This window comes from Populus trichocarpa, chromosome 16 (assembly GCF_000002775.5).
Source record: "Populus trichocarpa isolate Nisqually-1 chromosome 16, P.trichocarpa_v4.1, whole genome shotgun sequence".
Classification (NCBI taxonomy): Eukaryota; Viridiplantae; Streptophyta; class Magnoliopsida; order Malpighiales; family Salicaceae; genus Populus; species Populus trichocarpa.
Window position 1 is genome coordinate 10,422,445 of NC_037300.2, and position 72,089 is coordinate 10,494,533.

Here is a 72,089-nt window from a genome sequence, read left to right on the forward strand (position 1 = left end):
TCAGTCTCATGACCCGGACCACGAGTTTGACTCGGTTTACTCAAGTTTTTTTTCCTTTTCCTGATTTGTTTTCTCAATTTTATCCTTCAATATTGAGTTGATTCAGAATTAGGCTTCTTGATTTGTTTTGGTTTGAATTCAATGACATTATCTTCGTTTCATGACTTAGGTCACGAGTTTCGTGGGTTAACTTGGATTGACTTGAGTTATTTTTTGTATCTTTTTTTAATATAATTCTTAATTTTAATTTCATTATTCAACATTATGTTTATTGGAAACTGAACTTTATAATTTCTTTCAATATACTTTTATGAGGTCATCCCAGTTTCTTAACCCGAACCATGGGTTTGATGAGTTAACTTGGTTGACTCAGGTTTTTTCACTTTTCTAATTGTTTTTTTCTCTCGATTTCATTCTTCAACAATGGGTGAATTGGGATTTAGGTTTCGTGATTTGTTTTTTGTTTTTTATGAGGTTATCCTCATCTCATGACTTAAGTTACTGGTTTGGTGAGTCAAACCGAGTTTACTAGATTTTTTATCCTGTTTTTTAATCTTCTTTTTTTCAATTTCTTCTTTAAATATTAGGTTGATTGAGAATTGAACTTCATAATTTGTTTCAATTTTCTTTCTATTAGGTTATCCCGGTCTAATGATCTAGGTCACGAGTTTGACAGGTTAACCCGAGTTGAATGGGTTATTTTTTTGTTCTATTTTTAATAATTTCATCATTCAATATTGAGTTTGTTAGAAATTAGATTTCATAATTTGTTTTGATTTATTTTTCACAGGGTTATCATGTATCATGACTTAGCATATGGGTTAGCTGAATAACCCGACTTGATCTGAATCGATCTAATATTTTGTTATCTCAATATTTATATAAAAAAATCTCATCTTGAATATTTATTATGAGACAAACCATATTTTTACTAATCATTTGTATTGCTTTTGAACTTGTTAAATCAATAAAATCATATCAGATAAATCCTCATATATTTTAAAATTATTTTTTACTACAAAAACACATTAATAATATCTAAATATATTAAATATCTTTTTATATTAAAAACAACTTGCAATATAACACGCGAGAAAATAATCTTATCATTATTGTATTTTCTTACATAGGATGTTGGGTGGCTACAAGTAGAGGGAAGACAATTAAAAGTAGAGGGAAGACAATTAAATGTTAGCTTTTGTCCTGTATGTTCTTCCCTTGGTATTATTTAAAGTTTGGCACATAGATTTTTTCCACGCTGAACCAGAGTCGACTTGGACTTGGATCCTTCTTCTAGAACTTTTTGGACACAAAACTTCAATGTGAAATTAAGAATAGTGGCCATGAATGTATTGGTCGTTTATTTTTATCTTTTAAAAGTATTTAAAAATAAAATAAAATTTTTATTTATTTTTCTTTTATTTCAAATTAATATGTTTTTGATATTATAGTGTAGAGTAATTTTTAAAATTTTTTATTTTAATTAAAATTATATTGATTTTTTATATTAAAACTATTTAAAAATTTTAAAAATATTAATTTAATATTTTTTAAATAAGTGTTAATGCAAAAGCAAACCATCACTGTAATACTCAGAAAAACTGGTCCATGTTTCACATCTAAACAAATATCTGACTCCTATTTTCTCTCACCCGTAAACAATACGAAAGGGAATTATAGTGTAGAGTAATTTTTAAAAGTATTTTCTCTCACCGTGAACAATACGGAAGGAATTAAAGTGCTCCCACTTGCATATTTGAATATAAGAATTATTAATTTAAGATTGCAGAAAGAGATTTATGTGCCTATAATAATATGATTTAGCCAATGCATAATAGACATGATAGCCTTTTGAGCTGTGAAATTGCTCATAAAAAATCATTCTAGAGATTGTTGTTGATTTTAATCAAGAAAAGTGACAATGGCAGCATGATAATTGTTCTTACCAAACAACATACAAGTTGCAAGCCAATCCTGGGCCTCATGGGGAGTTCTCAAACTATAATCCCTCCAAAAAAAAATTGTTTCCTCACTGTTTTGTTCTTGTTTCTTTCAACTTCAAGTGCCCAGAACGTTTTGCGAAGAGGTTCATCTCTATCAGTAGAAGATGATTCGGACATCCTTATCTCACCAGATAAAACATTCTCTTGTGGATTCTATGGGATGGGACAAAATGCTTATTGGTTCTCTATTTGGTTCACCAATTCCAAGGACAGGACTGTGGTTTGGATGGCCAACAGAGACAGACCTGCCAATGGCCGAGGTTCAAGAGTTTCTCTACGACGAGACGGTGCAATGGTCTTGACAGATGTTGATGGCTCCATCATATGGGAGACTAACACCACCTCCACTGATGTTGGAAGAGCAGAGCTTCTGGACACTGGTAACCTTGTTCTTAAAGACCCTGGTGGTAAGATTCTATGGCAAAGCTTTGATTTTCCTACTGATACACTTCTTCCAAACCAGTTATTTACAAAGAGGACAAAGCTGGTTGCTAGATTGCATATCGGGTCTTATGCCTCTGGATATTTTAGTTTCTTTTTTGATAATGATAATGTGCTGAGGTTGATATATGATGGTCCTGATATTTCAAGCATATACTGGCCTAATCCTGATTTTGATGTGTTCGGAAATGGTAGAACAAATTATAATAGCAGCAGAACTGCAGTTTTTGATGAAATGGGCCATTTTATATCTAGTGATCAGCTCCAGTTCAGCGCTCCTGACACGGGTTTATTAAGGATCAAAAGGAGGCTAACAATGGACCATGATGGGAATCTCAGGCTTTATAGCCTGAACAATGAAACCGGATTGTGGGTGATATCATGGCAAGCTCTTTCTCAGCTTTGTACTGTTCATGGAATTTGTGGGATAAACTCGATTTGTGTAAATACACCAGACCCCAAGTGTTCATGCCCACCTGGCTATGAGATCACTGAGCCTAGTAATTGGAATAAAGGCTGCAAGCCCTTGTTCAACAGCACTCTTTCACAATCTCAGCAAGTGAAGTTTGTGCTGTTGCCCCATGTAGATTACTGGGGATTTGATCTTAATTACAGTGACTCCGCTACATTCAACTCCTGCATGAAGATCTGCTTGGAGGATTATCGGTGTAATGCATTTAGCTATAGGCTAGATGGGAGACGACTTTGCTACACAAAAGGCGTGCTTTTCAATGGTTACCAGTCCCCAAGTTTTCCAGGCAATATATATCTGAGATTGCCAGTTAGTTTTGAGACATCTCAATTCGGTATTCTTAATGGCACTGACCTCATTTGCCAGTCTGCTGAATCAGAAACAACGATCGGTTCTCCTTCTATGTATAACTTCGACACTAAGAGGACGAGATGGGTTTATTTCTACTCATTTGCTTCTGCCATTGGATTTATTGAAATTCTCTTTGTAGTTTCAGGTTGGTGGTTTCTTTTCAGAAAGCGTGGTTCGCCAAATTTGGCGGAAGACGGATATCATCTGGTATTAAGTCCATTTAGGAGGTTTACTTACACTGAGCTCAAGAAGGCGACGAATAACTTCAAGGAAGAGCTGGGAAGGGGAGGTTCCGGAGCCGTGTATAAGGGCATTTTGACAGATGAAAGGGTTGTAGCTGTGAAGAGACTGGAAAACATGTACCAAGGGGAAGATGTATTTTGGGCAGAAGTGAGCACAATTGGAAAAATCAATCACATGAACCTGGTGAGAATGTGGGGATTCTGTTCAGAGGGCAAACACAGACTCCTAGTCTATGAGTACATGGAATATCAATCACTGGACAAGCATCTATTCTCCCCAACGTTTCTTGAATGGAAAGACAGGTTTAAAGCGGCCTTAGGGATAGCTAAGGGTTTGGCTTATCTTCATCACGAGTGTTTAGAATGGGTTATACATTGTGATGTGAAGCCAGGAAATATTCTTTTGGACAGTGAATTTGAACCCAAGATTGCAGATTTTGGGCTTGCCAAGTTGTCTCAGAGGGGTGGTAATAGCTCCGACTTCTCTCAGATTCGAGGAACCAAGGGTTACATGGCTCCAGAGTGGGCTACAAATCTTCCTATCACTGCAAAAGTTGATGTTTATAGTTATGGAGTTGTGGTTCTAGAGATAGTGAAAGGAATCCCACTCTCAAATTGGGTGATAGAGGGCAGGGAAGAGCATGATGAATCAGATCTAACAAGGTTTGTCAGAGTTGTGAAAACGAAAATTCAGTGCGGAGAGGCCTCTTGGATAGAAGAAATAGTGGATCCAAGATTGAACGGTCAGTTTAGCAGGAGCCAAGCAACAACGATTGTTGAACTTGGCATGTCTTGTGTAGAGGAAGATAGAAACAAGAGACCAACAATGGATTCAGTAGTCCAAGCTCTATTAGAATGTCTAGATGAATCTTAATCCCAGCTTTTGGACAGTCGGTAATTGCTTCAAATTGTAATTTGTTAAGTAGTTTCCTTTATAAGTTTTGGCTCTGAAGTAAGTTTGTGCTTCTGTCATCGAATAACATTCATGTTGTTAAAATTCTACCGTGCCATTTTCCCTACAGCATCACACACTTGACATGATTTAGTTTGAAAATGTCAACCTCAAATTACTATGATTTTCAGTTAAATTTGAAAATGTCTCAACTGGAAATAAACAAAATGGTTTAGTACTAACTGACGGAGTTCGGGCTGGTGCTTGCTTGAGGCAACCGTGGCTTTAGCTCTGCGTCGAACCTAAAAGAAAGAGAAGGAAAAAACACAGTGCAGCTGTGGCTACCATGGTAAAGGAATAGTTCTCACTTCCCACAAGATGAGTGACCAAACAAAATGATATTTATCCTCCTTGCCACAGTAACCTCTAATTCCACATTGCTGCAGCAATGAATTAAACAAACAGTTCCAGTGGCCAAAATTATCTTGTAAGGGTTTCTCCAATGTAAAGGACGCAATTACAAACATTCAGGGGACAACGTTATCTGCAATGTTCTGATAAACTTTGACTTAACTTTTTGTCATCCACAGCATCAGCAAGCGTATCTGAAGCAGATTCATTTTTTGGCTTCCCTGAATCATAAGAGTCAAAAGCATTTTAATTTCTCTATCATCTACATAAAAAGATCACTCAATGAATTTGCGGACATGAAAATCAACAGATTCGGTGTTAGATGATAGAAAAAACAAACAGGCCCTTAAAATGTAGATGATACCAAATGACTTGTGTACATCTTATTGTGACATGTCTTCTCTTATTGGACCTGTTTTAGTATTTTGCATGTAATAATCCAATAAATGTTTTGAAAGTAAATAAATAATATACTTGCATTTGAAACACCATGGTACCCAGTGACCTACCCGTTACTGAACTAGTGAACCTTAGGCCCTTGGCCAGGTCAAGGTTGAGCTGGGTTTGATAATCCAACCCACCCAAAGGACCAAAACAGGCAAAACCATATTTTCAGGCCTTGATAGGTCAAACTCAACAGTCTAGTTTAGTCCCCATCCATTAATTTATGATCTTCAATTCAGTCCTCAAACTTGCAAAACTTGCAATCACAAAAACATTTGAGGGATGGTCAATTGCAAAGATCTTGTACATATTACAAACCATCAGTGTCTTCAATTTTCCATGATTGGAAGTGAGTTAGGTGGTTTGAAGACTGAATTGAAATATGTGCGCGCTCTTTGTGTATATAGAAGCTAAATGATGTTATTTGCTCCAGCACGAGATGCGAAGACATCAGTGATCATTTTATTCAAAACAAATAGCAATGAAAAATTAGAAACCAACTATGACATGAAAAAATCTGAGGAATAAAATTGAAAAAAAAATAATTTTATAAATTATTCAAAACAATCAAATATTAATAAAAAAAAAATAGACCAAATCTTAAGGGAAAAAAAATAAAGGGCTTTTCTAAAAATTTAAAAGTCTATCACAAAAATAAAGGAGAGGAGGGAAACAGGAAAAAAAAAAAAGTCAATGAATGCCAAATTGGAGACAATTAGACTACGCGCACCACCTAGGCATGAAGGGGTTGTTGAGACGCTTCAGTTACCACCCCGAAACTAAACCTTCAGCAACTAGACAGCACCACACGCATTGTCAAAACCCTGTAGTCACTATTCACACACATACAACATATTTTTTTTTATGATTTCCTTATTTAGCAAATGGCCCAATGGCTACTAATGAAACCAAGAATTATAAAATAACCAAATTTAAAAGATTAAAGCACACCTAAACCGAAGGGCAAATTGTTTTAATTTGAAGGGAAATGAAGTAATTTAACTATGTTTAAATTAAGTAAAAGACCAAAAAGCTTATGAATGTTAATTTTTTTTTTTTGCAGCCAATAATAAATTAGTATTTTTCCTGTGAAAAAAAATAGTGTGACCGATTTGCCCCAATAAATTAAATAATGACTATTGGGTCTCATGAAAATGACAATAATAGCCCTATCAGTCAGTCCGATGACTTTTAGGGGCAAAACAGTAGACATATTATTCCAATCTAGTGTTTTGTGTCTTAGAGTCCGTTTGTCTAAGCGGCAACATTTACGTTTCTTAAAAACACATTGATATATGTGTTTGGTTGCTACATGCTAAAAAATTCTAAAACGTGGGTCCCATCATTTTGTTGAGGCAGGACTGTGATTTTGAAAAAGCAGTAAAATACTGCTTCTTGCAAGTTCAACCACATGTTGAACTTTCTAGAGATAACAGAGATAGAAAATTTATCAGCTTATCCTCTTCTTCTTTGTTGCTCTTCTCGTCTATTCTTCGCATTCATTTCTCTTTAGTGCGCACAACAACCCTACAAGAAACCATTACTGCTAACAACAATTAAAGTGATGGTTGCGTCTCTTTCTACAGGAAACCATTGAATTATGGGGTAAAAACGAGGGGGTAAGGGAAGGGGGCATGAAAGAGTTAGAAATGCAGGGCATTGATGTTGTAAAGCCATTAATTGTCTGTATAAAGACTCAAGTTTGGTCAATATTTGTAGCGGAACTCTTTTTCAATGGGTTTGAACATGTATCCCATGACATTTTATTGGTTGTAATATTATTTTTTATGTAATCCTTCATTAATATTAATATTAATGAAGTCCTTTTAGGTAATTATATCATAATATCAAATTGAATCATAATTTTTAACAAAACACATTAAATTATTTTTTGTTCAATCTCAATTTTAACTACAGTTTTAACCAAACATATATTTTTCCAAATCAATCACAACTAAAAACACTTTTTATAAAACTATTTTTTTCAAACCACAACCACAACATCCACCACAATACCAAACACAATTTTACAATGAATCACTAACCCGGCCCTTTTAAGTTTTTGTTAAAATGAAGCATTTCTATCATTTGGATAATGAAATTTTTTTAGCAATCTTCACAGAGGCAACTCCTTCACTGTATAATAATCTTTCTCATCTCTCGACTTCATATGAAGTTCTACATCCAGGGGCTCTCAAGGAATTGCATTAGATGAATTGTGAAACGCTATACTGGTCTCTTTTTTTAATTTCTTTATCTAGAAGCAACTGCAGCTGTCATTTTAACCATGTTTATCTGACATTCCCTTGAATCCTTTTCTTCTCGATGAAGAAAATTATTAGCAGACGAGAGGGAGAGAGTAAAAGAGTGAAACAACAAGCTTCTCAAAATCTAACCAGGATAATGCTTTTTAAATGACATTTTTCCTCAAGTCTAATTGCTCTTACTTACATTGCCTAATAACCTAATAACACAGGGTGGTTACAGGGAACATATTCCACTAGATCAATTGATATTTTAGTAAAAAGAATTTGCTCATTGACTCAAGTGCATCGCAGTCCAAAATCTTCTATTCTGGATTTCCCATATGAAATAGGGCACTGTTTATACAACAGTGAGGCATAAAAGAAGCAGTTTCACAATAAAAGATATGTACATTTTCACAATTGTGGTATATAAAAACCAGCTTCAACAAGTTTTACAACATAATCCTACTCCATCATTTACCAAGGGGTATGTGTAGCCAGGCATCAATTTTTGGTCATGTATTTCAGAGGAAACATGGTATTGATTGCACATTCAACTCTCACTAGACCACGATCTTATATCTCATTAGGGTAGCAAAAAGAATCAGGATATGGTCACACTCACATCATACAGCTGCCTTTACTAGTGGCCATCTTGATCAACCAAAACTCACTCAAATAGGAAAACCTCTTGTATCACATATCCTAGTCATCAGTTCTTAAGAACTAACCTAGTTGATTCCAATTTGTTTTGGTTTCATTTTTACTACAATTTTAGTAGTAAGATTCAGAATTAAACACCGATGCCTTAAAAACTTATTATCTAGATAGCATAGCAGCAAAGAATTGCAAATCAGTAAAAAATAAAAGATGAAATTTCTTCCTTTGCTTCTTCAGTTTTGTCTTTAACAGTCAATAGAGATTTTTAATTGGACATACAGTTTGTTTATTCTGCTTCACTGGGAATGAATAGAGAACAAGACCATAGTTTAAAAAGCTTGTGGATCTCAAATATCGCCTTTAGGAGGAATATAATTAGCCTAACAAATTTATATTGTTTAACATGAAAGATAAAAAATTGCCCCGAGAAACAAACATCAGTTTATGAAATATAATAGAAAAGGTTTCCAATTATGTTAATCAATTGGTCGAGATTAGGAGGGAAAAAATCAATCAATTATGTTAATTTCTTTGTTTTTTTCCCATCTATGTTTTTCTTCTTCTTTTTTAAAATTTCAGTTCCATCTTGTAATATTAGATTTATTAAGGATTGAGTTTAATAAAATTTCAATTCCATCTTTTTAAAATTTCAATTGAGCTTAATATTTTTTTTCAATTTACTTTTTATGAGATTATGTCAATATCATGACCCGGACCACGAGTTTAACTTTGTTTACTCGAGTTTTTCTTCCTTTTCCTGATTGTTTATTTTTTCTCAATTTTATCAATCCTTCAATATTGATTTGATTCGGAATTAGACTTCTTGATTTGTTTTGGTTTGAATTCAATGAGATTATCCTCGTCTCATAACTAGGGTCAAGAATTTTGTAGGTTAACTTGGGTTGACTCGAGTTATTCTTTTATGCCTTTTTTTTTAATAGAATTCTTAATTTCAATTTCATCATTCAACATTAGATTTATTGGGGACTGAACTTCATAATTTCTTTCAATATACTTTTTATGAGATCATCCCAGTTTCTTGATCCAAACCGCGGGTTTGACGAGTTAATTCGGTTAACTCAGGTTTTTTCACTTTTCTAATTGACTTTTTTTTTTTCTTGATTTCATTCTTTAACATTGGGTTGATTGTGATTTAGGTTTCATGATTTGTTTTAGTTTGCTTTCTATGAGGTTATCATCATCTTTACGACGATGGATGATCGCCTGTAGGTCACTGGTTTGGCGGGTCAAACCGAGTTTACTAGAGTTTTTTTCCTGTTTTTTAATCAATTTTTTTTCAATTTCAGCTTTAAATACTAGGTTGATTGAGAATTGAACTTCATAATTTGTTTCAATTTTCTTTCTATTGGGTTATCCCGATCTAATGATTTAGGTCGCGAGTTTGTTAGGTTAACCCGAGTTGACTCGGGTTGTTTTTTTGTTCTATTTTTAATTGATTTTTTTTTCAATTTCATCATTCAATATTGAGTTTGTTGGAAATTAGATTTCATAATTTGTTTTGATTTGTTTTTTCATGAGGTTATCATGTATCATGACACGATCAAAGAGTTGATGTCTTATCCCAAGTGCAGGAGTGTCAAAGTAATAAATAACCCGGCAAGACCGAGGTCGAACCACAGGGAGATGAACTATATAAATTATAAATAATAATAATAATAATAACAACAATGATGATGATGATGGTGATGATGATGAGTTAAAGAGGACTCTGAGATGTAAGATTAATGTGAAGATTAAACAATGATAAAAACAAATATTAAGGTTAGAGGATTCACTAATAGTATTAAAGATAAGCAAAGTATAAACTCTTTATAAATTATCAATATGATCATATTAATCATCTTATTTACGTAATACCATACTTATAAATTTTATCAGGTATTCATGATGCTAACTTATGTTAACAACAAATCAAGTTCCTCTCATAACAACGATGTCGGCCGAAGACTATGAAAGATTAAGTATTTGATGTACCAAGTGTTATACAACACAAATCTAGATTAACCATTTAACAAGCAAGGTATTAAGAATTAATAAGATAAAAATGATAAGACATGTTAATAGCAAGTTGTCTAGGATATAAGCATTGAAGTCCATATTAAGTTTATATTATACTTATCCTAACACCATTAGTGAAACCTTTTCACCTTGACATGATAAACTTAGCTAAACATTATGAAGAAGAAAAATATAAATAAACAATATAAGAACATAAACATGATACAAGTTAACTAAGTATAGTAAAGGAAATGAAAAGCATAAATAAGAGATTAATGAAAGCAAAACTTAAGCATTACAAAAATATAAAGAAAGAGAGCAAGAACATGTTCTTGATCTGAAAACCAAGATGCCTAAATGAATGGCAAATGCCTCCTTTTATAGTCTAAAATTTAGAACTATTCATTTGGTAATTGATTATTGATGTAGTGGCCAACTATTGATTTAGTGGACTTGGTGGACAGCAGCACTCAAGCATTTTGGCTGGATGAAATGACATTGATTCAATCAAAATTTGGCAAAGTGTTCTTCTTAACAGTTGTTGGAAATCATCTCCTCTTTCCACCCATAAAATTTCAGAGTATTTGGATCATTAAAGCTCGAGATATGGCTAAAATACCGAGTAGTGCTTCTGGTGGACAGTCCTCAAGCTCTTGTCTGGATGAAATGTCATTGCTAACATCAGAATTGGAGCAGGTCGTCTTCATGAAAGTTATTGAAAATTGTCTTATCCTTTTCCACCCATCAAATTTGACGTCATTTTTCCTTCTAGAACTCCAGCAATGGGTAAAATTCTGAGCAGTGTTTAGGCTGGATTGCAGGACAGATTCTAACTTCTCTTTTGTGGCCAAACTTTGAATTTGAAAACGGCATATTTGGGTCTTCCACTATTCATTAATGTTGTAGGCCTATTTCTTAACTTTTTAGCCATACAAACCAAACTAAAATCCAAGATCTATAGCTCCAGATATAACCCAATGACTGAATAGTATTCTTTGAATACTATTCATTAATGATATGACCCAAACCGATTCTTTGAATTGAATCGGGATCTCCTTTCTAAGCTTAGCCTTTTCTTTGTCCTTTCACTTTCAATAGTTAATTACAGCAATCAAACCTTTGAATTGTGAGATATGCCCGCATTTATTAAAATGAGCATTTACCATAAATTAAAGCTATCTTATATTATCATACTTGTTTTTATAAAACATGTTATAGTTAAGGAGTTATTGATACTTCAAGTGCAAAATGATGATATAAAATCTTGATAAAAAAATACACTTTTAAGTACTAATCATATCATGACTTGGCATGTGAATTAGCTAGTTAACCCGACTTAACCCGAATCGATCCAATATTTTATTGTCTCAATATTATATAAAAAAATATAATATTGAATATTTATTATGAGACAAACCATATTTTTACTAGTCATTTGAGTTACTTTAGACTTGTTAAATCAATAAAGTGATATCAGATGAATCCCATATATTTTAAAATTATTTTTTACTACAAAAAAACATTAATAATATCTAAATATATTAAATATCCTTTTATATTAAAAACAACTTGCAATATAACACGCAAGAAAATAATCTTATCATTATTGTATTTTAGTACATAGTATGTTAGGTAGCTACAAGTTGAGGGAAGACTATACATGTTAGCTTTTGTCCTGTATGTTCTTCCATTGGTATTATTTAAAGTTGGCACATAGATTTTTAACTTCGACCCAGAGTCGACTTGGACTTGGATCCTTCTTCTAGAACTTTTTGGACACAAAACTTCAATGTGAAAATAGGAATAATGGCTATGCATGTATGATATTATAGTGTAGAGTAATTTTTAAAAGTATTTATTTTAATTAAAATTATATTGATTTTTTTATATTAGTACATTAAAACTATTTTAAAATTTAAAAAATATTTTTTTAATATTTTTTTAAATAAATTTTTTTAAATAAGTGTTAATGCAAAAACAAACCATCACTGTAATTCTCAGAAAAACTGGTCCATGTTTCACATCTAAACAAATATCTGACTCCTATTTTCTCTCACCTGTGAACAATACGGAAGGAATTAAAATGCTCCCACTTGCATATTTGAATATAAGAATTATTAATTTAAGATAGGAGAAAGAGATTTACGTGCTTATAATAATATGATTCAGCCACTACATAATAGACATGATAGCCGTTTGAGCTGTCAAATTGCTCATAAAAAAATCATTCAAGAGGTTGTTGTTGATCTAAATGTAGAAAAGTGACAATGGCAGGATGACTTTGCCCCCCTGGGGAGGCCTATAGATAATAATTGTTCTTACCAAACAACATACAAGTTGCAAGCCAATCCTGGGCCTCATGAGGAGTTCTCAAACTTCAATCCCTCCAAAAAAAAATTGTTTCCTCACTGTTTTGTTCTTGTTTCTTTCAACTTCAAGTGCCCAGAACGTTTTGCGAAGAGGTTCATCTCTATCAGTAGAAGATGATTCAGACATCCTTACCTCACCAGATAAAACATTCTCTTGTGGATTCTATGGGACGGGACAAAATGCTTATTGGTTCTCTATTTGGTTCACCAATTCCAAGGACAGGACTGTGGTTTGGATGGCCAACAGAGACAGACCTGCCAATGGCCGAGGTTCAAGAGTTTCTCTACGACGAGACGGTGCAATGGTCTTGACAGATGTTGATGGCTCCATCATATGGGAGACTAACACCACCTCCACTGATGTTGGAAGAGCAGAGCTTCTGGACACTGGTAACCTTGTTCTTAAAGACCCTGGTGGTAAGATTCTATGGCAAAGCTTTGATTTTCCTACTGATACACTTCTTCCAAACCAGTTATTTACAAAGAGGACAAAGCTGGTTGCTAGATTGCATAGCGGGTCTTATGCCTCTGGATATTTTAGTTTCTTTTTTGATAATGATAATGTGCTGAGGTTGATATATGATGGTCCTGATATTTCAAGCATATACTGGCCTAATCCTGATTTTGATGTGTTCAGAAATGGTAGAACAAATTATAATAGCAGCAGAACTGCAGTTTTCGATGAAATGGGCCATTTTATATCTAGTGATCAGCTCCAGTTCAGCGCTCCTGACACGGATTTATTAAGGATCAAAAGGAGGCTGACAATGGACCATGATGGGAATCTCAGGCTTTATAGCCTGAACAATGAAACTGGATTGTGGGTGATATCATGGCAAGCTCTTTCTCAGCTTTGTAATGTTCATGGAATTTGTGGGATAAACTCGATTTGTGTAAATACACCAGACCCCAAGTGTTCATGCCCACCTGGCTATGAGATCACTGAGCCTGGTAATTGGAATAAAGGCTGCAAGCCTATGTTCAACAGCACTCTTTCACAGTCTCAGCAAGTGAAGTTTGTGCTGTTGCCCCATGTAGATTTCTGGGGATTTGATCTTAATTTCAGTGCATCCACTACATTCGACTCCTGCATGAAGCTCTGCTTGGGGGATTATCGGTGTAAAGCATTTAGCTATAGGCTAGATGGGGGAGGACGTTGCTTCACAAAAGGCGTGCTTTTCAATGGTTACCAGTCCCCAAGTTTTCCAGGCAATATATATCTGAGATTGCCAGTTAGTTTTGAGACATCTCAACTAGGTATTCTTAATGGCACTGACCTCATTTGCCAGTCTGCTGAATCAGAAACAACGATCGGTTCTCCTTCTATGTATAACTTCAACACTAAGAGGACGAGATGGGTTTATTTCTACTCATTTGCTTCTGCCATTGGATTTATTGAAATTCTCTTTGTAGTTTCAGGTTGGTGGTTTCTTTTCAGAAAGCGTGGTTCGCCAAATTTGGCGGAAGACGGATATCATCTGGTATTAAGTCCATTTAGGAGGTTTACTTACACTGAGCTCAAGAAGGCGACGAATAACTTCAAGGAAGAGCTGGGAAGGGGAGGTTCTGGAGCCGTGTATAAGGGCATTTTGACAGATGAAAGGGTTGTAGCTGTGAAGAGACTGGAAAACATGTACCAAGGGGAAGATGTATTTTGGGCAGAAGTGAGCACAATTGGAAAAATCAATCACATGAACCTGGTGAGAATGTGGGGATTCTGTTCAGAGGGCAAACACAGACTCCTAGTCTATGAGTACATGGAATATCAATCACTGGACAAGCATCTATTCTCCCCAACGTTTCTTGAATGGAAAGACAGGTTTAAAGCGGCCTTAGGTATAGCTAAGGGTTTGGCTTATCTTCATCACGAGTGTTTAGAATGGGTCATGCATTGTGATGTCAAGCCAGGAAATATTCTTTTGGACAGTGAATTTGAACCTAAGATTGCAGATTTTGGGCTTGCCAAGTTGTCTCAGAGGGGTGATAATAGCTCCGACTTCTCTCAGATTCGAGGAACCAAGGGATACATGGCTCCAGAGTGGGCTACAAATCTTCCTATCACTGCAAAAGTTGATGTTTATAGTTATGGAGTTGTGGTTCTAGAGATAGTGAAAGGAATCCCACTCTCAAACTGGGTGATAGAGGGCAGGGAAGAGCATGATGAATCAGATCTAACAAGGTTTGTCAGAGTGGTGAAAAGGAAAATTCAGTGCGGAGAGACCTCTTGGATAGAAGAAATAGTGGATCCAAGATTGAACGGTCAGTTTAGCAGGAGCCAAGCAACAACGATTGTTGAACTTGGCATGTCTTGTGTAGAGGAAGATAGAAACAAGAGACCAACAATGGATTCGGTAGTCCAAGCTCTATTAGAATGTCTAGATGAATCTTAGACCCAGCTTTTGGACAGTCGGTAATTGCTTCAAATTGTAATTTGTTAAGTAGTTTCCTTTCGGAGTTTTCGCGCTAACGTAATTTTGTGCTTCTGTCATCGAATAACAGTCGTGTTGTTAAAATTCTACCGTGCCATTTTTCCTACAGCATCACACACTTGACATGATTTAGTGCTTCCGATGTAAAAATTGTTTGGTCAAATTTGCGTTGTCATGCATAGGCGATTGGCCACTAGAGACTGACGCATGCCTTCAGGTTTTGAAATAACACGAGGGTTACAAACTAGCTCACTAGTTTTCTACACCACAAATTACTATGATTGTCTGTTATATTTGAAAATGTCTCAACCGGAAATAAACAAGATGGTTTAGTAGTTCGGACTGGTGCTTGCTTGAGGCAACCGTGGCTTTAGCTCTGCGTCGAACCTAAAAGAAAGAAGGAAAAAACACAGTGCAGCTGTGGCTACCATGGTAAAGGAAAATATTACTATAGTTCTCACTTCCCACAAGATGAGTGAGCAAACAAAATGATATTTATCCTCCTTGCCACAGTAGCCTCTAATTCCACATTGGTGCAGCAAAGAATTAAGCAAACAGTTCCAGTGGCCAAAATTATCTCGCAAAGGTTTCTGCAATGTTCTGATAAATTTTGACTTAACTTTTTGTCATCCACAGCATCAGCAAGCGTATCTGAAGCAGATTCATTTTTTGGCTTCCCTGAATCATAAGAGGCAAAAGCATTTTAATTTTTCTATCATCTACATAAAAAAAGATCACTCATTGAAGCAGATGAATTTGCGGACATGAAAATCAACAGATTCGGTGTCCTCAGGCTCAGCACAGAGTTCTGGCTCAGTTCCAGATTTGAAATATGTACACACCAGGATATACATTACTTATCACCAGGATCTCAAATATCGCCTTTAGGAGGAATATAATTAGCCTAACAAATTTATATTGTTTAACATGAAAGAAAGAAATTTGCCCCCAGAAACAAACATCAGTTTATGAAATATAACAGAAAAGGTTTCCAATTATGTCAATCAATTGGTCGATATTAGAAGGGAAAAAATCAATCACTATGAGGAGCTTGTATTTAAAGCTTTACTAATGTAACTTTATTCTAGAATGGAAAACACTAAGTAGTCAGATATGATAAAATGGAAAATAGAATGACTATGATAGCACAAACTCTGATCAACAACTCTATCACAAGGTTTCTTAAAAGAGGAAGAAGAAAAAAGAGTGCTTTAACCCCTTATTTCTAGATAGGATAGCTTATTATAGAACGCAAAACACTAAGAACCTGTTTGTCTACATGGTGGGGTCCACGTTTCCCGGCCAAATTTTACAAGCTGTTTGGTTAATTAACAAATACTTGTTACTGTATATGAGTCCCATGTCAGGCTGCATTTGAAACACAAGAAAAAAGGAAGCAGCTAGGAGCTGCTTCCTGCGCGTTAAAATAAAAGAACCGTGCTCCACTGTATTTTTGTAAATATTTGAGAAAAAAATTAGATATACAAGCGGTAGGAGAGGAGTGCTAAAAACATGAATTTTTAAGTAGATAAAATGACAGATTTATCCTGATGTTGTTACCTAAATCACAGAAGGTTTCTCCTAGGATTCTGCCTTGAATTTCCATCACCTTGAACCGACTGAAACATTATTACATATATTTCAGGAGATTAACATCAATCAAAATGAAACAGGAACAACCATTTTTTTTGCATACCTGATTTTCTTATCTAAATTTTGACCTGTTTTTGTTATAAAATTTTCAGAAAATTCAAAAATAATAAAAAACAACGAAAGTCTAAAAAATATATTTTTAATATATTTGTATTGTTTTTAGCATTTTCAATATCATCTAAAAATAAATTTAAATTTTTAAAGGTATTTCGAACGTGTTCGACTTTTCACTCGTTATTTTTAAAATTATTGATTTTTCTCATTGAGTCGACGTTGATATTACTCGTTTTCAAAAAATACAAAAAATAAGAAAAATCAAATTTACAAAAAAAAAAGAAGAAGTTGAGGGACCAAATTTAAAAACCTAGCAATATTTTTACCTATAAATAGAAGTTTCCAACATATTCAAAAGAAAGGATAATTTAAAAAAAAAAAAAAAAAAAAAAAAAAAAAAAGCCTAAACTTATCTCTAACCAAACAGCGCCCCCCCTCCCGGCTTTGATTTTTCTCTCCCAAGCCGCCGCTCACCATCTTCTCCTCCCCTCTCCCGGCCGGTTCCACCATCTCCTCCCACTCTCCCTTGGCCTACAGCCATCCCCTGTCGTTCCCTCCTCTAGCCAGCCAAAGCCTTTTCCTTCCCCTTGGCTAAAACCTAAACAGCCACCGCACCCCTCCAATCGGGGCTCGACCCATTTTCCTTTCAACCCGCAGCCGATCTTCCCCCCATTTCCTCTCAATCTTCAGCCTGCAGCACAACAGCCCCATCTCCCTTCTCCTCCAAAACCGAACAGCTCCCCTCTCTATTTTCACCCATCTTCTCCACTCAGCCACGACCCCTCACTTCCACTCTACCCACAGCGTCACTCTCCCAGACGAACCAACCTCCCTTTTCCCTCTCCATCGTCCCTCTCCTCTTAGCCGGTCTCTGCCGTCAGTAGTAGCATCCCCCATGAACCCAGATCGGTCTGCCGCTCCTTCCTCCTCTGCTCTTTCAGCCACTCCCGTCTCTGTTAAACAGAGACCCAGCTCTCGCCGGTCAGCCTTCTACTGCAGCTGAGACACTACAGCACCGCCTGCAGACCCGCAACCAGATCCCATGCCTCCTCCTTGCTGACAGCTACCCGAAGCAGAGGAGAAGAAGATGAAACCCATAAAAAAAAACTAAAGAGATGCAGATCTGAAAACAAGGAAAAAAAAAACTAAAATCGACTGCATGTTGCGTTTTTTTCTTGTTTTTGCAGGTCACCGCCGGAGAGGAAAGGAAGAAGGGAGGAAGCCATTCCAGATCCACCGTGTCCACTGATTTTTCTTGCAGCGGTGCGTGGAGAAGACGCGCCGCCAATGTACATCCAGTTTCAGAAGGCCTTCCTTACAATTCCTGGATTTTTTAGGGGTTATTTTGTAAATTTTAAATTGTTTAATGTAATTTTTGTTTAGTTTTGAATTTTTATAATTTGTAGTGTGGACAAAAAAAAATATATATATATAGTGAAAGTGAATGTGTTGTATGTATTTTTTCTATGAATGTTTTTTTTTTTTTCATGATAAAATTTGCAAAGAATAAAGAAGAATTTAATATTTTAATTTGCTTACGGTTAAGGATTATGAACTTATACGAAAGTCGTATTTATAATATCCGATGAAAAGATAAAAATTTTAAAATTTCTTTAACACATCAAAGCCACGAATCAGCTTACTTCAGGTAGGGTGTGTTAGGGGTGCTAATACCTTCCCTAACCACAACCAGTCCCTTATCCGTGAATCTCTGACAAGACTAGTACATCCGGGTTTTCTAGTAAACCTTAATGAAATACTAGGTGGCGACTCCCAACGAATCAAGCAACCGAATGTAAAATCACCAAACAGACATCGCGCGGGTGACATGCGACAGAATGGTGACTCCACTAGGGACCTTATGGACTAAACTTTGTTTTTGTCTGATTATTGTGTTTTTTTGTTTGGTTTGTGTCATTGTTAATATGTATTTTCTCATTTGCTCATACGTTTTAATTTTGTACATATTTGTTTGCATTTTAAAATTGCTTCATGCATCATTCACATTTTAAGGGAATTTATACCGAAAAACTTTAAGTTAGGTGAGGGACTTGTAGCTTACCTTACGACCTTTAGTCAAGGTTTAAGTTTGTGTAAACCTCAAATCTTCAATGAGAGCTTAGACTGGTAATTGTTGATGCACGTGTCATCTCATTACCTGTTGAGCCCCCATATTGCCTTCATAAGGGTGATCACTGGGACAACAAGAAACCCTCTTGAGACCAGGTAGAAAGCCACTCATCTTGTAATGGCTCAAAACCTATCGCTAGAGTACGAACTCCCTAATATGTATATATATACATTTGCATCCATATGCATATATCCATTCATTTGTAAATAACATACATACATACAACAGGTTGAAATATAGGTCCCCAACAATTCTACAACACCCGACTTCAAGCAAGAAACATGGAAGACGAAGAACGCGCTCACTGTGATGCCCATTTTCAAGAAGAGTTAGAGTCTCTGAAAACAAGCGTGGCTTGCCTTACTAGCTTACTCGAGCAAACACTGAGAAATGTCTCTAGTGAAGGTCCTTCTAACCGACCGGTCACCTTTAATCAGACTCCAACAACAACTTAGCCCGAAGAAAGAATAAGTGAACATGGTTAAGAGCCTCGACATAATCCAGCATTTGTGCAGTCAGCGACACCTGCACCAGCCCCGACAGTCATGGATGCATTTGCTAACGAGTCCCACCTGGCCAAGTCATCTGATGGCCTTGATCAAGAAAAGATAGTGGCGCTGGAAGCCAGAATCAAAGTCATTGAAGGGGTAGACTTATATGATCCAGTACAGGTAGCGGAGATGTGTCTAGTCCTAAATGTGCTTGTCCCGAAGAAGTTTTGTGTTCCTAAGTTCATCAAATATAGTGGAACATAATGCCCCATGACTCATCTCAAGTCCTATTGCAATAAAATGGTAGAAGTAGTGCATGATGAAAAACTACTGATGCATTTTTTTCAGGATAGCTTAAGTGGAACAACATTGAGCTGGTACATGAGATTGGACAACACAAAGATCTAGAGATGGAAAGATCTTATAGAGGTTTTTGTAAAGCAATACAAGTACAACATGGACATTGCTCCCGATAGAATTAGCTTATACAATCTAGGGAAAAAGGACAAAAAAAGCATAAGGGAATATGCTCAAAAAAGGCAAGAATCAGCTGCTCAAGTCCATCCTCCACTTTTGGACAAAGAGATGGTCACTTTATTTGCCGACACACTCAAAGCGTCATATTATGAGCATGTGATAGGTAGTTCGGCTCAACAATTCACTGACGCTTTGGTAGTGTGCGAACGCATAGAGCAAGGCGTCAAGAGTGGTAGAATTTCTGCACCTACCGAGAAAAGAGGCTTCGAAAGGAAGGAGGTCAACCATGTTGAAGATGGCTACAAGGGTAGGAAAAACTCATCCCAAAACTACCACACCCCATCCCAAATTGCCAACATCAAAAAACCTGAGCCCTTTCAAGCCAAAAGCCAAATTGGAAATTATCAAAGGGTCCAAGAACAACTACCTCCATTACCGCTATCCCTGAATGAGATGTACCAGAAGTTATTAAGTATCGGGCATGTAGCTCCGGAACCTCTGACGTCGGTGCCACCACCTTACCCTAGCTGGTACAAGATAGAGCTCACTTGTACCAGCTAAACTCGTAAATCCAGGTTAATCTCTTAAACTCACAATCTATTAAGCTCTAAACTCAGGTTCAACCAGAAAGCTAAACACCGCGGGTTTGACGAGTTAACTTGGTTAATTCAGGTTTTTTCACTTTTCTAATTGTGTTTTTTTTCCCTCGATTTCATTATTCAACAATGAGTGAATTGGGATTTAGGTTTCGTGATTTGTTTTTTATGAGGTTATTCTCATCTCATATTTGGCAACACCTTTCCTATACGGGAGACTATCCAAAAATTTTAAACTTGCAATCACACAACAATTTAAATTGGATTGCCACAAATCAGTTGATTTTATTTCAATCCATGTCAATCAAATAATTTCAATAATGTTAATTTAACCAAATTTTCAATTAACTTTGCTACATCCATTTGCGAAATGATCATAAGACGTTAATATAAACACATTAAAGGATATGTAGTATCAATATTTCACATTAAAAACTATTCTTTTATCCTAACTATTATCTTAGCTATTTTCAAATTTTTTATTTATGATGGCTATTATTTTGTTCATTTTTTATTATTTTCAAATAGTTTTTATTTTTCATGAAATTAAAAACTGCTTGTTAACACCAACAAATCAATTAGCTAACCATATTAATAAGACAAAATTAGAAAAAATTTCCAAAAATCTATACACAATAATTAAAGAGCATAAAAATTAAAAATTTCCAATAACATTTATACAATTATTAATAACAAAAAAATTAAAAAAATTAAAAAATTTCCATCAACATTTATACAATTATTTATAATAGAAAAATTAAAAACTTTTCATTAACATTTACACAATTATTAATAAGGAAAAAATAAAAAAAAATCCCAATAAAATTTATACAGTTATTAATAAAAGAAAAATTAAAAACTTTTCATTAACATTTACACAATTATTAATAAGGAAAAAATAAAAAAAATTCCCAATAAAATTTATACAATTATTAATAACAGAAAATATAAAATGAAAAAAGAATGAAAAAAAAACACAAAAAAAGAAGGAAAAAGAAGAATCTTACCTTAATTTGAGTTTTCCCGATCCTAAGAAGAGAAAAAAATATGAACAAATCATTAAATAAATAGAGAAGAAGATGAGGAGAAGATATGTTTGCGCATAGAGAAGAAGAGAGGAGAAGATAATGGGTTGAGGATAGAAGAAGAGAGAGAAGAAAAAGAAAGATGAAGATTTAGGAGGAGGAGAAAAGAAGTTGCAGAAGAAGAGAGAAGAAGAGAAATGTGCCTGTCTGTTATGATTTTAGGGATTTTAGTATTTTTAATTTGAGGCTTTTTTATTGATGGACAATTAAATATTAATATTTTTAATTTTTCTGTCAATATCCGTCTGCAAAGTCTAATTGAAATTTTCCATTTAATCAAAAAAATTCAGAATTCTACCAACTATCACTAACTACTTTTTTGCTTCTGTTAGTGATTTCATATGTACTGATCAGTAATAAACAATGCAAGTGAGATATGAACAGTACCTTAGATCTCGGGAAAATATCGACTTACATTTACAATCAGTGATTCCGTATATACTGATTAGTAATAAACAGTGCAAATAAGAAATGAATAGTATCTTAGCTCTAGGAAAAATACCGACGTACATTAACCATTGGTGATTTTGTATGTACTAAACAGTAAATAAACAATGCAAGTGAAAAGTGAACATTATCTTACCTCTCGGAAAAATATCAATGGACATTAATTGTTGGTGATCCCATATGTATTGAACACAGTGAACAATGTTAGTGAGAAGGGAACAATTCCAATGCTCTCTGGAATATACCGATAGACTAAATTCATCGGTGTATCTTTTGTATTTTATAGGTCCATCGGTATTTTCATCGGTGCAAAATAGTTTCTGTTACCAAATTGTATCTTGATTCTTTATGTATCCATCCTGCAAATACTTAAAATCACCACAGCACACATAGCACAATAACACTAGTTCTATGTATAATAATAAAAATACATAAAATAAATGTTTCTTTGTGATTTAATAATAAATAAACGTCATTGTCATTACATTAAAGTTAATTTCATCTATAAATATTACATTAAAGTTTATGGCATTATACATTCGTGTTGTCCAAATTAATAAGAATCGTCTTCTTCTTTAATTTTGTCATCGTCATATCCATCACAATCTTCTACGTTGATTTCATTGCTCTCATTATCTTCATTGACTTGTGTATGTCCACTGGTTCTCAAAACATCATTTAACTCCTCAACATCAACGTCAACATAAACATCAACATCAACATCAATATCAACATCAACAAAAGTATTTTCGGCGATGTGAAAATTTGAATTTTCTTTTAAGTCATTAAACGAATCAACTCGATATGAATCAACTAACTCGTCAAGTGGAAAGACATCATCTCCTACAATTAATTCATCGTTGCCATCCTGAACAACCTAGACATGACTCCTGGGTTTGATTTTCATTACGGATAACCAATCAACTGTTGAACGATCCTTTCTAAATAAAAAGGTGTATGTGTAATAAACTTTTTGTTATTGCTTGGCGAAAACAAAGACATTATCGACGTTGCGGAGTCTAACCTTTGTATTAATTTCAACCAACCATGATGGAGATCTACTCTGATTTATCTATCATGATAAATCAGAGTAGATCAGTGGTATCATACTAATAGCATTTGAATAAATAGAGTATATTTTGCCTGCTATGATATTACAATTCAATGTCCTCTTCTTACTTTTCGTGATAGTCAACTTCAAACTTATTAGAAGTCGATGCCTTAACACATACCTCATTGTTACATGTCTTTCTACCATAACTATACTCTTTAGTATTAAACACATCCATTGATGAAATACCTATTATAGAGCACTTCACCTTTCTTTTATGACCAAAACTTGGTAAATTCAAAGTAATACTAGCATTCCCTTCCAATTGATAAACCTGGTACATGAATTACATCTCCATCACAGTTAACGAGAAATATGTAATGAAATTAAGTATCATGAGATATAAGAATAATTAAGTAGTCTTTACATGTGTTCTGAACCACGTGAAAAATTATTCATCATATAGTCGAAAAATTTGGGATTTAGTCAGCTGTGAGTTTTTGAATAGTCAAAATTAACGATGTTACCTACGAGGAATTCATCAATCCATCAATTTATAATAGTATAAGAGATAAATTGTTTGAAAGTAACAACATATGGAGTATTATACATAATGGATAAAAGGTCTTAGTTCATCGAAGTTCATTGCTCGTCAGGTTATAAATTAAATATTATAAATAGATTTACCGACAGATTTAATCAACAAATTTAAATCCATCGATAATTATGTTTGTAAAAACAACACGTCATCTTACTTTTTGGATTTTTTTCATTCCTTCTTTTCCCACTGTAATTCTCTAGGTATATACTGAAGGAATATTTTCATCGGTATTTACCAATGCCTACTGTGAGGGCATATTTAGTCAGAAAAATTCACCGTAATTTACCAACGGAATATTTCTATCGGTGTGTCTGTTTGTATTTGTCAATTTTCTGGTAGTGTTATATTATACTCTTTAAAAGTTTTAAAGTAGAATGTTTATGAAATAATAAAAGATTTTTAAAAATATGAAACTGAAACTGAACTAAATTGATTTTAATGGACATATTTATCTATATAATCTTATGATTATTGTATTTTATTACATAGTATGTTAGGTGGCTACAAGTTGAGGGAAGACTATACATGTTGGCTTTTGTCCTCATAGATTTTTTTCCACCGTGACCCAGTAGACTTGGACTTTGATCCTTCTTCTAGGTTGTAAGAACTTTTTGGACACAAAACTTCAATGCGAAAATTGGATTAATGGCTATGAATGTATGATATTATATTGTAGAGTAATTTTTAAAAGTATTTTTTAATTAAAATTATATTGATTTTTTTATATTAGTACATTAAAACTATTTTAAAATTTTAAAAATATTAATTTAATATTTTTTTAAATAAATTTTTTTGAATAAGTGTTAATGCAAAAACAAACCATCACTGTAATTCTCAGAAAAACTGGTCCATGTTTCACATCTAAACAAATATCAGACTCCTATTTTCTCTCACCCGTAAACAATACGGAAGGAATTAAAATGCTCCCACTTGCATATTTGAATATAAGAATTGTTTATTTAAGATTAGTGAAAGAGATTTATGTGCTTATAATAATTTGACTCAGCCAATGCATAATAGACATGATAGCCTTCTGAGCTGTCAAATTGCTCATAAAAAAATCATTCAAGAGATTGTTGTTGATTTAAATCAAGAAAAGTGACAATGGCAGAATGAATTTGTCATCCTTGCAATAGCATTGTCACTCTATTTCATTCAATTGTTTTTTTTTTTAGTTGAAATTTATACAAGAAAAATTTTATTATTAAGTTAATAAACTATTCGAATCAACGTAATAAAAAAGATATTTAAATTAATATTAATCTTAAACCTTCCGAACCATGCATTAATCATAGATTTTCATTCAGAATGTTTGGAAACCTGATTTCATTGAAACAATGGAATTTTCATTGAAGATTTCATTACCGATGTTATGGTTCTGGCAATCTTAATATTTGTAAACCTGAAATTGCATTCATTAATTGTAATTAGTTTTTTAAAAATTATTAACATGTCGATGTGAAGGGAAAACAAAATTGCATTGAAAGATCGTTCTTCCACTGAGCCTGGTACTTTCAAGTAAACGGGTCATGTTATGAAGGGACCCCCCTTGACGTGGCAACATCACACTCGACGAGCTCACATTATGAGTGGATGCATGTGTCTTAGGTGCCTGTTCTTGGTCGGCACCTAACGACTCATGGTCATTAGAAGCGCTACTAGAAAAACTAGCAGTGATCCTATCTGTATGACGTGTTATTGACTTTTCCCTATGCATCTACACAAATATAAAGATTGAGGTACTGTAAACCATTTCTATTTAAAAAACATTTGGCAGCACCTTCTCTATACGGGAAACTACCCAAAAGTTTTAAACTTGCAATTACACAACAATTTAAATTGGATTGCCACAAACCAGTTGATTTTATTAAAATCCATGTCAATCGAATAATTTCAATTGTCACACGTCCCCTGCGTGGCGTCTACGGCGATTTTTGTTCTGTTTTGATTGATTTCTTGGTAGTTGCCACCTAATATTTAATTGAAGGGTTACTAGGAAACCCGAGTGTACTGGTCTTGTCATAGATTTACAGGTAAGAGACTGGTTGTGCCTAAGAAAGGTATTAGCACTCCTAGCGCACCCTACCTGAGGTAAGCTGCTTCGCGATTTGATGTGATAAAAAAGTTTTAAAAATTTTATCCTTTCATCGGATATTAAAAATACGACTTACATGTAAGTTCATAATCTTTAACCATGAGCAAATCAAAATATTAAATTCTTCTTTATTCTTTGCAATTTTATAAAAAAAAATCCATATAAAAATACAAACAACACATTCACTTTCACTATATTTTTTCTTTTTTTCTTTTTTTTTCTTACATCCACACTACAAATTATAAAAATTCAAAACTAATAAAAAATTACATTAAACAATTTAAAATTAACAAAATAGCCTCTAAAACTCCAGGAATTGCAGGGAAGGCCTTATAAATTTATTAAATATTATAAATAGTACTGACGGATTTAATCCATGCATTTAAATCCATCGATAATTCTGTCTGTATAAACAACACGTCATCTTACTTTGTGGATTTTTTTTTTCATTCATTCTTTTTTCACTGTAATTCTCTTGGTATATACCGAAGGAATATTTTTGTTGGTATTTACAGATGCCTACTGTGAGGGCATATTTAGTCAGAAAAATTCACCGTAATTTACCAAAGGAATATTTATGTCGGTGTGTCTGTTTGTAATTGTCAATTTTCTGGTTATAGAAAAATACAAACAGATCGTGTATATAGAATTACACTTCTTCTCACTTATTTGTTCTGTACATATCCTGATATATATATAGTATTACATTAACAGCTTCTAACATATATATTGGTGTAGCTGGTAACAGCTGTTGATTTTGAATGCATAGAATCATATCTTCAAATCATTTGATTTTCAATGCATAGAATCATATCTTCAAATCATTTATCTGCTGCTGCTTTCACAGAGGATAAGTTGTTGCTGCTGTAATCACGGGTGTATCAGATTCCTGTTCTTCATAGGATTGTTTGGAGTGATCCTTTACAGTCTCTGTCACTGCATTCACGGGTGGATCAGTATGTTCACCCTTGAATTCAGTAACCATTACTTGATCTTCTACACTGGTAGTGTTATATTATACTCTTTAAAAGTTATAAAGAAGAAAGTTTGTGAAATAATAAAAGATTTTTAAAAATTTGAAACTGAAAATGAACTAAATTGAATTTTTTAAGAAAATAATTATCTAAAATTATCCAAAAATAATTGGAAAACCATTTCAACTCATCTTTTATAATTCAGGTAATTTACTCACATCTAGAAAAAAAATTAGTCAAAATGGTGGATTCGATTGATTTTTTAAAAATGAAGAAATGACACATCGAATTTCGAATAAGTGGTAGAAAATGTTTTGAAGATATTGAAGAGTCACACCTCTTGATCTTGAAAGTGGTAGTGGGATTATTAACAAGGAATGCATTTGGTTAATAATCTATTGTAAATAAATGTGTTTAAAAGACCAAAACGATTACACTTCATTTATTTTCTCTTTCTAATTTATTTATGGTTATTCCATTTTTCTACGGTTTGTACATCACTCATACCTTTTTTATAGGGCAAAGCTTTAACTTATAAGATTTAACTAGTTATATCATGAGCATCATAAAAAATTTTCATGTAAAAGTATTAATAATATTGTTATCCTATTAAATGTGTAGAATTATACATAAATTATATTGCTATAAATATGTGTTGAGAATATTATAATCTAAGTCCATGGATTCACAGGGCTTTCTCTATAATGAGAGTTATTTGTTTTACCCTTAATATATATTACCATGAAACTTAACATATTTGAAACAAAAATTACAATTTTGTTTTCACTTTATTTTATATGAAGTATTAAGATTTTATTTAACATGCAAACATAGCACATATGATGGATCATCAAATAAATATTTAGTTCCCATATTGACTTAGTACTTCTAGTTACTTCTATTCTTGCATAGCAAGACAAAAACTTTAGCAAAGAAATCTCGACAAAGGTATCATCATTTGACAATTTGTTTTTAATTTTTGAGAGAAAAAAACAAGAATTTATATATATATATATATTAGGTTCTCAAGAGTTGCTATGATATTGACAAATGCACATGTAAAAAGGCCATTGCAAATTTAAGAAAATTTGGCTTAGCATGGCTTATGAAAACTATCTTTAACTTTTAATCAAAGTTATTTTTTATAAATAACTTATAAAAGAAATAAGTTAAATTTTAAATTGGAAGAATTTTTAATAAAAATAATTTAATTTTTTTAAAAAGTATAAGTAAGAATTCATAAGTTAAAAATTTTAACTTGCTTTCATAACAAATTTTTATTTAAATTAAAATTCATTTCTAACTAAATATATTTATGATTTTTTTCATGAATCAAAAGTAAAAAAAAAAAAAAAAAAAGGACGGGATTTTAGTGTATATCTCCTCACAAAACACTATTTACTTGAATAATATTTTTTTTTTCCATTTCTTTGTTTTTTCCCCATCTATGTTTTTCTTCTTTCTATTTTGTCAAATTTCAATTCAATCCAGTAATATTAGATTTATTTGGGATTGAGTTTTATAATTTTTTCAATTTATTTTTTATGAGGTTATGTCAGTCTCATAACCCGGACCACGAGTTTGACTCGGTTTACTTGAGTTTTTCTTCCTTTTCCTGATTGTTTTTTCAATTTTATCCTTCAATATTGAGTTGATTCGGAATTAGGCTTCTTGATTTGTTTTAGTTTGAATTCAATGAGACTATCCTCATCTCATGACTCAGGTCACGAGTTTGGTGGGTTAACTTGGGCTGACTCGAGTTATTCTTTTGTCTTTTTAACATAATTCTTAATTTTAATTTCATCATTTAACATTAAGTTTATTGGGGACTGAACTTCATAATTTCTTTAAATATACGTTTTATGAGGTCATCCCAGTTTCTTGACCCAAACCGCGGGTTTGACGAGTTAACTTGGTTGACTCAGGTTTTTTCACATTTCTAATTGACATTTTTTTTTCTCGATTTCATTCTTCAACATTGGGTTAATTGAGAATTAGGCTTCGTGATTTTTTTTGGTTTATTTTCTTTGAAGTTATCATCATCTCATGACTCAAGTTACTTATTTGGTGAGTCAAACCGGGTTGACTTGAGTTTTTTTTCTCTATTTTTTAATCATTTTTTTCCAATTTCATCTTTAAATACTAGGTTGATTGAGAATTGAACTTCATAATTAAATATATTTATGATTTTTTTCATGAATTAAGAATTAACAAAAAAAAGAGGAGATTTTACTATATGATCCTCACAAAACACTATTTAGTTGAATAGTATTTTCTTGTCCCTTTCTTTGGTTTTTTTCCCGTCTATGTATTTCTTCTATTTTTTTTTTCAAATTTATATTCCATCCTGTAATATTATATTTATTTAGGATTGAGCTTCATATTTGTGTTCAATTTAATTTTTATGAGGTTATGTCAGTCTCATGACCCGGACCACGAGTTTGACTCGGTTTACTCGAGTTTTTCTTTACTTTTTTTTATATTTTTTTATCAATTCTATCCTTCAATATTGAGTTGATTCAGAATTAGGCTTCTTGATTTGTTTTGGTTTGAATTCAATGACATTATCCTCATCTCATGACTCGGGTCACGAGTTTGGTGGGTTAACTTGAGTTGACTCGAGTTATTTTTTTGTATCTTTTTTTAATAGAATTCTTAATTTTAATTTCATCATTCAACATTATGTTTATTGGGGACTGAACTTTATAATTTCTTTCAATATATTTTTATGAGGTCATCCCAGTTTCTTGATCCGAACTACAAGTTTAAAGAGTTAACTCGGTTGATTCAGGTTTTTTCACTTTTCTAATTGTTTTTTTCCTCTCGATTTCATTCTTCAACAATGGGTGAATTGGGATTTAGGTTTCGTGATTTGTTTTTTATGAGGTTATCCTCATCTTATGACTTAGGTTACTGGTTTGGCGGATCAAACCGGGTTGACTAAAGTTTTTTTTCCTGTTTTGTAATTATTTTTTTTCAATTTCATCTTTAAATATTAGGTTGATTAAGAATTAAACTTCATAATTTATTTCAATTTTCTTTCTATTAGGTTATCCCGGTCTAATGATCTAGGTCGCGAGTTTGGCAGGTTAACCCGAGTTGACTAAGATTATTTTTTATTCTATTTTAATTGATTTTTTTTCAATTTGATCGTTCAATATTGAGTTTGTTGGAAATTAGATTTCATAATTTGTTTTGATTTATTTTTCACGAGATTATCATGTATCATGACTTGGCATATGGATTAGCTGAATAACCCGACTTGACGCGAATCGATCTAATATTTTGTTGTCTTAATATTTATATAAAAAAATCTCATCTTGAATATTTATTATGAGACAAACCATATTTTTACTAGTTATTTATGTTGCTTTTGAACTTGTTAAATCAATAAAATCATATCAAATCCATCCTCATATATTTTAAAATTATTTTTTACTATAAAAACACATTAATAATACCTAAATATATTAAAAACAACTTGCAATATAACACGTGAGAAAATAATTTTATCATTATTGTATTTTATTACATGATATGTTAGGTGGCTACAAGTCGAGGGAAGACAATACATGTTAGCTTTTGTCCTGTATGTTCTTCCCTTGGTATCATTTAAAGTTTGGCACATAGATTTTTTCCACCCTGACCCAGAGTCGACTTGGACTTGTATCCTTCTTCTAGGTTGGAAGAAGTACTTTTTGGTCACAAAACTTCAATGTGAAAATAGGAATAATGGCTATGAATGTATTATATTATAGTGTCGAGTAATTTTAAAAGTATTTTCTCTCACCCGTGAACAATACGGAAGGAATTAAAATGCTCCCACTTGCATATTTGAATATAAGAATTATTAATTTAAGATTGGAGAAAGAGATTTATGTGCCTATAATAACATGATTCAGCCAATGCAGAATAGACATGATAGCCTTTTGATTGTTCTTGATTTGTTGATTTTAATCAAGAAAAGTGACAATGGCAGCATGAATTTCCCACCTTGCAGTAGCATTGTCAGCTTTATTCCATTTAAAATTTTTCTTGTTGTTGAGATTTATATAACAAAATTTTTCTTAATAAGTAAATAAACTGATCGATTCAATATAATAAAAAGATATTTAAGTTAATATTAACCTTAAACCTTCCGAACCATGCATTAATCATAGATTTTCATTCAGAATGTTTGGAAACCTAACTCCATTAAAACAATATAATTTCCATTGAAGATTTCATTGTTGATGTTATAGTTCTGAGAGCCTCAATATTTGTAAACCTAAAATTGCATTCATTAATTGTTTGTTAACACCAACAAATCAATTAGCTAACCATATTAATAAGAAAAAATTAGAAATAATTTAAAAAATGCCAAAAATATATATACAATCATTAAAGAACATAAAAATTAAAAATTTCCAATAACATTTATACAATTATTAATAACAAAAGAATAAAAAAAATAAAAAACAATTTCCATCAACATTTATGCAATTATTTATAGCAAAAAACTTTAAAAATTTTAAAAAATTGCCATCAACATTTATACAATTATTTATAATAGAAAGTTTTTTTTAAAAAATCCACTAACATTTACACAATTATTGATAATGAAAAAAATAAAAAAAACTTCCCAACAAAATTTATACAATTATTAATAACAAAAAATGAAAAACAAAACACGAAAAGAGAAGGAAAAGGAAGAATCTTACCTTAATGTTGAATTTTCCCGAGCCTAAAAGAGAAAACAATTTGAACAAATCATTAAATAAATAGAGAAGAAGAGAAGGAGAAAATATATCTACGCGCGGAGAAGAAGAGAGGAGAAGATAATGGGTTGAGGATAGAAAGAGAGAGAGAAGAAAGAGAAAGATGAAGATTTGGGAGGAGGAGAAAAGAAGTTGCAAAGGAAGAGAGAAGAAGAGAATTGTGCCCATCTGTTCTGAATTTAGGGATTTTAGTATTTTAATTTGAGGCTTTTTTACTGATGGATAATTAAATATCGACTTGGACTTGGATCCTTCTTCTTGGTTGGAAGAACTTTTTGGTCACAAAACTTCAATGTGAACATAGGAATTGTCGACATGAATGTATTGGCGGTTTGTTTTTATCTTTTAAAAGTATTTAAAAAAATAATTTTTTTATTTTTTTATTTATTTTAAATTAATATATTTTTAGTGTTTTTAGATCATTTTGATGTGCTAATATCAAAAATAATTTTTAAAAAATATTAAAAATATTATTTTGATATATTTCTGAATGAAAAACATTTTGAAAAACAATAGTAATTATACTCCCTAACATGCTAGTATTATAGCGTAGAGTAATTTTTAAAAGTATTTTTAATTTATATTGATTTTTTTATATTAGTATATTAAAATTATTTTAAAATTTTAAAAATATTTTTTTAAATAAAAATTTTAAACCACTTATACAAAATAAGTGTTAATGCAAAAACAAACCACCACTGTAATTCTCAGAAAAACTGGTCCATGTTTCACATCTAAACAAATATCTGACTCTTATTTTCTCTCACCCGTGAACAATACGGAAGGAATTAAATGCTCCCACCGACATATTTGAATATAAGAATTATTAATTTAAGATTGGAGAGAGATTTATGTGCTTACAATAATATGAGTCAGCCAATGCATAATAGACATGATAGCCTTCTGAGCTGTCAAATTGCTCATAAAAAAATCATTCAAGAGAGGATGACTTTGCCGCCCTTGGGAGGCCTATAGATGATAATTGTTCTTACCAAACAACGTACAAGTTGCAAGCCAATCCTGGGCCTCATGGGGAGTTCTCAAACTTCAATCCCTCCAAAAAAAAATTGTTTCCTCACTGTTTTGTTCTTGTTTCTTTCAACTTCAAGTGCCAAGAACGTTTTGCGAAGAGGTTCATCTCTATCAGTAGAAGATGATTCGGACATCCTTATCTCACCAGATAAAACATTCTCTTGTGGATTCTATGGGATGGGACAAAATGCTTATTGGTTCTCTATTTGGTTCACCAATTCCAAGGACAGGACTGTGGTTTGGATGGCCAACAGAGACAGACCTGCTAATGGCCGAGGTTCAAGAGTTTCTCTACTACGAGACGGTGCAATGGTCTTGACAGATGTTGATGGCTTCATCATATGGGAGACTAACACCACCTCCACTGATGTTGGAAGAGCAGAGCTTCTGGACACTGGTAACCTTGTTCTTAAAGGCCCTGGTGGTAAGGTTCTATGGCAAAGCTTTGATTTTCCTACTGATACACTTCTTCCAAACCAGTTATTTACAAAGAGGACAAAGCTGGTTGCTAGATTGCATAGCGGGTCTTATGCCTCTGGATATTTTAGTTTCTTTTTTGATAATGATAATGTGCTGAGGTTGATATATGATGGTCCTGATATTTCAAGCATATACTGGCCTAATCCTGATTTTAATCCGTTCGGAAATGGTAGAACAAATTATAATAGCAGCAGAACTGCAGTTTTTGATGAAATGGGCCATTTTATATCTAGTGATTTGCTCCAGTTCAGTGCTCCTGACACGGGTTTATTAAGGATCAAAAGGAGGCTCACAATGGACCATGATGGGAATCTCAGGCTTTATAGCCTGAACAATGAAACTGGATTGTGGGTGATATCATGGCAAGCTCTTTCTCAGCTTTGTAATGTTCATGGAATTTGTGGGATAAACTCGATTTGTGTAAATACACCAGACCCCAAGTGTTCATGCCCACCTGGCTATGAGATCACTGAGCCTGGTAATTGGAATAAAGGCTGCAAGCCTATGTTCAACAGCGCTCTTTCACAGTCTCAGCAAGTGAAGTTTGTGCTGTTGCCCCATGTAGATTTCTGGGGATTTGATCTTAATTTCAGTGCATCCGCTACATTCGACTCCTGCATGAAGCTCTGCTTGGGGGATTATCGGTGTAAAGCATTTAGCTATAGGCTAGATGGGAGAGCACTTTGCTACACAAAAGGCGTGCTTTTCAATGGTTACCAGTCCCCAAGTTTTCCAGGCAATATATATCTGAGATTGCCAGATAGTGTTGAGACATCTCAACTAGGTATTCTTAATGGCACTGACCTCATTTGCCAGTCTGCTGAATCAGAAACAACGATCGGTTCTCCTTCTATGTATAACTTCAACACTAAGAGGACGAGATGGGTTTATTTCTACTTTTTTGCTTCTGCCATTGGACTTGTTGAAATTCTCTTTGTAATTTCAGGTTGGTGGTTTCTTTTCAGAAAGCGTGGTTCGCCAAATTTGGCGGAAGACGGATATCATCTGGTATTAAGTCCATTTAGGAGGTTTACTTACACTGAGCTCAAGAAGGCGACGAATAACTTCAAGGAAGAGCTGGGAAGGGGAGGTTCTGGAGCCGTGTATAAGGGCTTTTTGACAGATGAAAGGGTTGTAGCTGTGAAGAGACTGGAAAACATGAACCAAGGGGAAGATGTATTTTGGGCAGAAGTGAGCACAATTGGAAAAATCAATCACATGAACCTGGTGAGAATGTGGGGATTCTGTTCAGAGGGCAAACACAGACTCCTAGTATACGAGTACATGGAATATCAATCACTGGACAAGCATCTATTCTCCCCAACGTTTCTTGAATGGAAAGACAGGTTTAAAGCGGCCTTAGGGATAGCTAAGGGCTTGGCTTATCTTCATCACGAGTGTTTAGAATGGGTTATACATTGTGATGTGAAGCCAGGAAATATTCTTTTGGACAGTGAATTTGAACCCAAGATTGCAGATTTTGGGCTTGCCAAGTTGTCTCAGAGGGGTGGTAAAAGCTCTGACTTCTCTCAGATTCGAGGAACCAAGGGTTACATGGCTCCAGAGTGGGCTACAAATCTTCCTATCACTGCAAAAGTTGATGTTTATAGTTATGGAGTTGTGGTTCTAGAGATAGTGAAAGGAATCCCACTCTCAAATTGGGTCATAGAGGGCAGGGAAGAGCATGATGAATCAGATCTAACAAGGTTTGTCAGAGTGGTGAAAAGGAAAATTCAGTGCGGAGAGACCTCTTGGATAGAAGAAATAGTGGATCCAAGATTGAATGGTCAGTTTAGCAGGAACCAAGCAACAACGATTGTTGAACTTGGCATGTCTTGTGTAGAGGAAGATAGAAACAAGAGACCAACAATGGATTCGGTAGTCCAAGCTCTATTAGAATGTCTAGATGAATCTTACACCCAGCTTTTGGACAGTCGGTAATTGCTTCAAATTGTATATTGTTAAGTAGTTTCCTTTCGGAGTTTTAGCTCTAACGTAATTTTGTGCTTCTGTCATCGAATAACAGTCGTGTTGTTAAAATTCCACCGTGCCATTTTCCCTACAGCATCACACTTGACTTGATTTAGTGCTTCGGATGCAAAAATTGTTTGGTCAACATGCGTTGTCATGCATAGGCGATTGGCCATTAGGGACTGACGCATGCCTTCAGGTTTTGAAATAACACGAGGTTTGCAAACTAGCTCACTAGTTTTCTACACCACAAATTACTATGATTGCCTGTTAAATTTGAAAATGTCTCAACCGGAAATAAACAAAATGGTTTAGTACTTCCTGACGGAGTTTGGACTGGTGGTTGCTTGAAGCAACCGTGGCTTTAGAGCCTGTTTGTTTTCATGGTTGCTTTTATTTTTGAAACAAACAATATGAAATTGTTTGGTAATGAGTAAAACGTCATTTACTATTCATGGATCTGATTAGTACTTAAAAATGTATTTTTATCAAGTTTTTATATCATCATTTTGCACTTGAAGTATCAATAACTCCTTAACTAGATCATGTTTTATAATAACAAGTCTAATAATATAAGATATCTTTAATTTATGGTAAATGCTCAATTTAAAAGCAGGCATATCTTACAATTCAAAGGATTTATTGATGTGATTAACTATTGAAAGTGAAATGACAAAGAAAAGGCTAAGCTTAGAAAAGAGATGCTGATTCAATTCAAATTGAAACACTGTTCATTCATTGAGTCATATCTGGAGTTGTAGATCTTGGATTTCAGTTTGGTTTATATGGCTAGAAAGCTAAGACGTAGGCCTAAAACATTCATGTAGAGTCCAAGACTCAATTCTGCGGTTTGGAAGTCCAAATCTTAACATCAAAAGAGAAGTCTAAATCTGTCCTGCAACCTAGATACTGTTCAGTGTTCAGCCCATATCTCGAGTTCTACAAGTCCAAATGACCTCATTCTTGTTTTGTTGGAAAGCTGAGACAATTTTCCAGAACTTTCATGCAGACTATCTATTCAAATTCTGATGTTAGCAATGACATTTTCTGCAGACAAGAAGATAAAGTTTGTTACCAAGTCAAGAAGTGGTCACCCACTCAACAATTAGTCATCAAATCAATAGTTCCGAATTTTGTCTTATAAAAGGAGGCATTGGCCATGCATTTAGGTGTCTTGGTTTTCAGATCAAGATCATATTCTTGCTTTCTTTCTTTGTATTTTTGTAATGTTTAAGTTTTGCTTTCATTAATCTCTTGTTTATACTTTTCATCATAACTATGTTCTTATCTAGTTTATTTATGTTTCTCTTCTCCATAATGTTTAGCTAAGTTTATTATGTCAAGGTGAAAAGGTTTCACTAATAGTGTTATAATAGGTATAATATAAACTCATCATGGACTTCAATGTTTATATCCAAGAAAGTTTGTTATTAACATGTTTTATCTTTTTATCTTATTAATTCTTAATACCTTGCTTGTTAAACGGTTAATCTAGATTTGTGTTGTATAACACTTGGTACAACAAATGCTTGACACTTTCATAGCCAATCGTATGGTATAACCTACACCTGTGCTATGAAAGAAACTTGATTTGTTGTTAACATAAGTTAACATCATGAATTCCTGACAATATTTAAAAGTATGGTGTTACTAAAATAAGATAATTAATATGATCATGTTAAAAATTTATAATGAACTATTAAGGATAAAACATCCGATTGGAACCTTCTTTGTGTGTGGTTTCCAGTTGATTAATAAATAGAGTTTATACCATACTTATTTCTAATACTATTAGTGGATCCTCTAACCTTGACAATTGTTTTATCCTTGTTTAATCCTTACATCAATATCTCATAAAATTCTCATAAACTCTTTGTTTTATTAAATATATATATTATTTGTAATTTATATAGTTCACCTCCTTGTGGTTTGACCCCGGTCTTGCCGGGTTATTTATTACTTCGACACTCCTGTACTTGGGATAAGACATCAATCTTTTGATCGTATCAAGTTTTTGGCGCCGTTGCCGGGGAGGTAAATTCCTGTATAAATTATAATTTTTATTTTATTTTCTCTTCACTTTTCTTGTATCTAACTTTTGTTTCTTTTGTTTTGTTTCTTTTTTTTTGTTTTGTTTTCTTCTTCCTTTTATTCCCTTTCTACACGTGCATGAGAGTTTGGTCACGTACATTAAGTGGTAGACTTTCTAGGAAATCCTCATCATTTTCAGAAAACATGGCCGAAGAGGATAATCAATCGCTTCATAATGAGAATAATGAGAATAATCAAGTTAGAACACTAAGAGACCACATGAATCCAACAAGAACAAATGCACCATCATGTATAATTTTTCCTCTTGATGCATCTCATTTTAATTTTAAGCCAGACATTATTCAACTTTTACCTACTTTTCATGGCTTAGATTTAGAAAATACATACTTGCATTTGAGAGAATTTGAAGAAGTTTGTAACACCTATAATGACTTAAATTGTAGCATGAATATCATCAGATTAAAGTTTTTTCCATTTTCATTAAAAGATAAAGCTAAAACATGGCTATAAAATTTTAGGTCAGGATCCATTCGTGCTTGGGATGAAATGCAACAACAATTTTTAAAGAAGTTTTTTCCGTCTCACAGAACAAACTCTTTCAAAAGACAAATCACCACTTTCACTCAAAAACCAGGAGAAACATTTTACCAATGTTAGGATAGGTATAAAGATTTGCTTAATACATGTCCTCATCATGGTTTTGAAATATGGAGATTGGTTTCATAATTTTATGAAGGATTAACACCTAAAAATAGGCAAATGGTGGAATTGATGTGCAATGAAACTTTTGAAGATAAAGACCCTGATGAAGCAATGGAATACATGGACTTGTTAGCTAAAAATGCTCAAAATTAGAACACTACAGGTATTTATTAGGCACCGGGTAAAACTCAACCTAATACATCTAGTGGAGGTATGTACAACCTTAGGGAAGATCATGACCTCCAAGCCAAATTTGCATCTTTAGCTAGAAAAGTCGAGGCACTAGAATTAAAAAAAAAGTGGTCAATTAAAATCTGTTCAAGAAATTATGTGTCAAATCTGTGAAACCAATGAACATTCAACCAATGATTGTCTAAATTTGCCTTCTTTCAAGGAATGTCTCCATGAACAAGTCAATGCTTTAAACAGTTTCCAAAGGCCAAATCAGAATCCATACTCACAAACGTATAACCCTGGTTGGAGAATAACCCAAATTTCAGTTGGAAGAGTGGTAACAATAATGCACAAACTTCACAACCACCATTTCAAGCACACTATAATTTTCAAAATTCTCATGGATTTGTACCTCCTTATGCTTCCCCTCCTAGAAGAAATGTTGAGGAAACATTGCATGCATTCATTAAAAAGCAAAAGACAATCAACACTCAACTTGCTCAAAGCATGACAGATACTCTTGCAAAATTCACATCAGCTCTCAGTTTTCAGGAGAAAGATAAGTTCTCATCTCAACCACAGCAAAATTCTAAAGGGCAATACAATTCAAGTGCAAGTAGTTCCGGAAGTCATCACATGGATCAAGTCAAATCAGTCATCACTCTTCGTAGTGGTAAGGTTATTGAAAAACCCACTCTCGAACCTTGTGAGAAAGATGATGAGTTAATCTCTGAGGGTAAGGAAGGGGTTGAATCTGAACAGTGCAAAGAAAAGACTGATTCCCCGCCAGCACTTCCATTTCCTCATGCCATGACCAAACAAAGAAAAGTCAATCACAACTCTGAAATCTTTGAAACTTTCAAACAAGGATCAATATACCTTTGTTGGATCCTATTAAATAGGTACCTTCTTATGCTAAATTTTTAAAAGATCTGTGCATTATGAAGAGAAAACTAAATGTGAAAAAGAAAGCCTTTTTAGCCAAACAAGTAAATGTCATTCTTCAAAACAATAATGCTTTGAAATATAAAGACCCTGGTTGTTCTACAATTTCTTGCTTTATTGGAGAACATAAAATTGAAAGAGCTTTATTTGATCTTGGAGCTGGTGTGAATTTACTTCCATATTTGATTTTAAAAGTCTCAATCTAGGTGAGTTAAAACCAACTTCTGTAACTCTTTTACTTGCTGATAGATCTGTAAAAGTGCCTAGAGAAATAGTTGAAGATGTGTTACTACAAGTCGATAAATTCATTTATCCTGTGGATTTTATTGTCTTGGACACACAACCTGCTGAAGCATGTAATTCATTTCCTGTTATTTTAGGACATCCGTTTCTTGCAACTTCTAATGCATTGATTAATTGTAGGAATGGACTTATGAAGCTATCATTTGGAAACATAACATTAGAGATGAATATTTTCAACATTTGCAAGCAACCTGGAGATGATAATGATATACAAGAAGTAGATCTTATTAAAGAATTAGTTTATGATCAACTTGAATCTACTTTGAGTAAAAATGAGTTTGGTGAATCTGAAGATTTGCAAATGATTTATTCTTGAGAAGAAATCACAGATAAGAAAGGCACCGAAAATGTTGATGCGGATCTTTTGTCAAGAGTGACGAATCCTTACTTTCTCTTAAATCAATGCCTTGGTTTGCTAATTTTATCAATTTTCTTGCTTCAGGATATTTGCCAACTCATTAGAGTACCCAAGACAAAGAAAAGTTCTTGAACGAAGTGAAGAACTTTTATTGGGATGACCCTTACTTATTCAAATATTGTCCTGATCATATATTTCAAAGATGCATTCCTGACAAAAAGATAAATAGTGTCATTAAATTTTGTCATTCTGAGGCATGTGGGGGTCATTTCTCATCAAAGAAGACAACTGCAAAAATCTTACAATGTGGATTTTATTGGCCCACCATGTTCAAGGACACGTATGTATTCTGCAAAACTTATGAAAATTATCAAAAAGTGGATATTGGTCAAAAAGTTTTACTTTATAATTCTCGACTCCATTTAATTCCTGGAAAGTTAAGATCAAGATGGAGCTGTCCTTTTATTGTGAAACATGTATATCTATATGGGGCCTTTGATATTGAGAATCCAAAGAATGGCAATGTTTTCAAGTCTCTCTCACCCCGGTCAAATGGCGGATAACGGTACTCCGTGACTCTTAAGTCGGTTCTTTCAGTTTCTCATGATAACTGATATTTGTGTATATAATTGTTCAATTCCTTGTTCCTTCTCTTTTCTTTGCATCTCTTTTCCACTTCTCATCTAAAAAATGGACACCACTTTTGAAAATTTGAAAAAGTATTTTTCCGCTTTGCCTCAAAATGCGATTGCAAAAATTTATCGTGCTAGGTGTGAAAGATTGAGGTTGTTAATGAACCATGGAATTCCTGAAGATATTCTCTGGCTAATTGAAGCAAAGGTCTGATTATCAAGTGAGTCCTCCAATTCTTTCATTTCATACATGCCTGGAACAGGTAAAAGCACTTTTGCAAAGAAACGTCATGCAAAACGACTGAAAGTCTGCCACAAATATGCCAGATGGACTTATAATGCAAAATGTCATTCTTTAGGAATGGTATCTATAAACCGTGAAGATAAAATACAATTCATTAAAGATGGCTTGAGTAAGGAGTCTTTAGATAATCTTCTAGTAACTCTTGAGACGCATCCTAGTGAAGATATGTATCGTGCAATTCATGATTTATGGTCCCATTTTCATAAAGAACATGATCGACTTACTCTTGGGAATCTGACTAAAAAATACCATGTTTCTCAGTTTTTAAAGAAAACTGGATGGGAAGCTTATCCCCGACCCATAGAGGGCGTTTAAGTCGTTCTTGGACGTAAAACTAAGGGAAGTTGTGAGCCACAATCACAACTACAATTTAAGCCTTAGTTTGTAAGAAATTATGTCTTTTGGTTTTATTAATAGCATAATATTTGTGTTTTATTGTTTCTTATATTTGTTTTAGTGTGTTTCAGGTTTGTTAGTAGTCGTTGTTTAAGGTGATGTCTTCTATACTCTATCTTTCTACCTTAGAACATTGAGAACAATGTTTCATTTTGGTTGAGGGGAAAGGATAGTAGTTGATATTAAAAAAAAATTAACTAACTGTGTTTTCTATTTCATAAACCATTTGCAAAACTGTTGTTACTAGGATGGCAGAGTAAAGGAGTTCTTTTGTTAAAGTGACTCTTGAGACGCATCTTAATAAACATTCTTAACAAGGTCTATCAGAATACTTCTTGAAATATTCAGGTTTACAAACTCTCGCATTATTATCAATTGATTCTGCTCATATACTCATTTAACAAGTATTCTTAAACCTTCATTTTTACACACACACTTTAACATATGATTGTCGGTTGCACATTGGATTATTACATTATTTATGTTCTTTTGTTAGAGGTAACAACTAAGGGAAAGGGATAGTGTATAATTTGCAAAAAAAAAATTGATGATAATAAAAACGTAGATAAGTTTGGTTTCGTAGCCTTCCTAACCTGAGCAATTAAGCCCGAAGGGGTGTTTTAACACCTAATACCCTAAAGTCAACTGACTTGGGAGCTATTGGCCCAGTGCTTGTTACATGGGTTAAGGAGAAAAGCTTAAGGGAATCAAACATTGCATTATCTACGTATCAGTATCTGCAACCCGAGTTACTAAGCTCATAGGGGTGTCTCAACACCTAATGCCCTAAGACCAACTGATCTGGGAGTCATTAGCCGAAAGCTCGTTACATGGGTTAAAGATGCATTGTGTTTTAAGTTATAAGTATATATATTAAAAAAAAGTAAAAAAAGAAAAAAGAAAAAATAATAATCTCAACCCAAGAAAGTTGAACCTTAGAAAAACATTAGAACAGAATATTGTTTTCTTCCAATAAAAGCCTCATCATCTATGTTTTCATATATTGAGCACATAAAAAGAAGGTTTATTAATATCTTGTTTCAACAGTATGAAGTAGATATATAAATTTAATGAGAGTTTGTTTATTTGGATAGATTAATGGAAGTTGAATGATGAATGTCTTGCTTTGTGGAACTTGCAAAATGTTTTTCTATTTTAACGTTTTGATTACTAGGGACTAGTAATAAACTGGTTGGAGGGTGTGATTAGTACTTAAAAGTACATTTTTATCAAGGTTTTATATCATCATTTTGAACTTGAAGTATCAATAACTCCTTAACTAGAGCATATTTTATAATAACAAGTCTAATAATATAAGATACCTTTAATTTATGGTAAATGCTCAATTTAAATGCAGGCATATCTCACAATTCAAAGGATTGATTGATGTGATTAACTATTGAAAGTGAAATGACAAAGAAAAGGCTAAGCTTAGAAAAGAGATGTTGATTCAATTCAAATTGGAACATTGTTCAGTCATTGAGTCATATCTGGAGTTGTAGATCTTGGATTTCAGTTTGGTTTATATGGCTAGAAAGCTAAGACATAGGCCTAAAACATTCATGTAGAGTCCAAGACTCAATTCTGCCGTTTGGAAGTCCAAATCTTAGCATCAAAATAGAAGTCTGAATCTGTCCTGCAGCCCAGACACTGTTCAGTGTTCAACCCATATCTCGAGTTCTAGAAGTCCAAATGACCTCATTCTTGTTTTGTTGGAAAGCTGAGACAATTTTCCACTACTTCTTATTTGAGTTTGAAATGCAGGGTGACACAAAGCAGCTCTCCACTACTTCTTCTTCTGTCGTGGAGAGTCTCCACTATTCACGTGAACAGTGGAGACTCTCTCCACTGTTCCGGCCGGACCGGGTCCGATCCAATGTTAAATGCATTGAACCAGGTCCGACCTAGTAAAATAAAAAAAATTATTTTTTTATTTTTAATTGTGTTTTATTCAAAAAACTAGTGTTTAACATTATTCAATGACACTACATAAATTAGACGGAAAACGCTTGATGACGTAGCATTTTCAAAATTTAATCGCAATTTCAATTTTGTTCCTGAAGATATTTTACTTAATGTTGTTATGCGCGCTTAAAAAACCAAGGAAACAGTAGTCCTTATCGGATGTATTTCATACGTGATGGAATTGTAGATAGTTTAATGGAACAATAAAACATATTTTATATAAAGCATTATTTATTTCATGATGTAAGCAGTAGTTAAATCTACAGTGTTTAAATTAAAAACCATCAATATTAATATATATTTTTTTTAAATTATTTTATAACCTCAATTTGAAAAGTATTCTTAACTAAATACATTAAATTATTTTTTGTTCAACCTCAATTCCAACCACAGTTTTAACCAAACATATATAAAATACCAAACCAACCTTAACCAAAAATATTTTTTATAAAATAATATTTTTCAAATCATAACTACAAAAGCTATCACAATACCAAATACTAGCTCTACATCGAACCTAAAAGAAAGGAAAAAAACACAGTGCAACTGTGGCTACCATGGTAAAGGAAAATATTAGTGTAGTTTTCACTTCCCACACGATGAGTGAACAAACAAAATGATATTTATCCTCCTTGCCACAGTAACCTCTAATTCCACATTGGTGCAGCAATGAATTAAACAAACAGTTTCAGTGGCCAAAATTATCTTGTAAGGGTTTCTCCAATGTAAAGGACGCAATTACAAACATTCAGGGGACAACGTTATCTGCAATGTTCTGATAAACTTTGACTTAACTTTTTGTCATCCACAGCATCAGCAAGCGTATCTGAAGCAGATTCATTTTTTGGCTTCCCTGAATCATAAGAGTCAAAAGCATTTTAATTTTTCTATCATCTACATAAAAAGATCACTCAATGAATTTGCGGACATGAAAATCAACAGATTCGGTGTTAGATGATAGAAAAAAGAAACAGGCCCTTAAAATGTAGATGATACCAAATGACTTGTGTACATCTTATTGTGACATGTCTTCTCTTATTGGACCTGTTTTAGTATTTTACATGTAATAATCCAATAAATGTTTTGAAAGTAAATAAATAATATACTTGCATTTGAAACACCATGGTACCCAGTGACCTACCCGTTACTGAACTAGTGAACCTTCCAGGCCCTTGGCCAGGTCAAGGTTGAGCTGGGTTTGATAATCCAACCCACCCAAAGGACCAAAACATGCAAAACCATATTTTCAGGCCTTGAAATGTGAAACTCAATAGTCTAGTTTAGTCCCCATCCATTAATTTATGATCTTCAATTCAGTCGTCAAACTTGCAAAACTTGCAATCACAAAAAATTTGAGGGATGGTCAATTGCAAAGATCTTGTATATATTACGAACCATCAGTGTATTCAATTTTCCGTGATTGGAAGTGAGTTAGGAGGTTTGAAGACTGAATTGAAATATGTGTGTGCGCTTTGTGTATATAGAAGCTAAATGATGTTATTTGTTCCAGCACCAGATGGCAAAAACATAAGTGATCATATACACTCTAATTGAAAAACACAAAGACAATCACAGGCTAAAGAAATACTGTTTTCAGAACATTAATTTCAACAATTACTTTGTTTTTGCCTTTTAGTTAGTCATTGAACATATTTACAGAACATGATTTTGTTGCCATCAGAAAGTGACACTATTATAGAAAGTGACTTAAAAGTGCCTTACCTGAGTTCTTATTTTTCTTGGATGAAGCATTCCTAAGCTTCTTGTTCTGCCATTTCCCTGCCTCAACGAAGAGATGATTGTACTTCTCTAATACCCTTTCCCTGCCTCAACGAAGAGATGATTGTACTTCTCTAATACCCTTTCCTTTTCTTCAAGTAAGCCTAGCATCTCATATGAATCTGCCACTTTTTGAACTATGGATTTTTCTGGAGGTTGACGATCAAAAGCTTCCAGCCCTTTGAAAAGCTTTGCATCCAATTACAACGACAAAGCCAGGTTAATCCAACGTTTATAAGAGTGTGGTCAGTTCAAACAATTTATGAAAAAAGAAAAATGCTAATCTAACATCAACCTATAACCAACTAAAAAAGACACCACATGACAAATCTAAGGAATGCGTAAATACAGTGATTTAATAGCACTGAAAGGCAAGACAGGTATTCCTTTCTCAAAGATAAACAACAACATGAGATGAATTTGATAGCATTTTTTCTCCTCCTTCCTCTTACTTTTTAACCAAGGATAAAATCTTCCACATCCTCCAATTCATTAAATGTTAATGTCCAACAAACTCTGTTCAATTTAAGCTACAAATCAGTAAAGTTTTGCTATATTCTTGGGATAGAATAGAACAAATATCATACTCTACAATGATGGATCTTTTCAGTAACTTCAAAACAACATTTTAAGTTTTGTTCTATTTCCTTCCTTAAGTTTAGTTGCACGTACAAGGAGTTGATAAGTAAAAACATAATGATTTAGTGTATGAGCAACTCTCTACTGTTTTCATTCATGTTCCAATGCAGCTACCTCTACAATGATGGAGCTTTTCAGAGTCCTTTACTGGAAAATAATGTGTACAGAGAATATTCAAATTGTTTTTCTTGCATTAGATTATGAATTTATAGAAAACCACAATTTCCTACAGAAGAATGACAAAAGCATGGTGTGCAGATTGTGAGTGATAATTGCCCAGTAAACATAATAAGCTCATTACACACAACTGATTTTCCATATCAAGAAGCAAGTGGCATGCTGCAAACCAAACCTTTATGAGATTCTCTAGCATGTTGTTTCTGTAGTATATAGATATCATGCGATTACATAGCTTCCATGGCACAGAATGAAGATCTCTACCAATTTTCGTCAACCAAAACTCATGTGCTTCTTTTGCTCTGTGGTCCATATCTAATGCTCGTATAAACTGCGCATAAGTTCCCATTGTAGTTCCCTGCCCCTTGCTTAGCATCCATTTAATAACCTTTAGAGATTAATAAAATATGAACAGATCAAATAATACATAATGCTAAAGAAATAACATTAATAAGTAGCATAACAAAGAATATTTTAAAAAGAACATAGAAACATCACTCACGAACATGTTGAAAGCCAAGTTGACAAAATTACTTTACACTTTGATGTTGTCAAGCTAAAAAAATATAAGGTAGGTAGTCACTATAGTTCATGGGTTCATGGGTAGCTAGGCGGGTTGTGGTAGTGTGCTTAAGACTAAAATTACCAGCATAAAAAAGAAAATAAACCAAACTGTATCCAACATTCTCTAATGACACTAAATGATAACTACTCACTAAGAGCTGAAAGCAGACTTTTGCAAAACTATATTAGGAGTTTCCCACAACGCATTCACAAATATCTTCAGAAAAGTAAACATAAAGCAGCTTATTAATTAGCAAAAAACCAATTGCAGCTGTCGCCATGCACCAATGCAAGGAAGGTCTCCGATATCTCCTAATTATACTTCCATGATTATACTTCCAATTCTTTGGCCTATTCCTAATTATACTTCCATGATTAGCAATTAAAAAATAGAAACCAAATATGACATTAAAAAATTTATGGGGGATGAAATTGAAAAAAAAAATTCTAATTTCATAAATTTTTCAAAATAAAAAAAATATTAATAATAAAAAAAATAGACCAAATCTTAAGGAAAAAAAAAGTGAAGGGCATTTCTGAAAATTTGAAAGTCCATCACAAAAATCGAGAGGAGGGAAAAAGAAAAAAAAAAGAGTCCATGCGTGCCAAATTGGAGACAATTAGACTACACGCACCACTTAGGCATGGAAGGGCCGCTGAGACGTTTCGGTTACCATCTCAAAACTAAACCTTCAGCCACTAGACGGCACCACACACATTGTCAAAACCCTGTAGTCATTGTTAACGCACATCGAATTTTTTTTATATAATTTTCTTATTTAGCAAATGGCCCAATGGCTAATAATGAAACCCGAGATTTATAAAATAATCAAATTTAAAAAACTAGAGTACCCCTAAACCGAAGGGCAAATTGTTTTAATTTGAAGGTAAAGGAAGTAATTTAATTATGTTTAAATTAAGTAAAAAACTAAAAGGCCATGAATGTTAATTTCGTTTTTTTTTTTTACAGCCAAGGATAAATTAGTGTTTTTATTGTGAAAAAAAATAGACCATAGTGAATCACTGACCCCACTAGTTAAAGACTAAAGTACCCCACCAGCTAGTTCATTGACTTTTAGGGGCAAAACAGTAAAAATATTGTTCTAATTCATAGTGTTTTGTGTCTTAAATTACTGTAAACTACAGTGAATCACTGACCCGTTTTAAGTTTTTATTAAAATGAAGCATTTCTATCATTTGGATTATGTGGCTGGAGTACAATTTGAAAAAAAATTTACCACTCTTCACCGAGGCAGCTCCTTCACTATATAATAATCTTTCTCATCTCTCAACTTCTTATGAAGTTCTACATCATTAGATGAATTGTGAAACGCTACCGGTCTTTTTTTTTAATTTCTTTATCTAGAAGCAACTGCAGCTGTCATTTTAACCATGTTTATCTGACATTCCCTTGAATCCTTTTCTTCTAGATGAAGAAAATTATAAGCAGACGAGAGGGAGAGAGTAAAAGAGTGAAACAACAAGCTTCTCAAAATCTAACCAGGTTAATGCTTTTTAAATGACATTTTTCCTCAAGTCTAATTGCTCTTGCTTACATTGCCTAATAACCTAATAACACAGGGTGGTTACAGGGAACATATTACAATAGATCAATTGATATTTTAGTAAAAAAAATTTGCTCATTGACTCAAGTGCATCGCAGTCCAAAATCTTCTATTCTGGATTTCCCATATGAAATAGGGCACTGTTTATACAACAGTGAGGCATAAAAGAAGCAGTTTCACAATAAAAGATATGCACATTTTCACAATTGTGGTATATAAAAACCAGCTTCAACAAGTTTTACAACATAATCCTACTCCATCATTTACCAAGGGGTATGTGTAGCCAGGCACCAATTTTTGGTCGTGTATTAAAGAGGAAACATGGTATCGATTGCAAATTCAAATCTCACTAGACCACGATCTTATATCTCATTAGGGTAGCAAAAAGAATCAGGATATGGTCACACTCACATCATACAGCTGCCTTCACTAGTGGCCATCTTGATCAACCAAAACTCACTCAAATAGGAAAACACTAAGTAGTCAGATATGATAAAATGGAAAATAGAATGACTATGATAGCACAAACTCTGATCAACAACCTATGATAGCACAAACTCTGATCAACAACTCTATCACAAGGTTTCTTAAAAGAGGAAGAAGAAAAAAGAGTGCTTTAACCCCTTATTTCTAGATAGGGTAGCTTACAATAGAACGCAAAACACTAAGTAGACAGATTTGATAAAATGGGAGCACAACAGCTCAAACACTTATCAGTAATCGTATCACTAGGTTTCTCAAAAAGAAGAAGAAGAAAAAGGAGTGCTATGCCAAAAGGCTTTAACCCCTTATCGGAAGAACACCAAGTTCATCCAGCAGGAATAACTCAATCAATTGCCAAATGATCAATGAATCACTTGCAATAAATCACATAAGTTTTCCGCTTAACTCAAAATATCAGATATATATATATGGCTTTTGAGAAAACTTATTGTAAATATTTGAGAAAAAATTAGATATACAAGCGCTAGGAGCGGAGTGCTAAAAACACGAATTTTTAAGTAGATAAAATGACAGATCTATCCTGGCATCCAGACGGCGGCTGTCTTGTGGTCTTTACATGATTTCTGTTTATGTTCTACACTTAATCAATACGATAAGATTATATCAGATGAATCCCCACATGTTTTAAAATTATTTTTTACTACAAAAAAAACATTAATAATACCTAAATATATTAAATATCTTTTTATATTAAAAACAACTTGCAATGTAACACGCAACAAAATAATCTTATCATTATTGTATTTTATTACATAGTATTATGTTAGGTGGCTACAAGTAGAGGGAAGACAGTAAATGTTAGCTTTTGTCCTGTATGTTCTTCCCTTGGTATTATTTAAAGTTTGGCACATAGATTTTTAACTTTGACCCAGAGTCGACTTGGACTTGGATCCTTCTTCTAGGTTGTAAGAACTTTTTGGACACAAAACTTCAATGTGAAAATAGGAATAATGGCTATGAATGTATGATATTATAGTGTAGAGTAATTTTTAAAAGTATTTATTTTAATTAAAATTATATTTATTTTTTATATTAGTACATTAAAACTATTTTAAAAATTTAAAAATATTAATTTAATAATTTTTTAAATAATTTTTTTAAAATAAGTGTTAATGCAAAAACAAACCATCACTGTAATTCTCAGAAAAACTGGTCCATGTTTCACATCTACACAAATATCTGACTCCTATTTTCCGTAAACAATACGAAAGGGAATTATAGTGTAGAGTAATTTTTAAAAGTATTTTCTCTCACCCGTAAACAATACGAAAGGGAATTATAGTGTAGAGTAATTTTTAAAAGTATTTTCTCTCACCCGTGAACAATACGGAAGGAATTATAGTGTAGAGTAATTATAGTGCTCCCACTTGCATATTTGAATATAAGAATTATTAATTTAAGATTGCAGAAAGAGATTTATGTGCCTATAATAATATGATTCTGCCAATGCATAATAGACATGATAGCCTTTTGAGCTGTCAAATTGCTCATAAAAAAATCATTCAAGAGGTTGTTGTTGATTTAAATGTAGAGAAGTGACGATGGCAGGATGACTTTGCCCCCCTTGGGAGGCCTATAGATGATAATTGTTCTTACCAAACAACATACAAGTTTCAGGCCAATCCTGGGCCTCATGGGGAGTTCTCAAACTTCAATCCCTCCAAAAAAAAATTGTTTCCTCACTGTTTTGTTCTTGTTTCTTTCAACTTCAAGTGCCCAGAACGTTTTGCGAAGAGGTTCATCTCTATCAGTAGAAGATGATTCAGACATCCTTATCTCACCAGATAAAACATTCTCTTGTGGATTCTATGGGATGGGACAAAATGCTTATTGGTTCTCTATTTGGTTCACCAATTCCAAGGACAGGACTGTGGTTTGGATGGCCAACAGAGACAGACCTGCCAATGGCCGAGGTTCAAGAGTTTCTCTACGACGAGACGGTGCAATGGTCTTGACAGATGTTGATGGCTCCATCATATGGGAGACTAACACCACCTCCACTGATGTTGGAAGAGCAGAGCTTCTGGACACTGGTAACCTTGTTCTTAAAGACCCTGGTGGTAAGATTCTATGGCAAAGCTTTGATTTTCCTACTGATACACTTCTTCCAAACCAGTTATTTACAAAGAGGACAAAGCTGGTTGCTAGATTGCATAGCGGGTCTTATGCCTCTGGATATTTTAGTTTCTTTTTTGATAATGATAATGTGCTGAGGTTGATATATGATGGTCCTGATATTTCAAGCATATACTGGCCTAATCCTGATCCTGAATTTGATGTGTTCCGAAATGGTAGAACAAATTATAATAGCAGCAGAACTGCAGTTTTCGATGAAATGGGCCATTTTATATCTAGTGATCAGCTCCAGTTCAGCGCTCCTGACACGGGTTTATTAAGGATCAAAAGGAGGCTAACAATGGACCATGATGGGAATCTCAGGCTTTATAGCCTGAACAATGAAACTGGATTGTGGGCGATATCATGGCAAGCTCTTTCTCAGCTTTGTAATGTTCATGGAATTTGTGGGATAAACTCGATTTGTGTAAATACACCAGACCCCAAGTGTTCATGCCCACCTGGCTATGAGATCACTGAGCCTGGTAATTGGAATAAAGGCTGCAAGCCTATGTTCAACAGCACTCTTTCACAGTCTCAGCAAGTGAAGTTTGTGCTGTTGCCCCATGTAGATTTCTGGGGATTTGATCTTAATTTCAGTGCATCCGCTACATTCGACTCCTGCATGAAGCTCTGCTTGGGGGATTATCGGTGTAAATCATTTAGCTATAGGCTATATGGGGAACGACGTTGCTTCACAAAAGGCGTGCTTTTCAATGGTTACCAGTCCCCAAGTTTTCCAGGCAATATATATCTGAGATTGCCAGTTAGTTTTGAGACATCTCAACTAGGTATTCTTAATGGCAGTGACCTCATTTGCCAGTCTGCTGAATCAGAAACAACGATCGGTTCTCCTTCTATGTATAACTTCGACACTAAGAGGACGAGATGGGTTTATTTCTACTCATTTGCTTCTGCCATTGGACTTATTGAAATTCTCTTCGTAGTTTCAGGTTGGTGGTTTCTTTTCAGAAAGCGTGGTTCGCCAAATTTGGCGGAAGACGGATATCATCTGGTATTAAGTCCATTTAGGAGGTTTACTTACACTGAGCTCAAGAAGGCGACGAATAACTTCAAGGAAGAGCTGGGAAGGGGAGGTTCTGGAGCCGTGTATAAGGGCATTTTGACAGATGAAAGGGTTGTAGCTGTGAAGAGACTGGAAAACATGTACCAAGGGGAAGATGTATTTTGGGCAGAAGTGAGCACAATTGGAAAAATCAATCACATGAACCTGATGAGAATGTGGGGATTCTGTTCAGAGGGCAAACACAGACTCCTAGTCTATGAGTACATGGAATATCAATCACTGGACAAGCATCTATTCTCCCCAACGTTTCTTGAATGGAAAGACAGGTTTAAAGCGGCCTTAGGTATAGCTAAGGGTTTGGCTTATCTTCATCACGAGTGTTTAGAATGGGTCATGCATTGTGATGTGAAGCCAGGAAATATTCTTTTGGACAGTGAATTTGAACCTAAGATTGCAGATTTTGGGCTTGCCAAGTTGTCTCAGAGGGGTGATAATAGCTCCGACTTCTCTCAGATTCGAGGAACCAAGGGTTACTTGGCTCCAGAGTGGGCTACAAATCTTCCTATCAATGCAAAAGTTGATGTTTATAGTTACGGAGTTGTGGTTCTAGAGATTGTGAAAGGAATCCCACTCTCAAATTGGGTCATAGAGGGCAGGGAAGAGCATGATGAATCAGATCTAACAAGGTTTGTCAGAGTGGTGAAAAGGAAAATTCAGTGCGGAGAGACCTCTTGGATAGAAGAAATAGTGGATCCAAGATTGAATGGTCAGTTTAGCAGGAACCAAGCAACAACGATTGTTGAACTTGGCATGTCTTGTGTAGAGGAAGATAGAAACAAGAGACCAACAATGGATTCAGTAGTCCAAGCTCTATTAGAATGTCTAGATGAATCTTAAACCCAGCTTTTGGACAGTCGGTAATTGCTTCAAATTGTAATTTGTTAAGTAGTTTCCTTTTGGAGTTTTGGCTCTATAGTAATTTTGTGCTTCTGTCATCGAATAACATTCATTCTGTTAAAATTCTACCGTGCCATTTTCCCTACAGCATCACACACTTGACATGACTTAGTTTGAAAATGTCAACCTCAAATTACTATGATTTTCTGTTAAATTTGAAATTGTCTCAACCGGAAATAAACAAAATGGTTTAGTACTCACTGACGGAGTTCGGGCTGGTGCTTGCTTGAGGCAACCGTGGCTTTAGCTCTGCGTCGAACCTAAAAGAAAGAAAAGGAAAAAACACAGTGCAGCTGTGGCTACCATGGTAAAGGAAAATATCAGTATAGTTCTCCCTTCCCACAAGATGAGTGACCAAACAAAATGATATTTATCCTCCTTGCCACAGTAACCTCTAATTCCACATTGGTGCAGCAAAGAATTAAACAAACAGTTCCAGTGGCCAAAATTATCTTGTAAGGGTTTCTCCAATGTAAAGGACGCAATTACAAACATTCAGGGGACAACGTTATCTGCAATGTTCTGATAAACTTTGACTTAACTTTTTGTCATCCACAGCATCAGCAAGCGTATCTGAAGCAGATTCATTTTTTGGCTTCCCTGAATCATAAGAGGCAAAAGCATTTTAATTTTTCTATCATCTACATAAAAAGATCACTCATTGAAGCAGATGAATTTGCGGGCATGAAAATCAACAGATTCGGTGGCCTAAGGCTCAGCACAGAGTTCTGGCTCGGTTCCAGATTTGAAATATGTACACACCAGGATATACATTACTTATCACAGATACAAACAGACCATATGATCAGGCTCATTTCTAGGAACATATGGAGGACATATACATATAGATACGTGTGTGTTTGGCAACTTCTGAATATCGTGTCTTTAATGGCGCTTGGAACTTAATGTGGGACACAAGTGTTTTTTAATAATATCATCAAAATCATCTAGCTTTGGAAAGAAAAGATCAAACGCCGTAAAAAAACCAATCAAAATATCAAATGCTTCTCAGGTTCAATTAGAGAATGGGTTTTCCACAGTATTGTAAGTGAATAAAGAAATGTTAGTTTTATCCAGAAAAGCACGAGAAAGCAAACTGTGGATACCTTAATAACCCATCTCTAATTAGGATTTGGAGGATGTTACATGATACCAAATGACTTGTATACATCTTATTATGGCATGTCTTCTCTTATTGGACCTGTTTTAGTATTTTACATGCAATAATCCAATAAATGTTTTGAAAGTAAATAAATAATATATTTGCATTTGAATTACCATGGTACCTAGTGACCTACCCGTTACTGAACTAGTGAACCTTCCAGGCCCTTGGCCAGGTCAAGGTTGAGCTGGGTTTGATAATCCAACCCACCCAAAGGACCAAAACAGGCAAAACCATATTTTCAGGCCTTGAAATGTCAAACTCAATAGTCTAGTTTAGTCCCCACCCATTAATTTATGATCTTCAATTCAGTCCTCAAACTTGCAAAACTTGCAATCACAAAAACATTTGAGGGATGGTCAATTGCAAAGATCTTGTACATATTACAAACCATCAGTGTATTCAATTTTCCATGATTGGAAGTGAGTTAGGAGGTTTGAAGACTGAATTGAAATATGTGTGTGCGCTTTGTGTATATAGAAGCTAAATGATGTTATTTGCTCCAGCACCAGATGGCAAAGACATCAGTGATCATATACACTCTAAGTGAAAAACACAAAGACAATCACAGGCTAAAGAAAAACTGTTTTCAGAACATTAATTTCAACAATTTACTTTGTTTTTGCCTTTTAGTTAGTCATTGAACATATTTACAGCACATAATTTTGTTGCCATCAGAAAGTGACACTCATATAGAAAGTGACTTAAAAATGCCTTGCCTGATTTCTTATTTTTCTTGGATGAAGCATTCCTAAGCTTCTTGTTCTGCCCTTTCCCTGCCTCAACGAAGATATGATTGTACTTCTCTAATACCCTTTCCTTTTCTTCAAGTAAGCCTAGCATCTCATATGAATCTGCCACTTTTTGCACTATGGATTTTTCTGGAGGTTGACGATCAAAAGCTTCCAGCCCTTTGAAAAGCTTTGCATCCAATTACAACGACAAAGCCAGGTTAATCCAATGATTATAAGAAGTGGTCAGTTCAAACAATTTATGAAAAAAGAAAAATGCTAATCTAACATCAACCTATAACCAACTAAAAAAGACACCACATGACAAATCTAAGGAATGCGTAAATACAGTGATTTAATAGCACTGAAAGGCAAGACAGGTATTCCTTTCTCAAAGATAAACAACAACATGAGATGAATTTGATAGCATTTTTTCTCCTCCTTCCTCTTACTTTTTAACCAAGGATAAAATCTTCCACATCCTCCAATTCATTAAATGTTAATGTCCAACAAACTCTGTTCAATTTAAGCTACAGATCAGTAAAGTTTTGCTATATTCATGGGATAGAATAGAAGAAATATCATGCTCTAGACTGCCCTACTAAAATCAGAGAGAAATTCCCGTGCAATTATTGCAAGAAAAAAAGTCAATCCATGCGTGTATGGATACAGTTCCACTACCAGTGTTGTATCCTATAGCAAAATTGAAAAAGACCTCTCACTTCATTGACTTCAAAACAACATAATAGCATCTTCAAGTTTTGTTCTATTTCCTTCCTTAAGTTTAGTTGCACGTACAAGGAGTTGAAAAGTAAAAACATAATGGTTTAGTGTATGAACAACTCTCTACTGTTTTCATTCATGTTCCAATGCAGCTACCTCTGCAATGATGGAGCTTTTCAGTGTCCTTTACTGGAGAATAATGTGTATAGAGAATATTCAAATTGTTTTTCTTGCATTAGATTATGAATTTATAGAAAACCACAATTTCCTACAGAACAATGACAAAAGTATGGCATGCAGATTGTGAGTGATAATTGCCCAGTAAACATAATAAGCTCATTACACACATCTGATTTTCCATATCAAGAAGCAAGTGGCATGCTGCAAACCAAACCTTTATGAGATTCTCTAGCATGTTGTTTCTGTAGTATATAGATATCATGCGATTACATAGCTGCCATGGCACCGAATGAAGATCTCTGCCAATTTTCTTCAACCAAAACTCATGTGCTTCTTTTGCTCTGTGGTCCATATCTAATGCTCGTATAAACTGCGCATAAGTTCCCATTGTAGTTCCCTGCCCCTTGCTAAGCATCCATTTAATAACCTTTAGAGATCAATAAAATATGAACAGATCAAATAATGCAAAATGCTAAAGAAATAACATTAATAAGTAGCATTAAAAAGAATATTAAAAACATAGTAGCATTACAAAGAATATTTCAAAATATTTTAAAAAGAACATAGAAACATCACTCACGAACATGTTGAAAGCCAAGTTGACAAATTTACTTTACACTTTGATGTTGTCAAGCTAAAAAAATAAAAGGTAGGTAGTCACTATAGTTCATGGGTTCATGGGTAGCTAAGGCGGGTTGTGGCAGTGTTCTTAAGACTAAAATTACCAACATAAAAAAGAAAATAAACCAAACTGTATCCAACATTCTCTAATGACACTAAATGATAACTACCCACTAAGAGCTGAAAGCAGACTTTTGCAAAACTATATTAGGAGTTTCCCACAACGCATTCACAAATATCTTCAGAATAGTAAACATAGAGCAGCTTATTAATTAGCAAAAAACCAATTGCAGCTGTCGCCATGCACCAAATGCAAGAAAGGTCTCCAATATCTCCTGATTATACTTCCAATTCTTTGGCCTATTCCTCTTCTCAACATGTTTCTTCATAAAACTTCTATATTATCCCTTGCAGACCCCAAATGTTTTTTGTGTAACCTTAGAAATATATCCATAAAGCCAAGGTGGCCCAATGTAAAGACTTTTATCTAAGCTATAGTACTCGAAGAAAAAGAAATACTCGTAAATCCAGGTTAATCTCTTAAACCCATAATCTGTTAAGTTCTAGACCGAGGTTCAACCAGGAAGCTAAACACCCAACCAATTAAATATTAAAAGATGAAATTGTAAAAAAAAATCAATTTAAAAAAAAAATCAAGGTAAGAAAATAGCAATAAAAAAAAATAAGGATCAAATTTGATAGGAAAAAAAAAACTCAAGGAGAATGAAATTGTAAAACAAAACCAATTTTAAAAACCATCTTAAACAAAAACAAATAGCAATTAAAAAATAGAAACCAAATATGACATGAAAAAAGTCTATGGAGGATGAAATTAAAAAATATATATATATAATTTCATAAATTATTCAAAATAAAACAATTATTAATAAAAATAAAAAATAGACCAAATCTTAAGGAAAAAAAAGTGAAGGGCTTTTCTGAAAATTTGGAAGTCGATCACAAAAATCAAGGAGAGGAGGGAAAAAGAAAAAAAAGAGTCCATGCACGCCAAATTGGAGACAAGTAGAATACACGCACCACCTAGGCATGGAAGGGCCGCTGAGACACTTACTTCGGCCACTAGACAGCAGCACACGCATTGTCAAAACCCTGTAGTCACTGTTCACGCACATTGAACTTTTTTTTTATAATTTCCTTATTTAGCAAATGGCCCAATGGCTCCTAATGAAACCCAAGAATTATAAAATAACCAAATTTAAAAGACTAAAGTACCCCTAACCGAAGGGCAAATTGTTTTAATTTGAAGAGAAAGGAAGTAATTTAACTATGTTTAAACTAAGTAAAAGACCAAAAAGCCCATGAATTTTAATTTCGTTTTTTTTTTTTTTTGCAGCCAAGGATAAATTAGTGTTTTTCCTGTGAAAAAAAATAGTGTGACCGATTTGCCCCAATAAATTAAATAATGACTATTGGGTCTCATGGAAATGACAATAATACCCCCACCAGTCAGTCCATTGACTTTTAGGGGCAAAACAGTAAAAATATTGTTCCAATCCATAGTGTTTTGTGTCTTAAACTACAATGAATCACTGACCCCTTTTAAGTTTTTGTTAAAATGAAGCATTTCTATCATTTGGATTATGTGGCTGGAGTACAATTTGAAACTTTTTTACCAATCTTCACCGAGGCAACTCCTTCACTATATAATAATCTTTCTCATCTCTCGACTTCTTATGAAGTTCTACATCCAGGGGCTCTCAAGGAATTGCATTAGATGAATTGTGAAACGCTACTGGTCTTTTTTTTTATTTCTTTATCTAGAAGCAACTGCAGCTGTCATTTAACCATGTTTATCTGACATTCCCTTGAATCCTTTTTTTCTAGATGAAGAAAATTATTAGCAGAGGAGAGGGAGAGAGTAAAACAGTGAAACAACAAGCTTCTCAAAATCTAACCAGGTTAATGCTTTTTAAATGACATTTTTCCTCAAGTCTATTTGCTCTTACTTACATTGCCTAATAACCTAATAACACAGGGTGGTTACAGGGAAACGTATTCCACTAGATCAATTGATATTTTAGTAAAAAAAATTTGCTCATTGACTCAAGTGCATCACAGTCCAAAATCTTCTATTCTGGATTTCCCATATGAAATAGGGCACTGTTTATACAACAGTGAGGCATAAAAGAACCAGTTTCACAATAAAAGATATGCACATTTTCACAATTGTGGTATATAAAAACCAGCTTCAACAAGTTTTACAACATAATCCTACTCCATCATTTACCAAGGGGTATGTGTAGCCAGGCACCAATTTTTGGTCGTGTATTAAAGAGGAAACATGGTATCGATTGCAAATTCAAATCTCACTAGACCACGATCTTATATCTCATTAGGGTAGCAAAAAGAATCAGGATATGGTCACACTCACATCATACAACTGCCTTTACTAGTGGCCATCTTGATCAACCAAAACTCACTCAAATAGGAAAACCTCTTGTATCACATATCCTAGTCATCAGTTCTTAGGAACTAACCTAGTTGATTCCAATTTGTTTTGGTTTCAGTTTTACTACAATTTTAGTAGCAAGATTCAGAATTAAACACCGATGCCTTAAAAACTTATTATCTAGATAGCATAACAGCTAAGAATTGCAGATCAGTAAAAAATAAAAGATGAAATTTCTTGCTTTGCTTCTTCAGTTTTGTCTTTAACAGTCAATAGAGATTTTTAATTGGACATACAATTTGTTTATTCTTGTTTCATTCTGCTTCACTGGGAATGAATAGAAAACAAGACCATAGTTTAAAAAGCTTGTGGATCTCAAATATCGCCTTTAGGAGGGATATAATTAGCCTAACAAATTTATATTGTTTAACATGAAAGATAAAAATTTGACCCCAGAAACAAACATCAGTTTATGAAATATAATAGAAAAGGTTTCCAATTATGTCAATCAATTGGTCGATATTAGAAGGGAAAAAATCAATCAATATGAGGAGCTTGTATTTAAAGCTATACTAGATAATGTAGCTTTATTCTAGAATGGAAAACACTAAGTAGTCAGATATGATAAAATGGAAAATAGAATGACTATGATAGCACAAACTCTGATCAACAACTCTATCACAAGGTTTCTTAAAAGAGGAAGAAGAAAAAACAGTGTTTTAACCCCTTATTTCTAGATTGGATAGCTTACTATAGAATGCAAAACACTAACAGATTTGATAAAATGGGACCACAACAGCTCAAACACTTATCAGTAATCGTGTCACTAGGTTTCTCAAAAAGAGGAAGAAGAAAAAGGAGTGCTATGCCAAAAGGCTTTAACCCCTTATCGGAAGAACATCAAGTTCATCCAGCAGGAATAACTCAATCAATTGCCAAACGATCAATCAATCACTTGCAATAAATCACAGAAGTTTTCCGCTTACCCCAAAATATCAGATGTATATGGCTTTTGAGAAAACTTTTTGTAAATATTTGAGAAAAAAATTAGATATACAAGCGCTAGGAGAGGAGTGCTAAAAACATGAATTTTTAAGTAGATAAAATGACAGAGTTATCCTGGCATCCATATGGCGGCTATCTTGTGGTCTTTACATGATTTCTGTTTACGTTCTACACTTAATCCTCCAAAAGCCCATTGTTTTTCTTGATGTTCACGTAGTGCATAAACACCATCATATTAAGAAAAGCATGCATCCATGTTAAGGTTGCATAGGGGAGAGGGAGAGAGAGTATCAAACCTGAACAATTCTATGCCACTGCTGTTCCTTCTCAAGAGCAATCAATACCTGCTTAATTGACGCAATAGGAAATTTTTGCTCCCATGCAACCCAGGCATCAAGAGCACCATAAACAGAATCCTTGCTGTCATTTAGATCTAAAAGCTGCATATATAAGATTGTGTCGTCATACTCTAACTGCATAGTACAAGCTACGTGAAACAAGATGAATGTTTTTGGACATTGATGACATATAGAAACTCTCCAAAATCACACCAAAATTAAGCAGTCAATGCCTCATAACTGTGAAAACTACCATGCAAATGAATAGCGATTGGTAATTTGGATTCTGTGTGCTTACTGTGGTAATGAGAAATTTGATCTTATCCTTCTTGGAGACATTGTCACCAATTTGGTTTCTCCTCGGATTCTGCCTTGAATTTCCATCACCATGAACCGACTGAAACATTATTACATATATTTCAGGAGATTAACATCAATCAAAATGAACAAGAACAGCAATTATTTTGCATACCTGTAACAAAGGCGAAGCTGCTACAGCAGCAGAGTGTGTGTTAGATATTAGCATTCGAGCTTCAATTGTCGCTTTGAAGCTAAAATTCGGCAAGGTTTGCACCCTACCCACTCCTATTCTCCTTAAATGCCCAATCTGAATCATCAATAGCAGATCGAAATGAAGTTTAATTAAAGTGATATTAGTAGTAACAGCAGAGCAGTGGTTTCATGGATAACAAGTGAAACAGCAGCAAATTAAGTGGCCATGACAGTAAAAGGGAGAGAAGACTAAACCTTACTGAAGAGCGAAGGAAACATTGTGTAAGATTGAGAATGAAAATTGCCAATAAAATAAAATTGAGTTAAGACGAGCCCTAAACTATTTTCTCCAAAATATATCAAATAAGCCAGCATTTTTACAGTGAAAGCAAAAAAAAACAACTTGCCTTGTTTATACAGAGTTCGAGCATGAATTTCAAGTCATAAGAAGATTCACATAATAATTACAAGTACAAGTGGAGCCTCTGCCTTCAAAAAAAAAAAAAAAAAGGCCATACCATAGCGGGTTTTGGCTGATTTAAACCCTGAAACGAATCTTAATCACCTACTCTGCAATCTTAACAACTCTCCACTACTAAGTTCCTCCAAATGTTTCTTCTGCGAGTCCTGGTTGTCGAGGACTCGTCGTCCTGAAGCTTGAAAGTTGGCGGTAGAGGCGCGGCTCCTCTTGTTGACGGAGGCTCGAACCAAGACGGTTTTTCATGTGGGTCTTCGAGGATTTTGATTTTGTTTATTATTATTATTATTATTATTATTATTGTAAAATTTCGTATTTACATTTTATTTCTATTTAATTTATATAACACTTTGGTGCAAATAAAAAAAAGAAATCTAATATATACTTACAAGATTATAATTATATCAGCTGTCGTCGCATGAAATGATTCCATTTTTAACTATAGGTATAACTACTAATGTCATATAATACTTCAACATCTTTCATTTTCCACAATGAAAATTAATTATCCCTTTAGTTTAATCACACGAATTGTATCATTCATTCTCTTGATATGTAATTTCCAATTCATTGCCTACTTAACCATTTATCCCTTGTAACAACCTAACTTGTATTTCCTAAAATATTTCTTAATTTACATCAATATAATTGCTGCATCTTGCAAGCTATTCCTTGTTGTTATTATCGAAATATTTTATTTATTAATTTATATCATGGTGACCAATTTATTTAATGTAATAGTCTTTGATATTGCGACCAACTTATTATTTCATTGTAGTTCTCACCACTATGACCGACTTATTTTATGTAATACTCCCTATAATTACAAACAACTTTTTATACGTAATAGTATCTGTTATCGCAACCAACTCATTGTCACATTACAGACTCAACCATTGCAACCAATTTATTTTATGTAATAGTCCTCGACATTATAGTCGACTCATTACCACATTATACTTGTATACTTGCATTTTTATTTATTGATGTGCAAAAACAGTGACGTAAATGTTATTTCAATAATAAAAAAATAAAAAAAAAAGTCTAAGATTAAAGGTGCATACCTGGTGTCATTACCGCATGTGATCCTTCAGCAATGGGTCTTATGTTGAATGTCCCTCCTAATATTCAGGCATCTAACTTAGTATCTCATTCATTTTTTATCTACTATCACAACTATTTATTCACATTAACATCCATTATTTATTTTCTAAAAAATTATGGATGATCCCTTTTTTGTTCACCAATTTTATCTATTTTTTTCAAACATCTCATTGTATCATTTTTTTTTACTTTCCCAAATCCATTCATTTTCTTAAACACCTCATTTAGTCATTTTATCTTAACAATGCATTTATTTTTTTCAAGCATTCTTTACCTCACCTTTTAATACCAATCCATTTATTCATTTCTTTACATATTTATTATGCTATTGTTGGCTACCAACTCAATCATCTCAATCAACATTTATTTTGCCATTTAGGCTACCCATTCATTCATTTCATTCAAATACCATACTATGCCATTTTTTACTTAAAATTTCTCTATTTCATTTAAGCATTTGATTAAACATTTATATGCAATTTAATCCACCTCCTTTTTCATAAGATTATCGCATTTACAACCTCCCTAAACTCATCAACAATGACTTACACTTCATAACCCGAGTTTAAAAACAACATATTCAACCTAAACATGCAAAATCATCAGCATAATATACAAAACCAACTCAACCATTTCATCAGCACCTATTCATGCCCAACATTTGATACTTCCTAAACTAACTACTCATGGTTGGCCACCCATGATTTAAAAATCCATGGTTGGCCTCAAATTCATAATTTTTGTCTAATAATTACATCATTTCAAAACATTAAATCCATAAAATTTCATCAATCTAACAATTCCATAATCAATTTCACTACTCTAACTCTTATTCACTTTACTACTTCAATTTTTTTTCACCTAGTTAACATTATTTCTAACACAACATTTATAAGGATATAATCAATTTACATTTCCATAATCAAATCTCATTAACCCCAAAAATCTCAAATCAAGGTTTTTCATTCCCTCTTTAATTTACCATGAAAAATGTGAAATCAATTGAAATCACACCTCTTACTACTTGTAATCAACTCAATTAAATGAGTTTTGGTGATAAATCTCACCCTTCTTCTTCCAAAGTTAATCCCCTCTCACTAACTTCCCAAAGTTCTCACTTTTCCTCTCTAACAACATGAAATCTCTTACTTCTCTCTAATTTTAAAAGCCTTTTGATTTTTATTTTTAGTCCAAAACCATACCCCCTAACTCTTTCCTTGTAGTGCTTCTTTGCAAGAATAAGAAACAAGTAAAGAAAATGAAAAGTTCCCTCTTCCCTTCTCTTTTTAGGTAAAGGTTTAAAGGTACAGATTTTTTATTAAATTACTGTTTTACCATTGTTCTCATGCTACCACAACTTGTTATTTTCTTGTAGACACTTGACCATAAGTATTTTTTCGTGTTTTCTATTATTTGTTTCAGAACTTAGACTATTAATAATGGGGTTTACATCCTAAAACTTATTATTTTCCATTAAAACATATCAATCTTAGATATTTTCTTCATGTCTACTTGTCATTTAAAGTCAAACTTTACACTATTAAACATAGGGTTTACAAAGATGGACACAGATGTCAAAACTGGAAAAGAAGTTGAGGCAAAGCTCGTGCTTTTAAAGACATAGTAGGGAAATTGCTTGGTGATATGGGTTTTCTATATATTAAAGGTTTGATATGGTTCAAAATATTTTGCAAAAAAATCTCTTAAAGATTTAATATTCTTCACATTGTATTGACTCTAGGACTTTTTCCTTTCAAAAAATTAAGAAATAATATATATATATATATATATATTGTGAAGCCCGAGAATAAAATATACAAAGAGGGGGGGGTTTATAATAATTCAAAATGTTGTTATAATATAAAAAAAAAAAAAAAAGGTGAAAGATGGGGCCAAAATGGAATTAACAAGAGATGGGACTATAAATACCCATCCCTTCTCTCATCCATGGCCGGCTGATAATAAGAATAAGGAGGGGAGGAGAATTTCATATTTTTCCTTCATCAAAACTAGGAGTGAACACTTAAAATTAGTAAACCCAAATAAGCCTTGGAATTATTAAGTGGAGGAACACAATCGGGTGGAAGAATTAACAAGAAGAAAAGTGAAGAGTTGGTGAAGAAAAGAGGGGGAAGAGTGGCTGACTACATACAAGGAGAAGAAGGCTAAGATTCTTCTAAAAATTTGTGAAGTAAAGTTTAGATTTCCATCCAAGTAAGGAGTTCTAATTCCAATTTCTATGAAATCAACTTCAATTTGATTAGAAGTTTATGCTTTTCTTGAATTGGGAATTAGGGTTCTTTAACATAAAATGTTGGGAAAATGCAGAAATGAGTGAGGTTTAATGGATTAGAATAATCTAAGTGCCTTAAAGAAGAAGAACAAATGAGTGCATAAAAGAGAGGAAGGGAACTTTTGGTTCCTTTGGGCACGTTCTCTGCTGGATACTGCAGAGGGGAATGAGAACGTATGATATGCTTAATTAATTAATTTGGTACAAGTGACCTTAAGAGGACATAAAATGAGACGGGAATGCCATGAATAAAGGGAAGGGGCTGTGACTGATGAAGAAGCAGGGATTTAAGACGAAATGGAGATACTTTCTCCATTAGCAAAACAGGGCAGGTTCGCTGCCCTGTCTTCTGGGGGGATTTTGGACCTGAAAACTACAGAATTCAGGGAGGGTCCCCTCATAGAAGTTGTAGCCGGAAGTGTTAGCTTTCCAACGAATCCGACCCCGCCTAATTTGGAGTCCTAGAACTCCAGATACAAATAAAAAACTGAGGAGAGGTCAAGCTGCCACCCCTGTTGGCAGATTCGGCCAAGTTGATAAAACGGCGAAATTTAGCCATATTAAGGGTAGAATTTGTTTTCTTGCCCTTCATAAAGTGTGTCTTGATCTTCAAAAAGAATAAACGGTAATCAAAATTGAATTTATGATGTTCACTTAGACTACAAATGAGCTGAAAAGTTAAAGGATAATAATGAGGAATGTAAGTGAGAAAGAAAAGATTTGGTAAAAGAGAAATGAATATTATTTCCATTGTTGCTGTTGCGTTTGATATGTGGACTAATATGGAATAATGATGGGTGTTTGTGGTTTCAGGAGGAACCGCGGGAGGAGTACAACAACCACAGGGGAACGCAAGTCGAGCGTCTACAGCAGGTAGGTACTTGGTACCTATATCTCCTCTAGTTAATAATTATTTTCACTAACTTTTGAACTATAAAATTTTGGTGCTTATTGATGAGGAAAAGGGGGGGGGGGAGGAAGGAAAGGTTAAATGACGAAAAATAAAATAAAATGAAACGGAGGACTAGATTTAATTTATGGGTTCTTTTGGAGTAACAACGAATTTTGGTAATGACTGTTTCTCAAATTTGATTTGTTTGTTTCTGATATGGGAGGCTGATGATGTTAACCAAGCTGGATAACATCGACATTACCGGTACGTGAAAGGAGAAATATAAACTTGATTAACTATTCGGTTTCAGAATAGTTAATGATATCGGCGGGTGACGTCGATATCGGCAAAATTTATAAACTTGATTAACTATTCGGTTTCAGAATAGTTAATGATATCGGCGGGTGACGTCGATATCGGCAAAATTTATAAACTTGATTAACTATTCGGTTTCAGAATAGTTAATGATATCGGCGGGTGACGTCGATATCGGCAAAATTTATAGACTTGATTAACTTTCCGAGGTGGAAGCTAATGATGTTAAGAATTTTTGACATCGGCATACCTGAGAACCTCCCAAGGTAATATGGAACAATGATTAACTATTTTAGTTTTTTTTTAAAAAAAAATAGTTAATGACACAAACGGTTACGTTCGTGTCGGCATTTTCATGAAACTGATTAGTTGTTCCAGGACGGGCAACTAAAGACACTAATGGAGGCCAATGGTGTTGGCAATAGTCTTTTTGATGTGGAGGGGGGGGGAGAAGTAGTCAACAGAAAAAAAAAAAAGAAAAAAAAGAGAGAATTCTTATATAACCATAAAAAGGGGTTTATGATTTAAGTAGATAGATATGCTGTTTAATTTTTCTTCCGTAAATTGCTTGTATTTGAATCATTTATTTTTAATTATATGGAAAATTTATATTTTTGCAGGTCCCTCCCATTCACGTCAGGAATAGATTTTAAGTTCTTTGATCCCTTTTTGTATAAGTTAAGAACTTAGGGATTTGTGGTGTAATTTTGTCATGCAGTAAACATGTAACCTGTATAGAATATTATATTCGTAATATTTTGTTTCTGAAATGTTAAATGTATCCACCTATGCTTGGGATATTAGAATGTACTAGACTATGTTAGAATATTAAACTATGTTGTGTTATATATATGCAATCTTCGTGCTCGAATTTGGCTATTTTAATTATTAACTTATGCGTGTGATGTAAGATGGAGTTTGGGAATGAATATGATCCTGAGCATAATCTGGAATGAATTATGCGATTGATTGTGCTAAACATGGATGTGATTGTGGATGAGATGTAATTCTAAATGTGTGCAGGGTACATTGTCGATAACTTGGGATCTCCTGGTATAGAGGAGACTCTGCCGAAATTTCGTTAGAAATTTCGGCGAGAAAAAAAAAAAAAAATTTGCTCCATCTACCCTTTATAGGGGGGAAGATTAACGGATAAACTAATAGAAAAATTGGGGTTGTTACAGTTGGTATCAGAGCATTTGGTTGCAGTTTCAGGGATTGAAATACTAATGTGATTTTGGAAAAAAATGTTGCAGGATGGCTCGTACACGGCAAGCCGCAAGGGCTGTTCCGTCCCCTGTACAAGGAAGAGAGTATGACTCACTTTCTGGGGATGAAACCGAAAGGGACCTATTAATGGGCACTGCCTCCCATCAATCTGTGGCGTCGGCCCATTCTGAGAGTGGAGATTCAGGGGGACATCAGGATGACCCTGTCACTTCTCGGATAGAAATGTCGCCGGCTGAAACACTGGGTGGCCCAGGATCAGAAGACAGGCCACCGCCAGTGACATCAACGGTCACCCCGAATCCCTATTCGGACCCCATATTTCTCGAGAAATTGGTCAAGGCAGTAGCAGCAGGGATGGCTGCAGGTGCATCCAATTCTACTCCTCGGGCGGAAAGAGTAATCACCCTGGTTCAATGGGTGAAAGGCATGCGAGAAATGGGTTGCACGACCTATTCAGGGGAAGAAGACGCCGAAGTAGCAGGGCATTGGTTGAGGAAGGTAGAAAGGGTTATAGATCAGATGCAAGTGCCAGAGGAAACCCGAGTAGATTGTGTGACCCAGCTGTTAACGGAGAGTGCCCACTCCTGGTGGGAGACCATTAGAGGAAGAAGGGCAGGAGAAGATTTGAGGTGGAGAAACTTTCGAGAAGAATTCGAGGAACGGTATTACTCCTGGCAGCACCGAAAAGAAAAAGAGCAGGAGTTCCTGGATCTGAAACAGGGGAATATGACTGTCTTGGAGTATGAAAGGAGGTTCCAGGATTTATCTATCTTTGCCACCACCCATCTTTCCACTGAGCATCATCGAGTGGAACGGTTTCGGGATGGACTCAGGCAGGAGCTGAAATTAATTTTGGTGGCTATGCAGTTTCAGTCGATTCGAGAGTTAGTGCGAGCTGCTCAGGGTATAGAAAGAGTAATGAATGACACACCAAGGCCAACAAGTGAACAGAGTCAGACCACAGGATTCAAAAGAAGGGATTTCGCACTTCCTATAGGGAGGAATCCTCCTCCGAAGAAAGGAAAGAGTGGGTCATCATTCGGGCCATTACCGAAAAAAGGGGGGAGTTTTGTTCATGGTGGGAGTTCAGGAGGAGTTAGACGAGTTAATGTTGGGGGATCCGTGGGAGGTCAGACTCGCCAAGGGGCAAGTGTTATAGGGGGTTCCATGGAGCATAGAGGACCTATCTATCCGATATGCATGAGATGTAATCAGAAACACCCCGGGGATTGTTCAGCCACACCAGGAAGATGCTATATTTGTAGAGGGGAAGGGCATCGATGGAGGGACTGCCAGTATTTGGGAAGAGGTTGTTTCCATTGTGGGGAAACGGGTCATAGAAAGAAAGAATGTCCACATAGAGTCACTGAAGGAGTACAGGGACAGGGGATGGCTACCCAAAGCCAGCAACAGTCAGTGACAGTTGATCGGCCTGTACGACCTACTCAGTCAGGGACAAGTGCTAACAAAGGCCGACCTAGATTCCAGGAGGAAAGGACTCGGGGCAGGATATACCACATGACCCAGGAAGATATGGGGGCAATGCCAGATGTTGTAGCAGGTACACTACAATTAAGTTTAATACAAGTTTATGCTTTAATTGATCCTGGGGCCAGTCATTCGTTTGTGTCCCACCGAATTACTAGAAATTTAAATGTGTTACCAAGTAGATTGAATGTGGGAATGGTAGTTAGTACACCTTTAGGGAAAAATATAAACATTGATGAGGTATACAAGGGAGTGATACTAAACATTGAGGGGGCAGAGCTAAGGGCAGATCTCATGCCTTTAGCATTAGATGATTTTGACTTGATACTGGGAATGGATTGGTTGAGTAGACATAGAGCACGAGTTGATTGTTTCACAAAGACTGTAAACCTCCAAGATGTGAGTGGAAAAAGGGTAGTATTCAGGGGAGAGAGGAGGGTAATTCCAAACTCCATAATCTCGGTCATGACGGCCGAAAAACTGATTAGAAAGGGATGCCCTGCCTGGTTGTCTCATGTGAGAGAATTAAAGAAGGGAAGCATAGAATTAACAAATATCCCTATTGTAAAAGAATTTCCAGACGTGTTTCCAGAGGAATTACCAGGACTACCTCCAATCAGGGAAATTGAGGTTTCCATTGAGACTCTTCCAGGAGTCAACCCTATAGCACAGTCCCCTTATAGAATGGCCCCTATAGAACTAGCCGAATTGAAGATCCAGCTTCAGGAGTTGTTGGACAAAGGATTCATACGGCCGAGCAATTCACCTTGTGGAGCCCCGGTGTTATTTGTAAAGAAGAAGGATGGTACATTCAGGTTATGTATCGATTATCGTCAACTGAACAAAGTGACGGTAAAGAACAAGTATCCGCTACCACGGATAGATGACCTGTTTGATCAGTTGAAGGGTGCGAGAGTATTCTCAAAGATAGATCTGAGATCGGGGTATCATCAATTAAGAATCAGAGAACATGACATACAGAAGACTGCCTTCAGAACTCGCTATGGCCATTATGAATTCTTAGTAATGCCATTTGGGTTAACTAATGCCCCTGCAGTATTTATGGATCTAATGAATCGAGTGTTCCGGTTTTATTTGGATAAATGTGTGGTAGTTTTTATTGATGATATACTGGTATATTCGAGCTCTTATCTGGAGCACGAGAAGCACTTGAGGAAGGTGTTAGAAATATTGAGAGAAAATAAATTGTATGCGAAATTGGATAAATGTGAGTTCTGGCTCAAAGAGGTGATATTTTTGGGACATGTTATCTCAGCTGGAGGAATATGTGTGGATCCAGGAAAAGTAGAGGCAGTTCTAAAGTGGGAGAAGCCCACAAATGTGACTGAAATTCGAAGTTTCTTGGGCCTCGCAGGGTATTATAGGAGGTTTATTGAAGGATTTTCTACAATAGCATCGCCTCTGACCAAGTTGACTCGTAAAGAGGTAAGGTTTAATTGGTCAAAGGAATGTGAGGAGAGTTTCCAGGAGTTGAAAAGAAGGCTTACATCAGCCCCCGTTTTGGCCCTTCCTTCTGGAACAGAAGGGTTTATTGTTTACAGTGATGCCTCAAGCAGGGGTTTGGGATGCGTATTGATGCAGCATGGAAAGGTGATCGCATATGCTTCCAGACAGCTAAAGCCGCATGAAGTGAATTATCCGGTCCATGACTTGGAACTTGCAGCAGTAGTATTTGCCCTACGAGTATGGAGACATTACTTGTATGGAACACAAGTGCAGATTTTTACCGACCATAAAAGTTTGAAGTATTTAATGTCGCAAAAGGAATTAAACATGCGGCAGAGGAGGTGGGTGGAATTGATAAAGGACTATGATTGCATAATTGATTACCATCCTGACAAAGCCAATGTAGTGGCGGATGCATTAAGTCGAAAAGGGAAAGCAGTGATGGGTGATACAGAAACTTCAGAACAAGGGAATGTGAGGGAATTAAAAAGGATGGGAATACAATTAAGTGTGGGTCCTGAAGGGTCACTACTAGCTCATATGAAGATCAGATCGGTGTTACGGGATAAAGTTCTAGAAGTTCAGTTGGCGGATGAGGGTGTAAGGAAAATCAAGGAAAAGATAAAGCAAGGCAAAGAGTTATTCCTTCAAGTGTTGCCAGGAGGGTTGGTGGCGATGGGAAAACGAGTTTACGTGCCTGAGAATAAGACCTTAAAGGGTGAGATATTGAAGGAAGCTCATGAATCTCGGTTTGCAACCCATCCTGGGAGCACCAAGATGTATAGGGATCTCAGGGAGTATTACTGGTGGCCAAATATGAAGAAGGAGATAGCGGAATATGTGTCAAGATGTGGGATATGTCAACAGGTGAAGATAGAACATCAAAGGCCGGCAGGAGAATTACAACCACTACCAATTCCAGAATGGAAATGGGAAAATATAGCCATGGACTTCGTAACCGGATTGCCAAAGGGGAAAAAAGGCAATGATGCTATATGGGTAGTGGTAGATCGACTGACAAAGTCGGCTCTGTTCTTGCCCATCAAAATGACGGACCCCGTAGACAAGTTAGCCAAATTATACGTGAACGAAGTGATTAGACTACACGGAGTGCCCATATCAATGGTGTCAGATCGAGACCCGAGATTTACCTCGAGGTTATGGCCATGCTTACAACGAGCTTTGGGAACCGAGGTGAACCTGAGCACGGCATTCCACCCCCAGACAGATGGCCAATCTGAAAGAACTATCCAAACACTTGAAGACCTTCTAAGGTCATGTGTGCTAGAGTTTGGGGGAAACTGGGAAGACTTGTTACCGTTGGTAGAGTTCACGTATAATAATAGTTACCAAGCTACTATCGGGATGGCTCCATATGAAGCCCTTTATGGGAGAAAATGTCGCACTCCGATATGTTGGGATGAAATTGGAGAAAGGAAACTCCTGGGTCCTGAAATGGTACAAATAACAACTGATAAAGTAAGGGTTATTAGGCAAAGAATGAAGGAAGCCCAAGATAGACAGAAGAGTTATTCAGATAACCGGAGGAGACCTTTAGAATTCCAAATAGGGGATAGAGTATTCTTAAAGGTGGCACCATGGAAGGGCATCATTCGGTTTGGAATGAAAGGAAAGCTTGCTCCGAGGTACATTGGCCCATTTGAGGTGATAGCTAGGATAGGGCTGGTTGCTTACCGCTTGAAGCTACCGGCACACCTAGAGAAGATTCACAATGTATTTCATGTATCATTATTACGGAAGGCGGAAGTGGATCCTTCCCAAGTGTTACCTCCAGTTCCTATGGAAGTAAAAGAAGACTTGACACTCGAAACCAGGCCAGTCAAGATCATGGATCGGAGTGAAAAAACATTGAGGAATAAGAGAGTATCACTAGTCAGAGTGTTGTGGAGGAACTCACAAATTGAGGAAGAAACGTGGGAGAGAGAATCAGAGATTAAGGAAAAATACCCCCACCTATTCCTTGAGTCAGGTATGCAGTTTAAATTTCGGGGACGAAATTTTTATTAGGAGGGAAGAATGTGAAGCCCGAGAATAAAATATACAAAGAGGGGGGGGTTTATAATAATTCAAAATGTTGTTATAATATAAAAAAAAAAAAAAAAGGTGAAAGATGGGGCCAAAATGGAATTAACAAGAGATGGGACTATAAATACCCATCCCTTCTCTCATCCATGGCCGGCTGATAATAAGAATAAGGAGGGGAGGAGAATTTCATATTTTTCCTTCATCAAAACTAGGAGTGAACACTTAAAATTAGTAAACCCAAATAAGCCTTGGAATTATTAAGTGGAGGAACACAATCGGGTGGAAGAATTAACAAGAAGAAAAGTGAAGAGTTGGTGAAGAAAAGAGGGGGAAGAGTGGCTGACTACATACAAGGAGAAGAAGGCTAAGATTCTTCTAAAAATTTGTGAAGTAAAGTTTAGATTTCCATCCAAGTAAGGAGTTCTAATTCCAATTTCTATGAAATCAACTTCAATTTGATTAGAAGTTTATGCTTTTCTTGAATTGGGAATTAGGGTTCTTTAACATAAAATGTTGGGAAAATGCAGAAATGAGTGAGGTTTAATGGATTAGAATAATCTAAGTGCCTTAAAGAAGAAGAACAAATGAGTGCATAAAAGAGAGGAAGGGAACTTTTGGTTCCTTTGGGCACGTTCTCTGCTGGATACTGCAGAGGGGAATGAGAACGTATGATATGCTTAATTAATTAATTTGGTACAAGTGACCTTAAGAGGACATAAAATGAGACGGGAATGCCATGAATAAAGGGAAGGGGCTGTGACTGATGAAGAAGCAGGGATTTAAGACGAAATGGAGATACTTTCTCCATTAGCAAAACAGGGCAGGTTCGCTGCCCTGTCTTCTGGGGGGATTTTGGACCTGAAAACTACAGAATTCAGGGAGGGTCCCCTCATAGAAGTTGTAGCCGGAAGTGTTAGCTTTCCAACGAATCCGACCCCGCCTAATTTGGAGTCCTAGAACTCCAGATACAAATAAAAAACTGAGGAGAGGTCAAGCTGCCACCCCTGTTGGCAGATTCGGCCAAGTTGATAAAACGGCGAAATTTAGCCATATTAAGGGTAGAATTTGTTTTCTTGCCCTTC

General features: G+C 34.6%; 5 protein-coding genes, 2 long non-coding RNA genes and 1 pseudogene across 13 annotated transcripts in view; 6 read left to right on the forward strand and 2 right to left on the reverse strand.

The window, feature by feature from the left end:
• Positions 1–1,816: 1,816 nt before the first annotated feature.
• On the forward strand, positions 1,817–4,506 carry LOC18106246 (putative receptor protein kinase ZmPK1). Its single transcript, XM_006373848.3, has one exon. The coding sequence runs from the start codon at positions 1,930–1,932 to the stop codon at positions 4,381–4,383; it is 2,454 nt and encodes an 817-aa protein (XP_006373910.1). The 5' UTR covers positions 1,817–1,929; the 3' UTR covers positions 4,384–4,506.
• Positions 4,507–4,854: 348 nt separating this feature from the next.
• LOC7486528 (pentatricopeptide repeat-containing protein At4g21190) lies at positions 4,855–60,455 on the reverse strand. 7 transcript variants are annotated; one of them, XR_008057638.1, is made up of 8 exons: positions 59,950–60,206; positions 59,675–59,809; positions 59,501–59,599; positions 59,161–59,304; positions 55,043–55,255; positions 53,914–54,115; positions 52,425–52,632; positions 43,134–43,350 (listed from the first exon to the last, which is right to left on the reverse strand). XR_008057638.1 is itself a non-coding variant. In XM_052448081.1 (7 exons), exons 1-7 carry the CDS (start codon positions 60,067–60,069, stop codon positions 4,942–4,944), a joined length of 1,005 nt encoding a protein of 334 aa, XP_052304041.1. In that variant the 5' UTR covers positions 60,070–60,206; the 3' UTR covers positions 4,855–4,941. The 7 variants fall into 7 exon arrangements, 6 of the variants coding, with proteins under 6 accessions (XP_052304041.1, XP_052304039.1, XP_052304038.1 ...); XM_052448081.1 differs by lacking the exons at positions 43,134–43,350; positions 52,425–52,632 and adding an exon at positions 4,855–5,033; XM_052448079.1 differs by lacking the exons at positions 43,134–43,350; positions 52,425–52,632; positions 59,950–60,206 and adding exons at positions 15,379–15,657; positions 60,213–60,455.
• LOC18106245 (putative receptor protein kinase ZmPK1) lies at positions 12,392–15,063 on the forward strand. Its single transcript, XM_006373847.3, has one exon. The coding sequence runs from the start codon at positions 12,541–12,543 to the stop codon at positions 14,938–14,940; it is 2,400 nt and encodes a 799-aa protein (XP_006373909.1). The 5' UTR covers positions 12,392–12,540; the 3' UTR covers positions 14,941–15,063.
• Positions 32,282–34,943, forward strand: LOC7468830 (putative receptor protein kinase ZmPK1). The gene has a single exon (XM_002322887.4). The coding sequence runs from the start codon at positions 32,367–32,369 to the stop codon at positions 34,842–34,844; it is 2,478 nt and encodes an 825-aa protein (XP_002322923.4). The 5' UTR covers positions 32,282–32,366; the 3' UTR covers positions 34,845–34,943.
• LOC112324570 (small nucleolar RNA R71) lies at positions 37,517–37,627 on the reverse strand (annotated as a pseudogene).
• LOC7486527 (putative receptor protein kinase ZmPK1) lies at positions 49,428–52,095 on the forward strand. The gene has a single exon (XM_024587848.2). It carries the CDS (start codon positions 49,513–49,515, stop codon positions 51,970–51,972), a length of 2,460 nt encoding a protein of 819 aa, XP_024443616.1. The 5' UTR covers positions 49,428–49,512; the 3' UTR covers positions 51,973–52,095.
• Positions 60,456–63,256: 2,801 nt separating the features above from the next.
• Positions 63,257–65,647, forward strand: LOC112324452 (uncharacterized). Its single transcript, XR_002978294.2, has 3 exons — positions 63,257–63,490; positions 64,383–64,442; positions 65,397–65,647. It is a non-coding gene; the product is annotated as an uncharacterized LOC112324452 (long non-coding RNA).
• Positions 65,648–71,197: 5,550 nt separating this feature from the next.
• The window catches only part of LOC127903898 (uncharacterized), a 2,379-nt gene continuing 1,487 nt past the window's right edge, over positions 71,198–72,089 (forward strand). The window contains exon 1 of the long non-coding RNA XR_002978425.2: positions 71,198–71,420. This is a non-coding gene — a long non-coding RNA (uncharacterized LOC127903898). The remainder of the gene's footprint in view (positions 71,421–72,089) is intronic.

Excerpts from the sequence above, each read along its gene's own strand:
- LOC18106246 (XM_006373848.3), top strand. The coding sequence starts at position 1,930 with ATGATAATTGTTCTTACCAAACAACATACAAGTTGCAAGCCAATCCTG.
- LOC18106245 (XM_006373847.3), top strand. The coding sequence starts at position 12,541 with ATGAGGAGTTCTCAAACTTCAATCCCTCCAAAAAAAAATTGTTTCCTC.
- LOC7468830 (XM_002322887.4), top strand. The coding sequence starts at position 32,367 with ATGATAATTGTTCTTACCAAACAACGTACAAGTTGCAAGCCAATCCTG.
- LOC7486527 (XM_024587848.2), top strand. The coding sequence starts at position 49,513 with ATGATAATTGTTCTTACCAAACAACATACAAGTTTCAGGCCAATCCTG.
- LOC7486528 (XM_052448078.1), bottom strand. The coding sequence starts at position 60,069 with ATGCTGGCTTATTTGATATATTTTGGAGAAAATAGTTTAGGGCTCGTC. Across the intron at positions 59,810-59,949 it reads TTCCTTCGCTCTTCAGTAAG|ATTGGGCATTTAAGGAGAAT; the intron begins GTTTAGTCTTCT and ends TTGATGATTCAG. Across the intron at positions 59,600-59,674 it reads CAGCTTCGCCTTTGTTACAG|TCGGTTCATGGTGATGGAAA; the intron begins GTATGCAAAATA and ends ATAATGTTTCAG.